The 72,089-nt window shown below is 49.2% G+C and overlaps 1 protein-coding gene across 1 annotated transcript; it reads left to right on the top strand.

Annotated features, from left to right (window-relative positions):
• Positions 1-30,290: 30,290 nt before the first annotated feature.
• On the top strand, positions 30,291-70,731 carry LOC146058230 (P2Y purinoceptor 2-like). The gene is made up of 2 exons (XM_083170385.1): positions 30,291-30,553; positions 67,700-70,731. Exon 2 carries the CDS (start codon positions 67,723-67,725, stop codon positions 68,773-68,775), a length of 1,053 nt encoding a protein of 350 aa, XP_083026511.1. The 5' UTR covers positions 30,291-30,553; positions 67,700-67,722; the 3' UTR covers positions 68,776-70,731.
• The last annotated feature ends 1,358 nt before the right edge of the window (positions 70,732-72,089 follow it).

Raw genomic sequence — 72,089 nt, 5'->3', positions numbered from 1 at the left:
CTTCACCTCTCACTATTTTATCTCTCATTTTTTTACCTCTCACTTACTTATCCCTGCTATCTTTTAGCAGCCTCTCTCACTAACCTATCCTCACTTTGTTTCACTATATATTTCTTTCAGTCTTGTGTTGCCCTGGGGTCACTCAGCTGCACCATTTTGGGGTGCCCTGTGCCCTAGATTTGTACCCCGCAAAATGTTAGGGACTTGCCCGACTAATGAGGTCACCTGGTCGCGGTGGGCAAGCCGTTACTTATGGCCATAACTAAGCGAAGAACCTCGCTAAAATGCAAAATTTTATTGCAAAAATGTTTAAATTGGGAGTTTAATTTGTGCACCTGCACCCTTGACTTTGTATGCAGTTCTACTGAAAGGTCTCCGCAGGGTCGCACCTCTCAATTGGTGTGCACCCCAGGACCCCACCCCTGTATATCTAATGCCGTGTATTTCCATACACATTAGAAGGCCAGAGACCCCTTCTGCGCCTGGTGGTAGCACCCACGCCCACCTGTCCTATATATTGGTTTTAATTAGGTTCCTGACATTTCTTAGACTGCATGCAGAGCAAGGTGAGACCTGCACAAATGTTTAATGGATTATCAGATGGGGGGGTGCATTTCTGGGTTGTGGGCCCCCCTGGACTGGTGTGGCTGTTTGGCCTCAGGAGCAACACAAATTAACACTTATTTTCACTTTCATCCCTATTGTGTGTTTTATTTCAATGTAATTCATTTCTAATCTCTACCTCTCACTACTTCACCTCTCACTATTTTATCTCTCATTTTTTTACCTCTCACTTACTTATCCCTGCTATCTTTTAGCAGCCTCTCTCACTAACCTATCCTCACTTTGTTTCACTATATATTTCTTTCAGTCTTGTGTTGCCCTGGGGTCACTCAGCTGCACCATTTTGGGGTGCCCTGTGCCCTAGATTTGTACCCCGCAAAATGTTAGGGACTTGCCCGACTAATGAGGTCACCTGGTCGCGGTGGGCAAGCCGTTACTTATGGCCATAACTAAGCGAAGAACCTCGCTAAAATGCAAAATTTTATTGCAAAAATGTTTAAATTGGGAGTTTAATTTGTGCACCTGCACCCTTGACTTTGTATGCAGTTCTACTGAAAGGTCTCCGCAGGGTCGCACCTCTCAATTGGTGTGCACCCCAGGACCCCACCCCTGTATATCTAATGCCGTGTATTTCCATACACATTAGAAGGCCAGAGACCCCTTCTGCGCCTGGTGGTAGCACCCACGCCCACCTGTCCTATATATTGGTTTTAATTAGGTTCCTGACATTTCTTAGACTGCATGCAGAGCAAGGTGAGACCTGCACAAATGTTTAATGGATTATCAGATGGGGGGGTGCATTTCTGGGTTGTGGGCCCCCCTGGACTGGTGTGTCTGTTTGGCCTCAGGAGCAACACAAATTAACACTTATTTTCACTTTCATCCCTATTGTGTGTTTTATTTCAATGTAATTCATTTCTAATCTCTACCTCTCACTACTTCACCTCTCACTATTTTATCTCTCATTTTTTTACCTCTCACTTACTTATCCCTGCTATCTTTTAGCAGCCTCTCTCACTAACCTATCCTCACTTTGTTTCACTATATATTTCTTTCAGTCTTGTGTTGCCCTGGGGTCACTCAGCTGCACCATTTTGGGGTGCCCTGTGCCCTAGATTTGTACCCCGCAAAATGTTAGGGACTTGCCCGACTAATGAGGTCACCTGGTCGCGGTGGGCAAGCCGTTACTTATGGCCATAACTAAGCGAAGAACCTCGCTAAAATGCAAAATTTTATTGCAAAAATGTTTAAAATGGGAGTTTAATTTGTGCACCTGCACCCTTGACTTTGTATGCAGTTCTACTGAAAGGTCTCCGCAGGGTCGCACCTCTCAATTGGTGTGCACCCCAGGACCCCACCCCTGTATATCTAATGCCGTGTATTTCCATACACATTAGAAGGCCAGAGACCCCTTCTGCGCCTGGTGGTAGCACCCACGCCCACCTGTCCTATATATTGGTTTTAATTAGGTTCCTGACATTTCTTAGACTGCATGCAGAGCAAGGTGAGACCTGCACAAATGTTTAATGGATTATCAGATGGGGGGGTGCATTTCTGGGTTGTGGGCCCCCCTGGACTGGTGTGTCTGTTTGGCCTCAGGAGCAACACAAATTAACACTTATTTTCACTTTCATCCCTATTGTGTGTTTTATTTCAATGTAATTCATTTCTAATCTCTACCTCTCACTACTTCACCTCTCACTATTTTATCTCTCATTTTTTTACCTCTCACTTACTTATCCCTGCTATCTTTTAGCAGCCTCTCTCACTAACCTATCCTCACTTTGTTTCACTATATATTTCTTTCAGTCTTGTGTTGCCCTGGGGTCACTCAGCTGCACCATTTTGGGGTGCCCTGTGCCCTAGATTTGTACCCCGCAAAATGTTAGGGACTTGCCCGACTAATGAGGTCACCTGGTCGCGGTGGGCAAGCCGTTACTTATGGCCATAACTAAGCGAAGAACCTCGCTAAAATGCAAAATTTTATTGCAAAAATGTTTAAATTGGGAGTTTAATTTGTGCACCTGCACCCTTGACTTTGTATGCAGTTCTACTGAAAGGTCTCCGCAGGGTCGCACCTCTCAATTGGTGTGCACCCCAGGACCCCACCCCTGTACATCCCTAGCTACAGTAAGGCTGCACTCTGGTATAATGATGGCGGACGCTGCTGCAGGGGAGAACAGCATTCTCTGGCCTCTGGGGTTATAGCAGGTGCAAAAGTTTTCATAGGGCTGTTCGGCTGTGGGGGGCTGGTTGGTAGTTTATCACTCTCTACTTCATCACTTCAGTACATTTGGCCCACTATAATGTATGTTAGAGACGTGAATGGGATGTCCCGCCTCCTTGCTATACTCAACTGTCAGTCACAGCTCAGCGCCACCCCCAGCTCTCATACAGAACCAACTCCAGCTGCTGTCCATTTGCAATGGCTAAACCATCGATGGCATAATAGTTACTTGACATTAGCGAAAAATCACCATCGCTGGGGGCAATACTGATAGCGATCCCTAGTCCCTAATAAGAATGTTTCAGGGGCACACGGATCATTATAAATATTTTGCCCCCATATGGATGTGTACAATTTCCAGCTGCACACATGTGTGAGCCGGCTATACTCGGGTGAATGGAAGTGAGATCCTGGCTCCACCGCCTGATACTGTATGACTTATCTGTATTGACTTAGTGATAGGGTCTGATCTACATGAGAGAGCAAACAGGTCTCTGGCCCGGGACGTCTCAGTCATTGTAAAGGGGCCGCACTGGCCAGAATAACAGGACAGCTATTATCGTTCTGATTTGCATATGACCATTGTTTATGTTGACCATTATTTTCTTTCATTGTCAGCAGCGTTTTTGGAGACATGTCCTCACCCTGTATTATTGTCAGTCTCACGGGATACATACGATATCCCAGTGCTCAGGATGTCGGCATCCTGAATCAGAGAATCAGACTCCATAGTACCCTAACTCTCTCTGCACAGGTTACATCTGCCCCACCTGCATTGCACATGGTTTTGCCCATTTTGAGAACAAACTTGTACTGCGATCAGATCTGAATAAGGGCCAATGTCCACAGTTCTGCTGCTTATACACATCTGTCTCTGTAAATCCAGCAGCTCACTGTCCATGTCCCTCAGCAGCTCCATGCCCTGTGTCCTTCCAGCAGCTTCCCCACCTCTGAGTCGCTCCAGCCCCCTCTCACCCTGTCTTCAGCATGGCTTAGTGACTCTTCTACACTTCAGTGGTGGTGATGGTATGACATCACATTCGCTGTACCATAAGAAAAAGCCGCCGGGACAGGCTTGTCTGTTGGATTTACTGTTCAGGTAGAGGGGGAACTTAGTTACCCCTACCATTTGCATGGCCAGATTAAGGAGGGGGCTCAAGGGGTCGGTACCCCTGGGCCCCCTATATCTAGGGACCCCCTTGTGCAGTGCATTACTGGGAGTTGACTAAGTCCAATGAGACTTTGCACAAGAGGTCAGAGGCTGAGAGGCTTGTGCTGAGCTCTGCTTAGTGGAGCTCATCATATGCTTATCCGGCCCATGGAGGACAGCAGCAGCAGCATCAGCCTCGTCATGGGAGGCTTTTTAATCAGAAGCAGCACTGAGCCTGTCAGGGCTCCTAAAGAGTAAGGTACAGAGGGAACACAGGTTTTCCATGTGGTATTTTATATATTTATGTTTATATTAATCCCATTGACCAAGTTTATACTGCCTTTACTCTGTGTTTTGACATTGTAATATTCTCCCGTGCAGTTTGCGGTCAGTAATGACAAGTGGGAGGGGGGTCCCCCTGTCTAAAGTTACCCAGGCCCCCAGAAGGCTTGATCTGGCCCTGACTGATTAGAGGTGGTGGAACGCAGTTCCACCCCGATCCCCCTCACTTTAACCCTTGTTGAGATATATTACATTTCTGAAAGATACATTTGTGAGAGATATATCTGTGAGAGATACATTATATTTGTGAGAGATAGATCTGATAGATTTGAAACTTTCAAATATATGAAGGGTTTTAACAAGGTACAGGTGGGAGACATTCTTCACAGGAAGAGGAGCAGCAGAACACGAGGACATGCACTGACACTAGAGGGAGGAAGGTTCAGGTGGGAGACATTCTTCACAGGAAGAGGAGCAGCAGAAAACGAGGAAATGCACTGACACTAGAGGGAGGAAGGTACAGGTGGGAGACATTCCTCACAGGAAGAGGAGCAGCAGAACACGAGGACATGCACTGACACTAGAGGGAGGAAGGTACAGGTGGGAGACATTCTTCACAGGAAGAGGAGCAGCAGAAAACGAGGAAATGCACTGACACTAGAGGGAGGAAGGTACAGGTGGGAGACATTCCTCACAGGAAGAGGAGCAGCAGAACACGAGGACATGCACTGACACTAGAGGGAGGAAGGTACAGGTGGGAGACATTCTTCACAGGAAGAGGAGCAGCAGAACACGAGGACATGCACTGACACTAGAGGGAGGAAGGTACAGGTGGGAGACATTCTTCACAGGAAGAGGAGCAGCAGAACACGAGGACATGCACTGACACTAGAGGGAAGAAGGTACAGGTGGGAGACATTCTTCACAGGAAGAGGAGCAGCAGAACACGAGGACATGCACTGACACTAGAGGGAAGAAGGTACAGGTGGGAGACATTCTTCACAGGAAGAGGAGCAGCAGAACACGAGGACATGCACTGACACTAGAGGGAGGAAGTTACAGGTGGGAGACATTCTTCACAGGAAAAGGAGCAACAGAACACGAGGACATGCACTGACACTAGAGGGAAGAAGGTACAGGTGGTAGACATTCTACACAGGAAGAGGAGCAGCAGAACACGAGGACATGTACTGACACTAGAGGGAGGAAGGTACAGGTGGGAGACATTCTTCACAGGAAGAGGAGCAGAACACGAGGACATGCACTGACACTAGAGGGAGGATGGTACAGGTGGGAGACATTCTTCACAGGAAGAGGAGCAGAACACGAGGACATGCACTGACACTAGAGGGAGGAAGGTACAGGTGGGAGACAGTCACAGGAAGAGGAGCAGCAGAACACGAGGACATGCACTGACACTAGAGGGAGGAAGGTTCAGGTGGGAGACATTCTACACAGGAAGAGGAGCAGCAGAACACGAGGACATGCACTGACACTAGGGGGAGGAAGGTACAGGTGGGAGACATTCTTCACAGGAAGAGGAGCAACAGAACACGAGGACATGCACTGACACTAGAGGGAGGAAGGTACAGGTGGGAGACATTAGTCACAGGAAGAGGAGCAGCAGAACACGAGGACATGGCACTTACACTAGAGGGAGGAAGGTACAGGTGAGAGACATTAGTCACAGGAAGAGGAGCAGCAGAACACGAGGACATGCACTGACACTAGAGGGAGGAAGGTACAGGTGGGAGACATTCGTCACAGGAAGAGGAGCAGCAGAACACGAGGACATGCACCTACACTAGGGGGAGGAAGGTACAGGTGGGAGACATTCTTCACAGGAAGAGGAGCAGCAGAACACGAGGACATGCACTGACACTAGAGGGAGGAAGGTACAGGTGGGAGACATTCGTCACAGGAAGAGGAGCAGCAGAACACGAGGACATGCACCTACACTAGGGGGAGGAAGGTACAGGTGGGAGACATTAGTCACAGGAAGAGGAGCAGCAGAACACGAGGACATGCACTGACACTAGGGGGAGGAAGTACAGGTGGGAGACATTCTTCACAGGAAGAGGAGCAGCAGAACACGAGGACACGCACTGACACTAGGGGGAGGAAGGTACAGGTGGGAGACATTCTTCACAGGAAGAGGAGCAGCAGAACACGAGGACACGCACTGACACTAGAGGGAGGAAGGTACAGGTGGGAGACATTCATCACAGGAAGAGGAGCAGCAGAACACGAGGACACGCACTGACACTAGAGGGAGGAAGGTACAGGTGGGAGACATTCGTCACAGGAAGAGGAGCAGCAGAAAATGAGGACACGCACTGACACTAGAGGGAGGAAGGTACAGGTGGGAGACATTCCTCGGTACTTCTTTACTTTCACGGCGCCAGGCGTACTTCCGGGTTACGCTCGCCACTAACTAAGTAAAATAAACTAAGTTAACGCCATGCCAACATGGATAGTTCATACCTCCACTATCCATGTTGGCATGGAGTTGATTTTAATTAGCGTGGCGAGCGTAGCGAGCCACCGAGCCCGCAGCGTGGGCGAGCGAAGCGAGCCCCGCAAGGGGACTCTGACGCGAGGCGCCATGCTGGCGCCGTGAAAGTACAGAAGTACCCATTCCTCACAGGAAGAGGAGCAGCAGAACACGAGGACATGCACTGACACTAGAGGGAGGAAGGTTCAGGTGGGAGACATTCTTCACAGGAAGAGGAGCAGCAGAACACGAGGACATACACTGACACTAGAGGGAGGAAGGTACAGGTGGGAGACATTCTTCACAGGAAGAGGAGCAGCAGAACACGAGGACATGCACTGACACTAGAGTTAGGAAGGTACAGGTGGGAGACATTCGTCACAGGAAGAGGAGCAGCAGAACACGAGGACATGCACTGACACTAGAGGGAGGAAGGTACAGGTGGGAGACATTCGTCACAGGAAGAGGAGCAGCAGAACACGAGGACATGCACTGACACTAGAGGGAGGAAGGTACAGGTGGGAGACATTCGTCACAGGAAGAGGAGCAGCAGAACACGAGGACACGCACTGACACTAGGGGGAGGAAGGTACAGGTGGGAGACATTCTTCACAGGAAGAGGAGCAGCAGAACACGAGGACACGCACTGACACTAGAGGGAGGAAGGTACAGGTGGGAGACATTCATCACAGGAAGAGGAGCAGCAGAACACGAGGACACGCACTGACACTAGAGGGAGAAAGGTACAGGTGGGAGACATTCTTCACAGGAAGAGGAGCAGCAGAACACGAGGACATGCACTGACACTAGAGGGAGAAAGGTACAGGTGGGAGACATTCTTCACAGGAAGAGGAGCAGCAGAACACGAGGACATGCAATGACACTAGAGGGAGGAAGATTCAGGGGAAATCTGAGGAAGAATTACTTCACAGAAAGAGTAGTAGATAAGGGGAATAGCCTCCCATCAGAGGTGGTAGAGGCAATTACAGTAGTACAATTTATACATGCTTGGGATAGGCATTTTGATATCCTCACAAAAAAATAAGGATCAAATATCAAATATGGTTTGAGGTAACATGTTTAAATAGGGGCAGACTAGATGGGCCAAGTGGTTCTTATCTGCCGTCACATTCCATGTTTCTATGTTTCTGTCTGTGGGAGATACATGTGTGAGAGATACCTGTATATTACATCTGTGAGAGATACCTGTATATTACATCTGTGAGAGATACCTGTATATTACATCTGTGAGACATACATTAAATTTATAAAAGAAAAAAAGAGCAAGGTTTTCTAGGGATGGCCATCGACTTTTGCCATCGATGGGGGAAAACCAGATGGTGTCCCTCCATCGATGGAACAGCAAAACGATGTTTTGCTTTTTTTTTTTTAAAGTGCCGGGACACAGAGCATAGCTCAGCCCCCCGACACCCGCAAAGCCCCGCCCCAGTGTGTCGATTGGCCCACAGGTCAATCAATAAAACACAATGGATGACCATCGATATGTAAAAATATCGATGGTCATCCATTGCATAGTTTAGCACTATCGATGGTCAGTTGCAGAATTGCCATCGATGGCAACGGCAACGATGGCCATCATTAAGGTATTCCTACTTGAGGCAATCACTGGATCTTCCATTCAATATCTCATTATTTATCTCATGGAATCCCAGATATCATCATCTCATGAAATATATCTTTTATTTTATGATAAAAATTGCTGAAGGCCAGCGAAGTATAAAGTGAAATTGTGAAAAAGAAAAAGAGATAAAAAAAAACTGTATGGCGTGAACATAAGTGATGAAATAAAATTCAATAAAAATATGTGCATTATCTCTGTACAGTATGTGTAGTGTCCATGAGTCTCCGAAACACTGCCATCTACTGGCAGAGAGTGAAACTACATCTCTTTCTCCCACATGTACAAATACAGAAGGTAGCAGACTAGCTTTCAAAGATATATATATATATATATATATATATATATATATATATATAAAGAAGGAAAGATATAGAGGTGCGCTAGAATATGTTTCACCAGAGAAATATGCAATGGTAAAAAGTGTAATAATATTTATTCAGAACGATCATAAAACATGGAATACATTTATCCTGAACAGCAGTTAAGGACTTTCCAATTGGTGGTTTCACATAGGGGTTTTGATACACGATCCGACCTTTGATACACGATCCGACGCGTTTCGTCCCATGGGGACTTCTTCAAGGGTAACAAAGAATTAATTGGATAAAGCTTTCAGATGATTAAAAATAAAGTATAAAATACTCTAAAGTGTTTCGATAAGAAGGGTATCGAAGCTAAATTGCATATACCAAAGTATGGCTTCAATCACGAGTCAGAAATGATCCACATGATTAAAAAGCTATCAGACCGAAATCTTCACAAATTCAATAGTATATTTCCAATGCGCTGCATTGGGAGATTTTGGATTACATAGTGAAACCCCGCTTTAAAATAATATGCTTAAGAACCACATACGGCCCTGATTCTGTTTTTACCGTTCCCCCACATGCTCGCACAGGGGAGCGATGTTTAGCTACTGCTAACCTTTACTCACTACTTGCTAGGCAGGCTGAATCAGGCCCTTAGTACACAGCTGTGTGTGTGTGTGCGCTACAGTTATCAATCTATTGTTGCATTCTAGTTGCAATTGTGTTGCAACCATAAAGAATGTATCTTTTTATTGAAATTCCAGTATCAAATAGTATCTGTGTTACTGGCCCAGGCATGGAGAACACTGGATAATAACACAAATACTATTTGATACTGGAATTTCAATAAAAAGATACATCCTTCATTGTTGTAACAATATTAGTGTATGGGATCAGATTTCAATAATTAAATTAATTAACACCAAGTTAATTTTATCCATACAATTCCTCTATCCTTAACATACATTACCTTTATGGGTACTTATGTAATATCTGGGCTCCCGTTTTTCTTATGAGACCGCGTCCCCTCGCGGGGCTCACTGCGCTCGCCACACTTTGGGCACTATATAAGATCAACTCCATGCGTAGTTGGATAGTAGGGGGTATGAAAAAATGGGGTGCATTTAACATGGGAGCCCAGATAATACATAAGTACCCATTTATGAAATATACATTTGTGAGAGATACATTCGATTATGATACATTTGCGATTCTGATGCCCCGGTTTATACTATATGTCCACCTTGGGCATCCTATCGTCTCCCTGCCCGCTGAGTCCAGTGGGGGCAAATACCTTCTTAGTCCTCTTCCTATAAAAACAAACTTTGATCAGTGAACGTTATTGTAAAACACAATAGTTTGCCGTGTACAAGTCCTCTCGTCATTTCCTGATCTGCTGCTAAAATTCTGCATTTTATACCGCGGGGAAGGGGGGGGGGGGCAGGGGCTGTGGCGATAATGCGGGAGACTTACCCACTTTCCCGGGGGGCCGGGAGGGGGACCCGATTTGCAGGACCCACCTGGCCATTCCGGGAGGGTAGGCAAGTATGCAAAATATGATTGGAGACAGAGTAGGGATTGTCACAGGTGTGGTGCACCAAGGAGAAAAAGAACTATTACACATTAAAATGTACCTTTTATTTGGTTAAATTAAAACTGCATGAAACATGGAATGATGTGGTTACAGTGAATATTAAAAACTGCACGTGCGGTGCTGGCATGTACTGACTCCTAGTCACAGGGAACTCTTTGGATGTATTAACTTAACCAGGGCCGAAACTAGGGTTTCCGGCGCCCGGGGCAAGGCAGTCATTTGGTCGCCCCCCCCCCCACACTGACTGGGGGGGCAAATGACTGCCTTGCCCCTGGCACCGGAGGCTGAGCAGACCCTGCGCCCACATACCGTTGTGCAGCGGGGTCCCGGGACGGGCAGCGGGGTCCAGGGACAGGCAGTGGGGGTTCCGGACCAGGCAGCAGGGGGACGGGCAGCGGGGTCCAGGGCCAGGCAGCGGGGGTTCCGGGCCAGGCAGCGGGGGTTCCAGTCCAGGCAGCAGGGGGACGGGCAGCGGGGTCCAGGGACGGGCAGCGCTGCGGCGGCTTTATTCCTTGTAGTGAGCTACGCTACTTGCCTGGCGGCGGGAAGCGCTGCTAATTTTGACTTGCCGGACGCTAATTGGCTGAGAGAATTCAGCCAATCAGCGTCCGGCAAGACTTTTCAAAATCTACTTCCCGCCGGGCAAATAGTGTAGCTTGTTTCCAGCTGCCGCTACGCCCGTCGCCCGGATGCCCGCTGCCTGTCCCCGGACCCCCGCTGCCCGGCTCGACAGCGCCCCCCACATGCAGCGCCCGGTGCGCATGATCCCCCAGCCCCCCCCCTAGTTACGGCCCTGCCTTAACCCTTTTATTGTTAATGGCCGAATTTGCCTATACAGTATGTCATGTTTTACATCCTTGCTGGCGGGTCGCCAGAACGTACGCGCGTCTCACGCGCGTCTCAGTCTCCGTCGCTAGCGCGACGGTAACCCTGTCCGTCTCCGCCTCAGGGAGACGGACAGGGTTAAGGGGGGTTAGGGGGCGTGCGGGCAGGCGGCGGGGACCCCGGGTTACCGCCGGCAAGCCGGCGGGGACCCGGGGGAACGGATCGAAGCGCCGTCGGAAGGGGACGCGCGCGCCGCTCGTGCGCGCGCGTCCCCTTCTCACCATCGCCATGGCGCTGGCGGGGGATGGCGGCTGGCGACGCCAGCGCCATCCCCTGCAAAGATGGGACCTGACCCATCTGTATATTCAATGTAGCAGGGTTAACTGTTCAAAGGTATATCTGGTGGTTCAAGTCTGTGTCAGTTGTGTCTGTGTTTTACAAGAATTGGTCTGGCCTTAAGCCCCGTACACACGGGGGAGATATATTGCCCAGTGTCTCCTTTTCATCAGCGACCAGAGATGTTCGCTGATGAAAGGGAACCTCTGCCAGGCTTGCTCCTGCGACCAGCGATTACAATGGGAGCGCGCACCCGGCGATTTATCGCCAGGGCACACTTCCATCACTGGCAATATGGTCGCCTGCGACCATATTCCCAGCGATTTCAGCCCCTATCGCCCCCATGTGTACAAAGCTCAGCCGGAAAGTATCTATTTAAAAATGACTGATCCCCAGGCAGGTTCAGCGGTGAAATGGCAGACCTGTATGATGCTGCCGAATTAACCATATCAACACTTTGCCGTAGGTGTATATTACTTTTTGTGACATGCACCTATGTATTAAGTACGGTGGCAGCTCTGTATTATGCTGCAGTTTCTAACACACGGGATAGATCAGGTATATATAGAATTAGTATGCCGCTAGATTGTTCAGGTACATATATGGGCTTGGATTATGCGTAGGTTGGATAGATTCCAAAGACTAAGTCCTGTCCCCTCGGCTGTGCTCAAAGGAGTCCCCGGCAGGTCAGTCTATTTAGTTTATTGCCTGCAAGACTAGTATCATACATATAGGTACATATTGGTGCATTAGAGTCCTAAAAAGGACTAGTATTATAGACCACACAATTTTAGATATATTTGTCAAAGTATGCAAAATACTCTGGTCCTGGACCTCTCTCGAATACCACTTTCAGACAAAAACCCAGGTACAGCAGGACTCAGCTGAAGGCTCTGACTCCCTTTTACACAGCACATTTAACCCTGGAATTTCCCGTGTCGACCACTTTCACATAGAAGCCTGATTATCCCTGCTGTGTGTCATCATAAAAGGTGGAGTGATTAGCAGCAGCCATGTACACATTACTGGCTATGATAGGGGGGCACTAGGGGCGAAATGTAATAGGGTGCGAATTTTAGTCCAAAACGGACAAATTCGCACGTTTTCAGAAATACGCACATGTAATAGTATGCGAATTGCAGTAAAAATCTCACTTTTTGCTGGGAAATGTGAACATTTTGACCTGGAGATTTTTGGTCACACTTAAATTTGCATCCAGATGTTTTCGCATTATAAAGTATACAACTCGCAAATGTAATAGGGTGCAATTTTTGGTAAACGTTACAAAAAAATTGCAAGAAAAACAAAAAAACAGACCAGGTTCTGACAGGCGAATTTGACTCCACTTTTGAATTTGAGTGCAAAAGTTAAAATAAAATAAAAATGCCACAGGCTCATTGAGCCGGACCTGGTTCCAAAAATACAGGGGGGAAAAAAGCGCTGGGGCATTTCTGAACGGGGGGTATTTCTGAAACCAGCCCCGGACTCTTGGTCCGGTCCTGGTTCCAAAAGTACAGGGGGGACAAAAATCGCACATTTTCGTTACTAAAAACCTCACTTTTTCCTTACGAAAAATCGTATAAAATCGCATGGGAATTCCGACTTTGGCCCTTATTCTGAATCGGACGGTACGGGCCGCGTGCGGCCGTACCGCCGATGTTTTTAGTCTGCACATGCGCAGAGGTCAATCTGCGCATGTGCAGCCCCATTCGCCGCAGACGTATTTCGTCCGCCGCAAAGGGGGCGTATAGGGGCGTGAGGGGCTTCATACCCTCATTTCCCTATGTATACGCCCCGCGTTTCATGGGCGTTCCCATGCAAACGCGGGGCGTATGCATGCTAATCAGGGTATGACGCCACTGATGGGGGCGGAAAGCTGACGTCGCCGGATGTCAGCTCTCAGCCCCCATACAAGCTATCACACGGACGATTGTCCGTGTGGTCTCAGCTTGCGGGAGCTGCTGTGGCGTGCGGCCCTGCCTTCGATGGTCGACGACCATCGAATGCAGGGGGCAGCTCCCACCATGGTGGAGGCATACGCCCCACCATTTTTATGCGGATCGCCAGCCGTCCGTGTACGGACGGCCGTGGCGATCCGTCTCATGGGCGGGGATTGGTTTGTGCGGCCGGAGCACCGTGTGCGGCTCCGGCCGCACCAACCAGAATAAGGGCCTTTGTCTAAAAAAAATTGCATTCAATGAGTATTGTCTAGCCAGCACCAGTACCACGCCCTCCCAGCCATTCAGAGAGGCCCACGCTTACAACCAATCAGCCAGGAGAGCCAATCAGTGCCTTTCTCTGTGTATTAACCCCTTGAGTGGTATGCCCGGAAATTTTCCGGGCTCAGCTGCGCTGCCGCAGCGGGCTGTCCCGGAAAATTTCCGGGCATACCACAAATATGAAATAGGTGCAAGCCAGTGGTGTCCAGGTTTGCACCACTGGCGCAGCACCTCTAGAGCCCCCCCACCCCCCAGTCATTCCCCCAACCCTCCCATCACCTGTGCTCCGGCGATCGCACGCTGGAGCTCTTCTAACCCCGCTCCCCCAGCCGCTTCCGCCTGCCACCATACTTTTATTAGCAATGACATCGGCGGCAGGCTCGGGGATGTTCGGGGGGACTCGGGAGCGCTCAGGCACCCGAGTCCACCCGAGCCGCCGCTAACATCCCCCAGCCTGCCGCCGACGTCACTGCTCAATGTGACAGAGGCAGCGGGGACAGCATCGGCAGGTAAGCTCCAGTGTACTCACGCCGGAGCAGAGGTGAGGGAGGCGGATTCCAACTGTGGTGGGTTTTGCTGGGGCAGGACAAACCTGCCCTGGTAGGTTTGTCCTGCCCCAGCAAAACCTACCACTCAATTGGTTAATCCCAAAAACCTGGGTTGCACCCTTTCAGACAGTTTTGGGGAAAAACCCTGGTAAATTCCAGGGTTGAAGCCCTAGCATTTTAGATCTGGGTTAACCCTTTCAGACAGAAAAAAAAAATCTGAGTCTACCCTCCTGGACCAGGCTAATTTCCAGGTTTTAATGTATGATTGCCATCACCTGTGTTGAACAGGTGATGGCAATCCTACATTAAGAGGGAAGCCCAGGAGCAGAATATTTTGTACCAAATGGAATGGGTCATGTTGGAGGGTATGTTGGCAATATCTACTGTATGTTCCTGTTTGTGTATTATAACTCACCAGCTTCTGTTTCAAACTCACAATTCACTTCAATATTCAAGGTTCACTTTAGTCTGCAGACTTCTCACAATGAGCGAGCTCCAATGACTCTGCTGACTGTGTAAGTAGTATCTGAGGCATGAGCTCCGGCCCCTCCTCCTAGTTTCTCTTGACACCTAGGAAAAATGCTAAACACAGACACAAACACAACAAAATCGTTAGCTGGGAGTGAATAACCCCCTAAGGGTCCGACTCAAGAGAAAAACAGGGCAAAAACTCTTGCGACCCCCACCGTGCAAAATGGTGTAGAATGGCAAAATACAGGCCGAGGTCAACCGTCACACAGCGAGGAAAGCGGGTGAAGCACAGCGGCAAATAAAGTCGCCCCTGCCGACTGTCCTAAAACAAAAGCTTGAGTGGGTAGACAACAGGCAGCCCCACCGCCAGCCACTGGCCCACCGCCACGCTGACTCGTGAAGAGACCTGAAAACAAGAAAAATACAAAAACAAAACAGTAAACATACAAAAAGAAAACCTGTACCACAACCTTAGCTATAAACATACCAGAACGCAGCGACGGATCGGTCAACAAAACAAAAATTATCACCAAACTAGATGCACGACCGCTGACCATTGCCCACCTGAACCACGCCCAGGTAGTCACATCAAAAAACCACATGCCGGCGAAGGTCCTGCTCACTTTACAGTTTCAAAGCCATAACAATGGGGAGTAGTTCCTTGTCAAACGCCGCTCTACCCAGTAATCCACTCATGGGGCAGCAGACCACAAACCATCAAAGTACAGGTCTGAAGCAACCGGGTACCCAAAATTCTCAAAAAGCGCCCTTACGGAAAAAAGCTACTTTGCCCACTGGTGACAAGACCAGATACGGCAAGAGGGGGGTGGTTACAGGAAAGGGGGGGGTACAACCATGCAACCTAATTGTACCTCCCTAGCCACTTTCTTCCTCACCAAGTGACCTTTGCTATACTGACCACATTTCAAAGTACATACATGGCATGTACGTATGTACGTAAGTACGTACGTACGTACGTACGCTTTAAGTGCCAGCATGTAAGGCATAACCTATACGAAGCTTAATGCAGACAAGACACACACTAGTGGTGGTGTTTTCAAGCATTGTGGTAAATAAATTAGAATAAAACTGTTGTGTGTTGTTCAGATACTGTGTTAAAAAATAACACCATTAGAGTGCAGTTACCAGAAGAGCTGTATAGATATAGACCAGTTGATAGAAGAGCAGGAGCAGCAATCTAGTACTAGGGCTTCTGCCAGTCATGATGGTTCTTCAACATCTATTAAATGCGGTCCAGGGGATAGAAAATTTAAGAAAGGGCACCTGAAATCATGACAATATTTCACAATATTAAAGAAAACATCTCCTCTAAGAGAAAATCGATCGCCTAGAAAAACATAAAGTTGCCAACATGTCATGTCAGTGCTACTGCTGTTTCATGCATAAAAACAGTGGTTCCCAAACTCAGTCCTCAAGTACCCCCAACAGCTTTCCAGGTCTCCACAAAGAATCACAAGTGAAATTATTAGCTCCACCTGTGATCTTTTAAATTGTGTCAGTGAATAATGAGTGCACCTGTGCCGGGTGACCTGCAAAACATGAACTGTTGGGTGTCCTTGAGGACCAGGGTTGGGAACCACTGCACCACATATGATTATGTCATAGACAAATCAGTGCCCCCTCCCAAAAAAGAAGAAAGTAAGGCTGAAGAACAAAGGGCCTTATTCAAGTTCACTCTTTCTGACAAAATCCTTCTTAGATGGACAAAACCATGTGCACTACAGGGGGGAAGATGTAAAATGTGCAGAGAGAATTAGATTTGGGTGAGTTATTTTGTTTCTGTGCAGGGTAAATACTGACTGCTTTATTTTTACACTGCAATATAGATCTCACCCAAATCTAATACTCTCTGCACAAGTAACATCTGCCCCACCTGCACTGCACATAGTTTTGTCCATCTAATAAGGATTTTGTCAGAGGGAGTGAACTAGAATAACCCCCAAACTGTGTTCACAAATCCCTGAGGAGAATTTAAGGGTGTCCACATGTAAGTCTGATATTTGTGACATTGGGACTAATTCAGGCCATTTCACAGGGCCTGAATAGCCCTGCCAATTAATGAACGCATGTGTGAGGCTAACCAGCGATGAAATCCAGTGAATGCTTTTTATTGCTGTCTCCACACAGCCTGAGTGACAGGTGGCTGGCATTTGGGGGCAGCACCCCAACATTTTTTGGGAGTGTTGCGTGAAAATGCAGGTGGATCCCGGCCGTGGGATAGGAGGACCAGTGACATCAGCTCCAGCTCTGATCTTCCCTAGATAATCACAGCGCCGAGTAAATCTACGGCTCCTCGGTCGATGCACACGGGGGTTGGGGGGATCCATTCGATGGTGGGTGATTGTAAAAAGATCTCCCTATATTCACACAGCTGCAATGCCATTCGCAGCTGTCCACAGGGGCATTATTTCACTGTAGCGTGGAGGGGGCTATCTGATCGCAGGGCTACAAAAAGTGATCAGGTCTGAATTACCCCAATTGTACTCATAGAGAAGTCTCCTTTCATTATTTCATGACATACTGCAAATGCGGGGGTAAGCAATACAAGAAAAGAAAGTGACATAGAAATTGAGTTTGCTACTGTGGAAGTGTAACAGTATCGGGGGATATTTGTTTACCTATTGTAGCTTATGAGGATGTTGATGACGGGGTTTGGGTCAAAATAAGCCAGCACCAGTGGCCGTTCTTCCCTGTGTTATACCTGGGCTTAAAACCAAAAAGCCACCCCCTCTGTGTCTGATTATTTATAAACGAATCCTGACAATGTTTGCAAAGGCATCTGCTCCATTTGTGATGCCTAACGTTTGTAGAGGTAAGAAATTAGCCTCCTCCATGTTACATCATTTTCAGCAAGTTTATGCAACAAAATTAAAATAATTGGTAAAATAATAACAAGCCTTAGGGCTATTTCACACGCTCCGGCTCCTGCCTGGCAGTGAAACCCTGCACAGCCAGGAAGCCGTGCCGCACACCATAGTTAATAATGGACACAAATGTGTCCATTCACATGGAACGGCCACAGCCTAGCCGCCCGCTTGCAGCCGGATCCCACTACTGGAAGGGACGGCTGCCGGGCTGTGGCCATCCCTACCATTGTAAACTGCTGTGTGCGGCACGGCTTCCTGGTCGTGCGGGGTTTCGCCGCCCGGCAGGAGCCGGAGCGTGTGAAATAGCCCATAAGCTGGCCACACATCTACAGATTGATTGTTAGATCGGGCTGGTTGGAACAAAAACCTGGTAATATCTGAGTGACCGTTTTTGGCAGTTTTCCAGCATTTCAAAGCAAATGGTCAACTGCCATCTGCTCTCATCCATTACCAGGATTTTGTTCCAACCAGCCAGATCTGACAATAGATCTGTAGATGTTTGGCCAACTTTACTCTAGTATTAGCTAACAGCAGCTCGGACCAGCATATGCCATCTCCACTGCCAACACTCTCGTTATCAATTTCCTCATTAGTCCGTCCCCAAATTTTTTTGTGGGGGCCCAAATAATAAACCAAGCACTTTAGCCACAAAAGGGGCAGTCCCTATCACTGAAGTGCTTGATGTGTTAAATATATAATATAAGGGTGGGTGGGAGGACCCAAGGAGCAGTGGCGGTTTTTACCTATGGGCTGCAGCCCACCCAGGTAAAATCCGCCACTGTCGCTGCCTAAAGTGAAGTGAGATGCAGTCTGTGAGTCTGCTCTGGCTTCACTGTGAAAGGCAGTGACTTCCTATTGGAAGTCTGACCTGCCAGTCACTCAAGGCATCCCATCGGGAGGTCTTCCCTCCCTTCGCGATGCCTCTCTCTGCGCAAATGCGCGGCAGCCCCCAAAACGGGTTCTGCGCATGCGCAGTACCGCTGACCATACTGCGCATGCGCCGGAACCCGGGAACCCGATCAAGCCTCCGGAGGCTTGGGCCAGCACATGCATAGTATCTACCGACATAGGTCGACATGGACACTACAGAAGTGTACCAGGTCCCTTCGCATGGCTCACCATGCTTCAGGCATACCAATTTATGCCCTCTATGCCCACTGGCCGACCTAATGCTTGTGTCAACCTTCCGATCCTGTTGATCTTACCCATGTAGACCTATTTCAGGTTTTTTTAACTACAACTGATAGGGTACCCTGACCCTGATGCCAGGCAGCCAGTAGGTCAACACCATATACTTGACATACATACTGTATGGTGAGCATAGTGAAAAGGTTGACACAAGAAAAAAGTTGACATGGCTCTGGTCGACATCTGCAGAGGCCAATGGGAGTTTTTTTGTGAGTTTTTTTACATTTTTGATTTTTATTTTACCTTGCCTACCACGTGGATTGTGAGCGGTGAAGCCCAAGGGGACGGTAAATGCAATGGGATGTGTTGCACTAATTGACACACACACACACACACACAAAAAGCATGTTGACTGTTTCATGTGTCGACCTATTGCTGTTTCATGTGTCGACTGTTTGTGCATGTCGACCTTACTGCCAAAAGTGATGTTCGGGTTGCGTATAATGTTTCTGCATGCATTTCCTGTTTACACTCGGGTCCCGTCACCAAGGTAACTGATCACTTGCCCCTATGACACCCTGTGTGACAGGTGGCCTGGCTTCATGGAAGCGGCATGGCCTTATGGTGGGGCTTGGGCTCACTGCCTGAACACCTTTTTTTGTTACTCCGGGGGTCCGGGAGGAAGTGCTGGCTGCCCACAGGGAGAAAGAGCTGGAACTTTGATGTCACCCCTCAGTGGGTGACAGCCAGGTGTGGCCCGCAATCCCAGCATCCCTCTTGCGATGCCACTCTACGGGTGTGGATCGTATTGTCGAGCCGACTTAGGTCGACAGTCATTAGGTCAACACCATTGGGTCGACAGGCAACTAGGTCAACAGGCATCTAGGTCAACATGGGTGAAGGTCAACAGGTGTTTAGGTGGACATGGGACAAGGTCGACATGGGTTTAGGTCGACAAATGGGTTATGTCGATAGGTTACGATGTCGACCTGTTTTTTTTTTACCCAAATGTCGAAGCAGTCCACATTGACACAGTTGGAAGTCAACCGCAGCCCCTCGCATCGCTCCCTGTGCTCGCAATGCTTCGGGCACGGTGCCTCGCTGCGCTCGGCACACTATTTTATTCTCCCACCACGCCCTGGTGGATGGTAGGGCATGAAATACCGCCTGTCGGCACATGTCGGCTCGAAAAACAGTGAAAAACCCCATGTCGACCTCGCGACCTGTCGACCTAACGCATTTGTTGACCTAAAACCATGTTGACCTTGTCTCATTTCGACCTAGACACCTGTCGACCTTCATCCATGTCGACCTAGAACCCTATCGACCTTGTTGCCTGTTGACCCAAGTCGGGTCGACAATACGACCATATCCCCACTTTACCGGTTATGGCATATATTCCAAAACATATTATTATTATTGTTTATTTATATGGCGCCACAAGGGTTCCGCAGCACCTGACAATACATGCAAATTAGGACAAGTACATGGTAAATAAAAGACATTTGCAGCAGCGGACACTGAGGCAATTATAACAGTTGCAGAGAAAAGCACATGAGGAGGGAGGGCCCTGCTCGTTACAGCTTACAACACATCAGATATCCAGAATACCTCTGGTCTGGAGCTTTTTGGATAAGGGTGATTTAACCCTTACAGCTATCACCTTGTTGACCATTTGCTTATGTCGACCTTTTTCAATGTTGACCATGTGCATGTTGATCTTTTGGCACGGACCTATTGTGTGTCGACCTACAGTAGACATTGGGTGAGCATTGAGATTATACCATCTGCCACACCGCAGAACGTGCCCCTGCCCCAGAGTATGGCGTGCAATGTGGTGACACTCCTATAACACACCGCAGAACGTGCCCCTGCCCCAGAGTATGGCGTGCAATGTGGTGACACTCCTATAACACACCGCAGAACGTGGCCCTGCCCCAGAGTATGGCGTGCAATGTGGGGGACACTCCTATAACACACCGCAGAGCGTGCCCCTGCCCCAGAGTATGGCGTGCAATGTGGGTGACTCCTATAACACACCGCAGAACGTGCCCCTGCCCCAGACTATGGCGTGCAATGTGGTGACACTCCTATAACACACCGCAGAACGTGCCCCTGCCCCAGAGTATGCCGTGCAATGTGGGGGACACTCCTATAACACACCGCAGAACGTGCCCCTGCCCCAGAGTATGGCGTGCAATGTGGTGACTCCTATAACACACCGCAGAACGTGCCCCTGCCCCAGAGTATGGTGTGCAATGTGGGTGACTCCTATAACACACCGCAGAACGTGCCCCTGCCCCAGAGTATGGCGTGCAATGTGGGTGACTCCTATAACACACCGCAGAACGTGCCCCTGCCCCAGAGTATGGCGTGCAATGTGGTGACACTCCTATAACACACCGCAGAACGTGCCCCTGCCCCAGAGTATGGCGTGCAATGTGGGGGACACTCCTATAACACACCGCAGAACGTGCCCCTGCCCCAGAGTATGGCGTGCAATGTGGTGACTCCTATAACACACCGCAGAACGTGCCCCTGCCCCAGAGTATGGCGTGCAATGTGGGTGACTCCTATAACACACCGCAGAACGTGCCCCTGCCCCAGAGTATGGCGTGCAATGTGGGTGACTCCTATAACACACCGCAGAACGTGCCCCTGCCCCAGAGTATGGCGTGCAATGTGGGTGACACTCCTATAACACACCGCAGAACGTGCCCCTGCCCCAGAGTATGGCATGCAATGTGGTGACACTCCTATAACACACCGCAGAACGTGCCCCTGCCCCAGAGTATGGCGTGCAATGTGGGTGACTCCTATAACACACCGCAGAACGTGCCCCTGCCCCAGAGTATGGCGTGCAATGTGGTGACACTCCTATAACACACCGCAGAACGTGCCACTGCCCCAGAGTATGGCGTGCAATGTGGTGACACTCCTATAACACACCGCAGAACGTGCCCCTGCCCCAGAGTATGGCGTGCAATGTGGTGACACTCCTATAACACACCGCAGAACGTGCCCCTGCCCCAGAGTATGCCATGCAATGTGGGTGACACTCCTATAACACACCGCAGAACGTGCCCCTGCCCCAGAGTATGCCATGCAATGTGGTGACACTCCTATAACACACCGCAGAACGTGCCACTGCCCCAGAGTATGGCGTGCAATGTGGTGACACTCCTATAACACACCGCAGAACGTGCCCCTGCCCCAGAGTATGGCGTGCAATGTGGTGACTCCTATAACACACCGCAGAACGTGCCCCTGCCCCAGAGTATGCCATGCAATGTGGGTGACACTCCTATAACACACCGCAGAACGTGCCCCTGCCCCAGAGTATGGCGTGCAATGTGGTGACACTCCTATAACACACCGCAGAACGTGCCCCTGCCCCAGAGTATGGCGTGCAATGTGGGGGACTCCTATAACACACCGCAGAACGTGCCCCTGCCCCAGAGTATGCCATGCAATGTGGGTGACACTCCTATAACACACCGCAGAACGTGCCCCTGCACCAGAGTATGGCGTGCAATGTGGGTGACTCCTATAACACACCGCAGAACATGCCCCTGCCCAGGAGTATGGTGTGCAATGTGGGTGACTCCTATAACACACCGCAGAACGTGCCCCTGCCCCAGAGTATGGCGTGCAATGTGGGTGACTCCTATAACACACCGCAGAATGTGCCCCTGCCCCAGAGTATGGCGTGCAATGTGGGTGACTCCTATAACACACCGCAGAACGTGCCCCTGCCCCAGAGTAAGGCGTGCAATGTGGTGACACTCCTATAACAAACCGCAGAACGTGCCCCTGCCCCAGAGTATGGCGTGCAATGTGGTGACACTCCTATAACACACCGCAGAACGTGCCCCTGCCCCAGAGTATGGCGTGCTATGTGGGGGACACTCCTATAACACACTGCAGAACGTGCCCCTGCCCCAGAGTATGGCGTGCAATGTGGTGACACTCCTATAACACACAGCAGAACGTGCCCCAGCCCCAGAGTATGGTGTGCAATGTGGTAACACCCCTATAACACACCGCAGAACGTGCCCCTGCCCCAGAGTATGGCGTGCAATGTGGTGACACTCCTATAACACACCGCAGAACGCGCCCCTGCCCCAGAGTATGGCGTGCAATGTGGTGACTCCTATAACACACCGCAGAACGTGCCCCTGCCCCAGAGTATGGCGTGTAATGTGGGAGACACTCCTATAACACACCGCAGAACGTGTCCCTGCCCCAGAGTATGGTGTGCAATGTGGTGACTCTCCTATAACACACCGCAGAACGTGCCCCTGCCCCAGAGTATGGTGTGCAATGTGGGTGACACTCCTATAACACACCGCAGAACGTGCCCCTGCCCCAGAGTATGGCGTGCTATGTGGTGACACGCCTATAACACACCGCAGAACGTGCCCCTGCCCCAGAGTATGGCGTGCAATGTGGGTGACACTCCTATAACACACCGCAGAACCTGCCCCTGCCCCAGAGTATGGCGTGCAATGTGGGTGACTCCTATAACACACCGCAGAACGTGCCCCTGCCCCAGAGTATGGTGTGCAATGTGGGTGACTCCTATAACACACCGCAGAACGTGCCCCTGCCCCAGAGTATGGCGTGCTATGTGGGGGACACTCCTATAACACACCGCAGAACGTGCCCCTGCCCCAGAGTATGGCGTGCAATGTGGGGGACACTCCTATAACACACCGCAGAACGTGCCCCTGCCCCAGACTATGGGGTGCAATGTGGGTGACTCTCCTATAACACCCCGCAGAACGTGCCCCTGCCCCAGAGTATGGCGTGCAATGTGGGTGACTCCTATAACACACCGCAGAACATGCCCCTGCCCCACAGTATGGCGTGCAATGCGGGGTACACTCCTATAACACACCGCAGAATGTGCCTCTGCCCCAGAGTATGGCGTGCTATGTGGGTGACTCCTATAACACACCGCAGAACGCGCCCCTGCCCCAGAGTATGGCGTGCAATGTGGTGACTCCTATAACACACCGCAGAACGTGCCCCTGCCCCAGAGTATGCCATGCAATGTGGGTGACACTCCTATAACACACCGCAGAACGAGCCCCTGCCCCAGAGTATGCCATGCAATGTGGGTGACACTCCTATAACACACCGCAGAACGTGCCCCTGCCCCAGAGTATGGCGTGCAATGTGGTGACTCCTATAACACACCGCAGAACGTGCCCCTGCCCCAGAGTATGGCGTGCAATGTGGTGACACTCCTATAACACACCGCAGAACATGCCCCTGCCCCAGAGTATGGCGTGCAATGTGGTGACTCCTATAACACACCGCAGAACGTGCCCCTGCCCCAGAGTATGGCGTGTAATGTGGGAGACACTCCTATAACACACCGCAGAACGTGCCCCTGCCCCAGAGTATGGTGTGCAATGTGGTGACTCTCCTATAACACACCGCAGAACGTGCCCCTGCCCCAGAGTATGGTGTGCAATGTGGGTGACACTCCTATAACACACCGCAGAACGTGCCCCTGCCCCAGAGTATGGCGTGCTATGTGGTGACACGCCTATAACACACCGCAGAACGTGCCCCTGCCCCAGAGTATGGCGTGCGATGTGGGTGACACTCCTATAACACACCGCAGAACCTGCCCCTGCCCCAGAGTATGGCGTGCAATGTGGTGACACTCCTATAACACACCGCAGAACGTGCCCCTGCCCCAGAGTATGCCATGCAATGTGGGTGACACTCCTATAACACACCGCAGAACGTGCCCCTGCCCCAGAGTATGCCATGCAATGTGGTGACACTCCTATAACACACCGCAGAACGTGCCACTGCCCCAGAGTATGGCGTGCAATGTGGTGACACTCCTATAACACACCGCAGAACGTGCCCCTGCCCCAGAGTATGGCGTGCAATGTGGTGACTCCTATAACACACCGCAGAACGTGCCCCTGCCCCAGAGTATGCCATGCAATGTGGGTGACACTCCTATAACACACCGCAGAACGTGCCCCTGCCCCAGAGTATGGCGTGCAATGTGGTGACACTCCTATAACACACCGCAGAACGTGCCCCTGCCCCAGAGTATGGCGTGCAATGTGGGGGACTCCTATAACACACCGCAGAACGTGCCCCTGCCCCAGAGTATGCCATGCAATGTGGGTGACACTCCTATAACACACCGCAGAACGTGCCCCTGCACCAGAGTATGGCGTGCAATGTGGGTGACTCCTATAACACACCGCAGAACATGCCCCTGCCCAGGAGTATGGTGTGCAATGTGGGTGACTCCTATAACACACCGCAGAACGTGCCCCTGCCCCAGAGTATGGCGTGCAATGTGGGTGACTCCTATAACACACCGCAGAATGTGCCCCTGCCCCAGAGTATGGCGTGCAATGTGGGTGACTCCTATAACACACCGCAGAACGTGCCCCTGCCCCAGAGTAAGGCGTGCAATGTGGTGACACTCCTATAACAAACCGCAGAACGTGCCCCTGCCCCAGAGTATGGCGTGCAATGTGGTGACACTCCTATAACACACCGCAGAACGTGCCCCTGCCCCAGAGTATGGCGTGCTATGTGGGGGACACTCCTATAACACACTGCAGAACGTGCCCCTGCCCCAGAGTATGGCGTGCAATGTGGTGACACTCCTATAACACACAGCAGAACGTGCCCCAGCCCCAGAGTATGGTGTGCAATGTGGTAACACCCCTATAACACACCGCAGAACGTGCCCCTGCCCCAGAGTATGGCGTGCAATGTGGTGACACTCCTATAACACACCGCAGAACGCGCCCCTGCCCCAGAGTATGGCGTGCAATGTGGTGACTCCTATAACACACCGCAGAACGTGCCCCTGCCCCAGAGTATGGCGTGTAATGTGGGAGACACTCCTATAACACACCGCAGAACGTGTCCCTGCCCCAGAGTATGGTGTGCAATGTGGTGACTCTCCTATAACACACCGCAGAACGTGCCCCTGCCCCAGAGTATGGTGTGCAATGTGGGTGACACTCCTATAACACACCGCAGAACGTGCCCCTGCCCCAGAGTATGGCGTGCTATGTGGTGACACGCCTATAACACACCGCAGAACGTGCCCCTGCCCCAGAGTATGGCGTGCAATGTGGGTGACACTCCTATAACACACCGCAGAACCTGCCCCTGCCCCAGAGTATGGCGTGCAATGTGGGTGACTCCTATAACACACCGCAGAACGTGCCCCTGCCCCAGAGTATGGTGTGCAATGTGGGTGACTCCTATAACACACCGCAGAACGTGCCCCTGCCCCAGAGTATGGCGTGCTATGTGGGGGACACTCCTATAACACACCGCAGAACGTGCCCCTGCCCCAGAGTATGGCGTGCAATGTGGGGGACACTCCTATAACACACCGCAGAACGTGCCCCTGCCCCAGACTATGGGGTGCAATGTGGGTGACTCTCCTATAACACCCCGCAGAACGTGCCCCTGCCCCAGAGTATGGCGTGCAATGTGGGTGACTCCTATAACACACCGCAGAACATGCCCCTGCCCCACAGTATGGCGTGCAATGCGGGGTACACTCCTATAACACACCGCAGAATGTGCCTCTGCCCCAGAGTATGGCGTGCTATGTGGGTGACTCCTATAACACACCGCAGAACGCGCCCCTGCCCCAGAGTATGGCGTGCAATGTGGTGACTCCTATAACACACCGCAGAACGTGCCCCTGCCCCAGAGTATGCCATGCAATGTGGGTGACACTCCTATAACACACCGCAGAACGAGCCCCTGCCCCAGAGTATGCCATGCAATGTGGGTGACACTCCTATAACACACCGCAGAACGTGCCCCTGCCCCAGAGTATGGCGTGCAATGTGGTGACTCCTATAACACACCGCAGAACGTGCCCCTGCCCCAGAGTATGGCGTGCAATGTGGTGACACTCCTATAACACACCGCAGAACATGCCCCTGCCCCAGAGTATGGCGTGCAATGTGGTGACTCCTATAACACACCGCAGAACGTGCCCCTGCCCCAGAGTATGGCGTGTAATGTGGGAGACACTCCTATAACACACCGCAGAACGTGCCCCTGCCCCAGAGTATGGTGTGCAATGTGGTGACTCTCCTATAACACACCGCAGAACGTGCCCCTGCCCCAGAGTATGGTGTGCAATGTGGGTGACACTCCTATAACACACCGCAGAACGTGCCCCTGCCCCAGAGTATGGCGTGCTATGTGGTGACACGCCTATAACACACCGCAGAACGTGCCCCTGCCCCAGAGTATGGCGTGCGATGTGGGTGACACTCCTATAACACACCGCAGAACCTGCCCCTGCCCCAGAGTATGGCGTGCAATGTGGGTGACTCCTATAACACACCGCAGAACGTGCCCCTGCCCCAGAGTATGGCGTGCAATGTGGTGACACTCCTATAACACACCGCAGAACGTGCCCCTGCCCCAGAGTATGGCGTGCAATGTGGGTGACTCTCCTATAACACACCGCAGAACGCGCCCCTGCCCCAGAGTATGGCGTGCAATGTGGTGACACTGCTATAACACACCGCAGAACGTGCCCCTGCCCCAGAGTATGGCGTGCAATGTGGGGGACACTCCTATAACACACCGCAGAACGTGCCCCTGCCCCAGAGTATGGCGTGCAATGTGGGGGACACTCAGGGCATAAAGTGGTCATGCAGAGGTGGGGGAACTCATATCTTTATGCCACCTAATTACACCCCATCCCCTCCCCCCATTAGGCAGAGATAGGGCCAGTGGTAGGGTTTTTGGCCTCCCCCTGCAAACTAGAATGCTTTTCTGTCAGAATTACTGTGCAGGGCCAATGTGGAGGTTAACATTTTCCACCTCACCATTAGAGGTGGTGGAACTCAGTTCCACCCCGTTCACCCTCACTTTAACCCCTGGGGACACTCCTATAACACACCGCAGAACGTGCCCCTGCCCCAGACTATGGGGTGCAATGTGGTGACACTCCTATAACACACCGCAGAACGTGCCCCTGCCCCAGACTATGGGGTGCAATGTGGGTGACTCTCCTATAACACCCCGCAGAACGTGCCCCTGCCCCAGAGTATGGCGTGCTATGTGGGTGACTCCTATAACACACCGCAGAACGTGCCCCTGCCCCACAGTATGGCGTGCAATGCGGGGGACACTCCTATAACACACCGCAGAACGTGCCCCTGCCCCAGAGTATGGCGTGCAATGTGGTGACACTCCTATAACACACCGCAGAACGTGCCCCTGCCCCAGAGTATGGCGTGCTATGTGGGTGACTCCTATAACACACCGCAGAACGCGCCCCTGCCCCAGAGTATGGCGTGCAATGTGGGGGACACTCCTATAACACACCGCAGAACGTGCCCCTGCCCCAGACTATGGGGTGCAATGTGGTGACACTCCTATAACACACCGCAGAACGTGCCCCTGCCCCAGACTATAGGGTGCAATGTGGGTGACTCTCCTATAACACCCCGCAGAACGTGCCCCTGCCCCAGAGTATGGCGTGCTATGTGGGTGACTCCTATAACACACCGCAGAACGTGCCCCTGCCCCACAGTATGGCGTGCAATGCGGGGGACACTCCTATAACACACCGCAGAACGTGCCCCTGCCCCAGAGTATGGCGTGCAATGTGGTGACACTCCTATAACACACCGCAGAACGTGCCCCTGCCCCAGAGTATGGCGTGCAATGTGGGTGACTCCTATAACACACCGCAGAACGTGCCCCTGCCCCAGAGTATGGCGTGCAATGTGGGTGACTCCTATAACACACCGCAGAACGTGCCCCTGCCCCAGAGTATGGCGTGCAATGTGGGTGACACTCCTATAACACACCGCAGAACGTGCCCCTGCCCCAGAGTATGGCATGCAATGTGGTGACACTCCTATAACACACCGCAGAACGTGCCCCTGCCCCAGAGTATGGCGTGCAATGTGGGTGACTCCTATAACACACCGCAGAACGTGCCCCTGCCCCAGAGTATGGCGTGCAATGTGGTGACACTCCTATAACACACCGCAGAACGTGCCACTGCCCCAGAGTATGGCGTGCAATGTGGTGACACTCCTATAACACACCGCAGAACGTGCCCCTGCCCCAGAGTATGGCGTGCAATGTGGTGACACTCCTATAACACACCGCAGAACGTGCCCCTGCCCCAGAGTATGCCGTGCAATGTGGGTGACACTCCTATAACACACCGCAGAACGTGCCCCTGCCCCATAGTATGGCGTGCAATGTGGGTGACTCCTATAACACACCGCAGAACGCACCCCTGCCCCAGAGTATGGCGTGCAATGTGGGTGACTCCTATAACACACCGCAGAACGTGCCCCTGCCCCAGAATATGGCGTGCAATGTGGGTGACACTCCTATAACACACCGCAGAACGTGCCCCTGCCCCAGAGTATGGTGTGCAATGTGGGTGACTCCTATAACACACCGCAGAACGCGCCCCTGCCCCAGAGTATGGCGTGCAATGTGGGTGTATCTCCTATAACACACCGCAGAACGTGCCACTGCCCCAGAGTATGGCGTGCAATGTGGGTGACTCCTATAACACACCGCAGAACGTGCCCCTGCCCCAGAGTATGGTGTGCAATGTGGGTGACTCCTATAACACACCGCAGAACGCGCCCCTGCCCCAGAGTATGGCGTGCAATGTGGGTGTATCTCCTATAACACACCGCAGAACGTGCCACTGCCCCAGAGTATGGCGTGCAATGTGGTGACACTCCTATAACACACCGCAGAACGTGCCCCTGCCCCAGAGTATGGCGTGCAACGTACGTGGATGACACTCCTATAACACACCGCAGAACGCGCCCCTGCCCCAGAGTATGGCGTGCAATGTGGGTGTATCTCCTATAACACACCGCAGAACGTGCCACTGCCCCAGAGTATGGCGTGCAATGTGGTGACACTCCTATAACACACTGCAGAACGTGCCCCTGCCCCAGAGTATGGCGTGCAACGTACGTGGATGACACTCCTATAACACACCGCAGAACGTGCCCCTGCCCCAGAGTATGGCGTGCAACATACGTGGGTGACACTCCTATAACACACCGCAGAACGTGCCCCTGCCCCAGAGTATGGCGTGCAACTACGTGGATGACACTCCTATAACACACCGCAGAACGTGCCCCTGCCCCAGAGTATGGCGTGCAATGTGGTGACACTCCTATAACACACCGCAGAACGTGCCCCTGCCCCAGAGTATGGCGTGCAACATACGTGGGTGACACTCCTATAACACACCGCAGAACGTGCCCCTGCCCCAGAGTATGGCGTGCAACTACGTGGATGACACTCCTATAACACACCGCAGAACGTGCCCCTGCCCCAGAGTATGGCGTGCAACGTACGTGGGTGACACTCCTATAACACTCTCATAAATCTGCTTTACATTGTTACATACTCTGGCACTCGCATTACACATCTGTAACCCAGCAGATTCCAGGGCACTCCTCCTCCTCCTCCTCCTCCTCTTTGCGTGTTGTGGGATCTTGCACGGATCCTGGTAACAACAGCAGTAAGTGTGAAGACATTACACCTGCATTAAATCCTGGAAGTGACAGATCTGGCTCCTTACTGCTGATCCCTGACCCTGATATCACTATGTGATCCTATGGCAGTGGGAGGTCAATGTGCTGTGTTTATTACCAGCATGCCTGCAGATCACTCCCAGTCCTCCGCCTTCCACCCACTGGCTGTATGAGAGGAGGGGACGAGCCCGGGCTAGTGAGAGGCACACACCATGCGTTCTTACTACTAGACTTTGGATCCAAGGCTCGGTCTATGGGAGGACATGTAGCCGGCTCTGCAGGAGGATCAAGGATCTTGGCTGGACCTAGGCTGGTGAGCCAGTGCTCTGTGGGGTCATGTGTACAGTGTATATACCTGGGCTGGTGAGACAGTGCTCTGTGGGGTCATGTGTACAGTGTATACACCTGGGCTGGTGAGACAGTGCTCTGTGGGGTCATGTGTACAGTGTATACACCTGGGCTGGTGAGCCAGTGCTCTGTGGGGTCATGTGTACAGTGTATACACCTGGGCTGGTGAGACAGTGCTCTGTGGGGTCATGTGTACAGTGTATACACCTGGGCTGGTGAGACAGTGCTCTGTGGGGTCATGTGTACAGTGTATATACCTGGGCTGGTGAGACAGTGCTCTGTGGGGTCATGTGTACAGTGTATACACCTGGGCTGGTGAGACAGTGCTCTGTGGGTTCATGTGTACAGTGTATATACCTGGGCTGGTGAGACAGTGCTCTGTGGGGTCATGTATACAGTGTATACAGCTGGGCTGGTGAGACAGTGCTCTGTGGGGTCATGTGTACAGTGTATATATACCTGGGCTGGTGAGACAGTGCTCTGTGGGGTCATGTGTACAGTGTATACACCTGGGCTGGTGAGACAGTGCTCTGTGGGTTCATGTATATACCTGGGCTGGTGAGACAGTGCTCTGTGGGGTCATGTGTACAGTGTATACACCTGGGCTGGTGAGACAGTGCTCTGTGGGTTCATGTATATACCTGGGCTGGTGAGACAGTGCTCTGTGGGGTCATGTGTACAGTGTATATACCTGGGCTTGTGAGACAGTCCTCTGTGGGGACATGTGTACAGTGTATACACCTGGGCTGGTGAGACAGTGCTCTGTGGGGTCATGTGTACAGTGTATATATACCTGGGCTGGTGAGACAGTGCTCTGTGGGGTCATGTGTACAGTGTATATACCTGGGCTGGTGAGACAGTGCTCTGTGGGGTCATGTATACAGCTGGGCTGGTGAGACAGTGCTCTGTGGGGTCATGTATACAGTGTATACAGCTGGGCTGGTGAGACAGTGCTCTGTAGGGGTCTTGTATACAGTGAATACACCTGGGCTGGTGAGACAGTGCTCTGTGGGGTCATGTATACACCTGGGCTGGTGAGACAGTGCTCTGTGGGGGTCATGTGTACAGTGTATACAGCAGGGCTGATGAGACAGTGCTCTGTGGGGTCATGTGTACATTGTATATACCTGGGCTGGTGAGACAGTGCTCTGTGGGGTCATGTATACAGTGTATATACCTGGGCTGGTGAGACAGTGCTCTCTGGGGTCATGTAAACAGTGTATACAGCTGGGCTGGTGAAACAGTGCTCTGTGGGGGTCATGTGTACAGTGTATACACCTGGGCTGGTGAGACAGTGCTCTGTGGGGTCATGTGTATATACCTGGGCTGGTGAGACAGTGCTCTGTGGGGTCATGTGTATATACCTGGGCTGGTGAGACAGTGCTCTGTGGGGTCATGTGTATATACCTGGGCTGGTGAGACAGTGCTCTGTGGGGTCATGCAGGCGCATGCATATCATGGTGTACCGCTCTGATGTGCTGAATCGGGTGACAGGTCGTCATTTAGGGGCCGATTGGATCACACTCAGCGATCTGAATTTGGCCCCTGCCCCAATGGTCAGGGATTGGTCATGCGCATTTCTGCTATTGTACAAACCCTGACAGCGAACGATCCAGCGAGTTACACGGGGCGTTCGCAGTGGGAAGGGACAGGGGCGGAGCTGTGCCATGGAGACGCCCCTATTAAAATGCTGGTCATTCCCATGGTTATGTGGGCGGGCCGGTGCCTGCCGGTTGACATCACATGACCTTGTCAGTCCGCCCTGTCTTCGTCCCGGCAATCGCAAATAAAAGAAAGTTGAGACTGACTTTTATTTGCGAATGCAGGGAAATCATTGATCGGTGAGCATGGAATGATTTCTCCTGCAGCGGTGGCATACGAGGGCATGTGACTTTGTTACAGGGGAAAAAGGGGGGGGGGGTATTCAGCAGGACGGCCTCTGGCGCTCGGTAAGCTGATGGTATCTCGGTATCTGATGTGTCACACATCAGATACATCCTGTGATAGGAATAAGGGGGCAGAATGTGTTTCAACTGTGCTGGTTTGTGGTGTGTGCATGTGATACATTGTTACATTGTACTCTGGGTTACATGGGGGGGTATACTGTGTACCTGGTATTTACAGCCCTTCTTCTGATAACGTTGTGTCTGTGGAACATGACACTGACTCCCGGCTCCCCTGCAGGTGTGTATCCTTTGTAATGGTCATTTCCGCCCCCTCCCTGTCTCACCCCCCCCCAACACACACAATAAGGTGAGACACAATATAAGACACAATATATTGGGAATCGGAATAACAAAGTGCGGCAAATAAGAAATAAACTAGTGTTACTATAGTATAAATAGGGGGGTTGTAGTAGGGGGCACATATATCCCAAGGTGCCTCATACCTCAGTGTTCGCTGTCTGATACGTAGTAGCGAGGAAAGGTTCCACCTCCATATTCGGCACTGCTGAGGTACCTGGGACTCGGCACTCTCCTTCTAAGCCCACCCACAGACTCCCATTGGCTAGTTTCAATTCTTAAAAGTGAGCCTGTGAGGCAGAAAGTCCCAACCTTGGTCCTCGGGGTACAATACCATACCTCTTTCACACCGCATCCTCAACCCGGGTTATAGCTGGGTTGATGACATAATAATCCGGTTCGAGGTGCGGTGTGCAAGCACCATTTCAAATTTCCTGGGTCCAGCAACCCGGCATTCCGACCCGGGTTGCTGTGCAGTGTGAACGGGTACGCCTGGTCGAGTAACCTGGGTCCCGTTCACACTTTGGAGGAGGCAGCACTTGGAGACAGCATCAGCTCCAAGCTCCGCCTTCTCCCCCGCCCCTCATGCATTTGCAGTTTGAAAGGGGTATGGTACCACTTTCACATCGCAACCCTGGGTCGGATTTTGAACCCAGTTTCCGACTCAGTCCACGCCTTTCACACTATGGACCTTATTCTGGTTGACTCGTAAGGCCCGCACAGCCTGGATATCACACCTATTGTGTCTGAGGACTGTTTTTAATTTTTTTATTCGAATTTATATAACAAATTTGAGCGCCGCTGGCCTTGTTAGCGGATATTTGGAACCTCTCTCACAGGGTCAATCTAATCTAATCTTAACATAAAAATGTAGGGAGTAAAATGATTTACTCCCCACAGTCCGATGAGGTGGTATTTGGGAATTACCGGAGAAAATAATTCTATTATCTCCGTGTTAACACTTTCCTACCTAGATGTGGTACTTAAATCATGAGGAAACCTTGAAAAAAGGTCGACCTGGGAAATGTTGACATATAAAAAGATCAACATGAGGTTTTTTTTTGGGGGGGTGTTATTGTTGACACCTGAGCACATGGATGCCCAATTACTGTTCCGCATCCCCCCCCCCACGTGGCGCGCTTTCCTCGCTATGCTGCAGGACACTTTACCATTTACTGTTTAGAGCAAGGGTTCCCAATCTTTTTTGAATCACGGCACCCTAGAGCATCAGAATTTCTCCAGGGCACCCCTAGGCCCCCAAAAATGCAGAAAAACAAATCTAAAATGAAGTAGATTGTGTTTATTTGTGATTTTTAGGTTCCATTATGTGGTAAAGGGCAGAATGTGCTTCTGTTTGTACACATATTTTATTATTGGCAGTTACCAGCTCTGGTTTTGTCCATAAATAATTGATCATAAATAATTTGAATTGGTCCTGGACCACCAACCCGTGGCACTCCTGCAAGTGTCTCACGGCACCCCAGGGAGCCACGGCACACAGTTTGGGAACCACTGGTTTAGAGTCATAGATCACGTGGATGGTAAAGTTTTAAAACATTTTAAAAACTCCCATCGACTTTTTCATGGCACCAATATTGGGGAAACATGGGAAAACAGTTTGGAGGAATGCGTTCCTGGTCCCATAGGTGCAGCACACGTTTTGCGGACCTGTCAGGTTTACCTTGTACCGTGCAGGACAGCTCTCTGTGATGTTACCGGGACTCTCGAGGAAAGTTTCCTGAATATCTAGTTATTCAAGATCTACAATAAATTCCATCAGTATACAATGTATAGGTTGTTTCCTGGGTAGTGTATGAGTGGCGCTGCCGCACAGATGGCAGAGCCCGGTAGAGGGCATTCTGCTCACCCACTGCCCCACACCTGGCTATCAGTGTGCCTGGAACAGATTCAGAAAGTGAGAGATTTTTTTTATTGTCCCAAATTTCGACACAGTCGACATGGACACTGAAACATGTTCTCGCATGGCTTGCTGCACTCGCCATGCTTCGGGCACGGTGCCATGCTACGCTCAGCACACTATTTTTTTTTCTCCCACCACGCCCAAGTGGATGGCAGGACATGATATACCACCTGTTGGCACAACAAAAAGTGAAAAACCCCATGTCGACCTTTTGACCTAATGCTTGTGCCGATCTAATGACCTGTCAACCTAACCCATGTCGAACGTCAGGCATATCAACCTTCCTGCATGTCGACCTTAATGCATGACGTCCTAGTGGTGTCGACACAATGCTTGTCGATCCAATACTTGACCGTTTCCCTAAAATGCCACCCAACCTATCTTACAGCAGGATGCCTTGGTCAAAGGAAGAAGCTGTCCCAACACAGCAGATAGGGAGTGACTGATAGCTTGCCAGACTTGCTCAGTATAATTATGCTCTGTGGATTGGTTATTTATCCATTGTCTAATATTAATTGACGTTTGTAAAATGATCCACTGTAAACGGTATTATTCCACAGTATAGTGAATTGCTAATTCCCGGAGTAAGGCCGTATTGAGTCTGTGTAGGCGGTCTAATGGTGTGTACACACTTGTACAATGTGCATGAGATTTTGACTATATATAGTCCAAATCTCATCTGGATCGCATGCAGATTGTATGGGGTTTTTACTCTCTCTGCACATGTTACATCTGCCCCACCTGCAGTGCACATGGTTTTGCCAATTTTCCAAACAAATTTGTGCTGAGCTCTGATCTGAATAAGGCCCTTAGTGTGGTAATCTCCCCTCTGTGCGGAGGGACGCTACGTGACATTGTGTGTATACTTTATGTAAAACATGGAAATGATGAGTGTCACGCAGTGATGTATGGGAGGTGTAATGGGCTGTATAAGGGTATATATAGGGGATGTGGGAGTGATCTCAGTGCTTCCTGCTACAAGTCTATCCGACATTATCCGGCTACACAGGCTGCGCGGGGAGAGGTAATCTATCTATCTATCTATCTATCTATCTATCTATCATTCTATCTATGAGCCTGAGCCTCAGACCTGAACGCAGGACAAATTTGCTCTCAAAATGGGCAAAACCATGTGCACTGCAGATGGGGCAGATGTCACATGTGCAGAGAGAGTTGATTTGGGGAGATATTTTTTTCTGTGCAAGGTAAATACTGGCTGCTTTATTTTTTACACTGCTATTTATATTTTGGTTTGAACACTAACTCTAACTCTCTCTGCACATGTTACTTCTGCCCCACGTGCAGCGCAGCACGGTTTTTCCCATTCTGAGAAGAAATTGGCCCTGTGATCAATTCTGAATTGGCCTTATGTGCCAAATGTAATAGGGTATGAGATTTCAGAAAGTGACAGATTTTGGGAGCGTTTTCCCATTAATTTTTTAAAGCGGCAATCCATTACACTGAGAAAAAAAAACAGGTGGATTTTGCCATGTCATTGATTGCCGCTTATAAAAATGGGAAAGCTCTCCCAAAATCTCCCTCTTTCTGATTCTACTTGCAACAGTTTTGGGATTAGAGTCCTGTTGGTACCTGAGAGTCATATTAAACACTTCTCTCTCTCTCTTCCCTACCTATTAGCCAGTATACTTTGAGCATGTGTATATGTATATATATACTGTATTTGGTGGTACAGTAATATCACTTTATGGCGATTCACTTTGCTTTGTCGTATAATCCCTCCTGTTGTCAGAGCCGTCTTCTCTTCACATTTCACTCACAGCTCTCCTATACTCAAACACTCAGTGACCATCTTCGTCCGCATACTCATCTCCATCATTGGCCACCAGCCTCTTGTAGTACGTTGCTTGAGTCCTCATTACTTATATGTAAGCTGTAATGTGTATTGATCTGTGGCGCTCTTTACCTGTACTCTGTTTTTGTTATTTATTCAGTGTAATGCTAAGTATTGTCTCCCAGTACTGTTCCTTTGTACGGCGCTGCCAAACACTTGTGGCGCCTTATAAATAAAATTATAATAATGCTACTGATCTGTTGACACAATAAATATGCATAGAAAGTTAAAAAGAGCACTGGGTGAGACGCTGTGTCCCCAGAAGCTTACAATCTAGTGTGCAGCTCTAGGGTGTTGAGGAGTGATGCCAATACATAAAGCTGGCATTAGCTACCAGGGAGTCATTGATGAATTGGGGGAGACCACAGTCCTCGCTGACCCATGGAGGCTGCGGCATCCTGCATTCCCCAGCTGTGTACAGGAGATATCACTGTCTGGATATGATTTATACAGTACCTTTATAATAGACTCAGAGGGTCAACCGTTCCTGAGAAATGATGGGGGGCACAAAGTCGGGGGGATAGAGGACAATACCTGGTGTCATTTATGGATGAAAACAGATTTTTATTTTGAAGTGACTGAACATTAATAAATATCGTCTTATGGATCCCAGCAAGGAGTCAGGATAAGACGTGCATGTAACAGGCTCACACAGAGCCCTGTGCAGCTTACTAATATACAGTCTTATCTTTCTACCAGGGTTACTAAGTTACTGTGGGAGAGAGATAAAGTACCAGCCAATCAACTGTCATGTTACAGGCTGTCTATGAGAAATGACAAATAGGAGCTGATTGGTTGGTACTTTATCTCTCTTTACTCTTTCACTTTTTAAGCTAGGATAAATCCCCGCCCTGGTCCTTGCTAAGCCCTATAGTCACGCAGGTTTTGGTTGTAATTGCGTTCTCTTATTGATTATATGATTTGTAATGGAAAAAAAAAAGTTAAGTGAATTCTGATGATAATACTGGTTATAATGCGATTATCTGCAGCACAGGTTATCAACTCAGTCCTCAGGACCCCACACGGCGCATGGTTTGCAGGTCTCCTCACAGAATCACATGTGGTGCAGATGCACACTCCATATTATTAATCAAAATCAATCAATAATAGAGGTTCTTGGGATATTCGTTGGCCAAGAAATATTTGCCCACCAACCAGCTTCACGGTAACCTCATTTCTGGTGGGTCCCTAATACTAAGAATCTGGGGCGCGGAACCCCAAAAAGGCCAGCATAAGCCAGTCACCCCAGGGCAGCACACAAGTGAAAAACTAAACTATAAATGTGTGTAAATACGAAAGAAGCCACAGACTGCAAACTGAGGGCACAATGAAGGTAAGACCTAAAAATTGACACTTATTGCTAGTCTTGGAGATGGATTTGGGGCGCGGCTCCCCTTGGGTTGGTGTAACCGAGTTGCTTTCGGGGTGGCACACCCTAACATTTATTTAGCACTATTTATTTTCACTAATATTATACTTCCTAGCACTACACTTTTTAACCTCTAGCTCCTGCTTCTTTCTTATTAACACACATTTATAGCTTAGTTTTTCACTTGTGTGCTGCCCTGGGGTGACGGGCTTATGCTGGCCTTTTTGGGGTTCCGCGCCCCAGATTCTTAGTATTAGGGACCCACCAGAAATGAGGTTACCGTGAAGCTGGTTGGTGGGCAAATATTTCTTGGCCAATGAATACACCAAGAACCTCTATTATTGATTGATTTTGATTAATAATATGGAGTGTGCATCTGCACCAAGTGTCTCTCTTTGCAGAACTACAAGTCCCAGCATGATAGCACCTCATGTAAATTGGGTATGCATTCTAAGACCCCCCCCCCCCCATAAGCTCCTCACAGAATCACAAGTGAAATAATTTGCTCCACCTGTGGATCTTTTAAAATGGGTCAGTGAGCAATGAGTGCACCTGCTGGGTGACCTGGAAAACGTGAACTGTGTGGGGTCCGGAGGACCGAGTTTGAGAGCCCCCTGATCTATAGCAATTGATTCATACTTGCCTTCCCTTCAGGAATGGCCGGGGGGCTTCCGAAAATCAGATGGCCCCTCATTGTAGACAAGTTTATCCCTCCCCCCCCTTCCTGGACCCTGCGCACCCCTCTTCCAGACCAGAAGATCTGAATTGTATCATCGTAGCCCCATGCTTAGGAACAGGTTAGATAATACCGTCTGTGTACAAGCAGGGGTCCCCGAAAACCTGGACTATAAATGATATTCTGGTCGGACGGATGCACCGATAGCCGGGAAAGTAATCGGAAAACTCGTGTGCCTTTATTTTTACGTTGAAGCAGGAAATTGATTTACAAGAAGTTCAATGAATAATGTATAAAACTTCAGCAGGAAATATTGCAAACAACAAATTCCATTAAGATTTCTGTTTTTAATTAATAACTACTTCAGCGCCCCCCCCCCCCCCCCCCTCTTCCCTGTATTAGCAGAATGGAGAGTGTATTACGGAATTCATGGCACGCTCGGCGGTGCTCCTAGCGATATCCCAGAGAGATGGTCATTAGTGACTCCTTCCTCAGGAATGCGCTTCCCAGATTATCTGCCTCCACTTTCTGATGGGGAAATGATTTTATCGTCGCACTAAAGGGATTAGCCAATGTAAATAGGCAGACAAAGGCGTTTAGTGGTGCGCACAACCTGCTTGCCAATCAGATGCTACCGTTGCCGTAATTATTCTCAATTTACTTTATATGTAGTGCAGACATAGTCCGTCACGGGGTTTATGGCATTACAAAAATATGGCAGCGAGCAGTGCACAACTTGACTTTCTGAGCAAAACTGAACGGCGGTGTAATAATATAGGACCTTATTCTGGTGCACAGTCACCTGCCCCACCACCACCACCACCTCGCTTGCCGAGTTCCCCCACACGGCTGCGAATGGATGTAGCATAAATATCCATTCACAGCCTTGGGTGCAGTTGCCAAATCATTTGATGCTCGACAACCTTTAAATACCTGGTCTAAAGCAGGTTTGCGGTGTCCCGGAGATGTGCTGGCCAGTGTCCACTTGGAGGTATAGAGCGCAGGATGTATTAAAATACATTGCCGCCCTTCGCCGCTGCGATGCCAGCGCATATGTACTAACATATGCGTCTGGCATCGTGGTGCGGTGACGGAGACCCCCCGCGATACCTGTACTGTGATGTGCGGGGAGTCTCCATCATCTCCCTGCCGCCTGCCTCTCCCCTCACGTCGGAAACAGCTAAGCAGGCTGTCCCCGGCGCCTCCTCCTCCCCCCTGCAGCCGGAAGAGGACGTCCGGCTGCGTTACTAGGGAGAGGAAGGGCTTACCTTCCGGGTCCAGGAGGACCTGGACTAAGGTAAGCTGGGGGAGGGGGAGAGGGGGTTCGGCGGGTTTGCGGCAAAGGTGGCGATACCCTACAATGCGATAATGTGGCAGCGGGTTTTAATACATAGGAAAATGCGGTAAAACGGGGGTTTTACCGCATTTTCCCCTTAGTACATCCCGCCCAAAGAGCGTGGATCAGGCGCCAGAGCCCGCACCTAGACTGCCAGCAGGAGCTCCCGCACTGCAGGCAGGGAGGAGAGCTGCAGGACGCTGGAAGGGTAAGGGTAGGGGTCTGACACTGAGCATTAGCTGGTCCGCTCTTAGACAGCGCAGTGCATATTTAATGAGCGGCTGATTACATATGTGCATATGTAATGAGCGGCCAGCTCATTAAATATGCACTGCAGTAAAATCACTCTGCACCTTTCAGACCGCACATATTACCGTTTTAAAAGGGTTAAAAATGGGAAAAGTACCGTTTTTTTAGTGCGGTCTGAAAGGGGCATTACATTTGAGGGCTCCCTGTACGGGGAGCGGGAGAGCAGTTGACATCCGCTGACGTCAGTTGCCCACACCGGCATTTAAATGGGAATGGCCATCGTTTTTATGGAAACGCCCCTGAAATGCTGGGAGTTCCCATGGGTGCAGCCCATCGCCTCTGCCCCACGCCTGCACTGCTAGGTGTGAATGGGACAGCAAACTAGCAGTTTGCCATGTGCCCGCTCGCACCCAGCATGCGCAGACGCTAAACATCACTACTCTGTGCGAACGCGCAGGGGGAGCGATGCAATCAGAATAAGGCCCATAGTTACCTTCCTCTCCACGATACCGATGTTTGATTCCTTCTTTTATGGACAAAACCATGCTGCACTGCAGGTGGGGCAGATGTAACATGTGCAGAGAGAGTTACATTTGGGTGGGGTGTGCTGAAACTGAAATCTAAATTGCAGTGTAAGACTTAAGCAGCCAGTATTTACTCTGCACAGAAACAAAATAACACCCAAATCGAACTCTCTGCACATTACATGGTTTTGTCCATTAAAGAAGATGTTTTTGCAAACCAACCTGAGTCACCCCCCATGGATTAAAGTTACCCAGTCGTAATTTGGTGATTTCCATGGTAAATTCAGAGCTGCAGGATATGCGGTTGACCTTTTCAATGTTTGTGTTGACCTTTTGTCCCTAAGCCATGTTGACCTTTTTAAGGTGTCGACCTATGGCCTTTTGACCTATTGAGTGTCGACCTTAATTGTGTCCACCCTATGACCCACACACTACAGTCTGGTTTGAGCAGATGCCTGCTTGCATTTCTGATTGCGGATGCAGCATTGGACCACTTGCAATTCCATCTGGGAAACCGAGGACATCACCGCGCCATCCTCGTCCCCAAACATATACAGCAGGAGGAACAGCATCTGCGTCAGTCCCAAGGCACAAAAACTCCAGCTGTCACCCATCGCCACAATGCCCAAGATTCCTGGTGGGAGCAGGTTTTTCCAGCTGCCCCTAGTGTGCCAGTTACACAGCTCACACAAAACGTACATGTTCTCAGTTCCTCTTTCTGCGTACCCTCTGACACAACGACCGGATCATTGAGCCCCACTAAGCACTTCTTTCCCCATTACATTCAGTGGGGGAAATTTACTAAGATGGGTATTCTACTTCACATGTGTTGTTGCTATGGAAACCTCAGGTACCTGTTGTTCTATAGATTGTAAGCGCCCTCTTACCACTTTGTCTTGTTTCATTGCTGGGTTTGCTCCCAATGGTGAAGTGCAGTGGAGTAATCTGGCACTATATAAATAAATGGTTCTGTAACATAGAGCAGCAATACCACATATCCTGGCAGCTCCGGCTTCCGGGCTAGGTAAGGGTCAGTGACGCGACCAGCAGCATTATATAGCCGCCCACTGACAGATGTTCCCCGGATCAGGGACCGGGCTGCAGAAGTAACGAGCGCTCAGCGTCACACTGATGGTTATTAGGAGACGTAACCGTCACATGAGAGCATTTAGCACATTCCATATGGAAAAAGTGAAACTTTTTTTAGAAGTCTGTGAACTATTACGTTGCATGTTGGGAGAATTTTTTTTTTTTTTATGTTCAAGATTTTAAACACCTCCGTCGTCACATTACAACGTGGGATCCTGTCGGAACATGAGCTGTTGTCTCATTATTATTCTGATGCCATGCAGACGCTGCACCCAGTCTCAGGCTGCCAGAGGGGTGGAGCTTACAGGAAAGTGGGCGGGGTTGGTACTTGTTTCCTAGAACGGCCACAATCGTGAGTGATCGTGGCTCTTAATTAAGGGACACGATCCTCACGATGTGGCCGATTTTTTACAATTTTTTCCATTTGATTGACAGAAATCGGGTCAATCGGTCGGTCGCGACCAATTAAAATCGGCCGCGATGCGACCGACCGATTGACCCGATTTTTCCATAGACTTCAATGTTAAAAAATCTTTTAACATTGAAATCGGTCGGTCTTGTGCCATTATAATGGCACAAGATGAGATGGACTTGATTAAGTCCATCTCACATAGGGAAAAATGATAAAAAAGGTGAAATGGGCCAATATGACCCATTTCACATTTTTTATGTGCCCGCCATGACCCCACGATAGACGTGAACCCGAAGCGTGGCGAGCGCAGCGAGCCTGCGAGGGGCGGCGGTGCGCGTCCTCCGACCTTTTCATTCCCCTACTATCCACTAGGGCGTGGAGTGAGAATATAATAGTGTGGCGAGCGCAGCGAGCCACCGAGCCCGAAGCGTGGCGAGCGCACGCGTATACCTGTGAAGTTAGACGCGTCCCCTCGCGGGGCTCGCTGCGCTCGCCACGCTTCGGGCTCGGTGGCTCGCTGCGCTCGCCACACTATTATATTCTCACTCCACGCCCTAGTGGATAGTAGGGGAATGAAAAGGTCGGAGGACGCGCACCGCCGCCCCTCGCGGGCTCGCTGCGCTCGCCACGCTTCGGGTTCACGTCTATCGTGGGGTCTAGCACACTTATTAACATTTGGGGGGGGCAATTTAAACAAATCTGGTGAAAAAAAAAGAAAAATCGGGTGAAAAATCGGTCGATCGGATCGGTCGCATCGTATGCGACCAAATCGCATGCGATGCGATCGATCCGATTTTTTATCTTACGACCACAACGATCTAAATCGTTGTGGCCGTTCTAGGAAACAAGTACCGCGGGGTTTTGCCCCAAAAGTTTCTGGGGTAAATAAAGGTGTTCAGTGACCGGCTGTTTTTTTATTTATTTTTTATTTTTTTATTTGCGCAACTCATTTTTTTTTTTTTTAATGGCAAAAAAATGTTGCAAAACTGGGAAGAAATTAAATTTTTCATGGTCCTTCCGCTATCCCAGGTCCAACCTGACTCCAACAAGGGTCATCGCACCTCGCCCAGGGTCCATACGCCACCAACCTGGCAATAACCCCGGTCCAAGGTGCAATGTGAAAGGGTTGTCATGGAGACTATTTAGGTGGCACCTAGAAACACAGAGGTGCATCATACAATGACATACATTCAAATGTAGATAAGCCCCATAGCCGTTAGTAACATCTACTGTACTTGTTTATTAGAAGACACTGATATGTCATAATGTACTTACCTACCCTTCCAGAATTGGTCCTCCTCCCAGCCCGACGGAAGGGTGGGCAAGCCTTGTGCATTTAGTGGGGCCCCCCGCATCAGCCCCCACACCCTTCCATCTGCTCTTTGGGTAGGGGCTGGGACTAAAATGACACAAATTGCTTTATTTAGTACCACCCCCTCACCGAAGAGCCACAAATCACTGCATTTACAGGAATGGGGCTTAACCTCTTCACTGATAATCCCACAAATTCTCTGGACTATGCCTTAATGCCCAGGCTGGTAAACCCGGAAAATTCTCGGGACTGCCAGTGATTAGCGTAAATCCCGGCTCCATCTCCACCACCGAGCCCCCGGACCCGTGGACACAGCGGTGGCCGGACCCGGGGACACAGCGCTCCCAAGAAAAAACTTGCCCAGTGGGAAGCGCTCCCTAAAAAAAAAAAGGCCACTGAAGGGGTTAATGACGAAAAGCTGCAGAGCGTCTCCTCTCCGTGTTTCTCCCAGAAAGGAGACACTTAAGGTAGGCAAGTATGTGATACGTGTCAGGGCTTGTTCATGTATTGTGTTTCACACGTGGTTCCAAGTGACCAGGAGAAGCCTTATTTAAATGCCGGTAGCCACGTACAAATGTTACTTACACCCCAGCCCTCATTGTAGTGCGCTACTACAGTAACGTAGACCATACTGGGTAATGGCATGGAGTCTTTCTAGTTATTTGCAGCAATGGAGATTTGAACAATAATAACTTTATTAGGCTATTTATTAGGCCTTTCTGCAGCATTATTCATTTTAAGGGACAACATAGAAATATCTGTAAATATCTCAATGTCAAAATGTCGACATGCACAGGGTTGAAATGGCAAAAGGTCGACATAGAAAATGTTGACACACAAAAAAATGCGTCTTTCAGTTTTTTTAGGTGCCAATTTCCACTCCTAAGTGGAAATTGGCCCCCCAGTTAGTGCACTGTGGACCCTCATATGGCGCAATTCACTGCTGTTCTTTGGACCAGGTGCTTTGCTCGGCTACGCTCGGCACACTGAACCGTTCCCAATCCGAGTCCACGTGGCAAAAGAATGAAAAAGCCAAATTTGTTTGAAAAACTCATGTCGACCTTTTCACCGTTGACTATTATGTAGACCTTTTTGTCCTTCTTGACCTCACTCACTGTCTACATTTTATCTGTCAATGTTTTTTCCCTGTCAACTTAAGGCCCATACACACTGGGCGAGTTTGAGCTGAAAGTCGCTCAAAACAGGGTGTTGGAGCGGCTTTCAGCTCAAAGTTGCCCAGTGTGTATGGCCCGGCGATGAAGGGTGAGCCGCCCAGTGTGTATGGCCCGGCGATGAGGGGTGAGCCGCCCAGTGTGTATGGCCCGGCGATGAGGGGTGAGCGCTGCTGCGCGCTCCCGAATCATCGCCAGGAAATTCACTCATCTGCTGGTATTACTCATCACTGTGCAATGTCTAAAAGACCGCGGGTGCGGGGGTGGGCCGCGGTGATGCAATTGCCCTGGCCATGCCCCCAAACAGGATATTCCCTCGTAGCTCTGACCACATGCCGCCCCCCTCCCTCACACAACTATGTAGGCAACTATGTTGTGGTGACCACCTCAGTGTGGCACTGCGACTCCATGTCGCTGGTGACTTCTCTGATCTCTTAGTCAGTGATCCAAGGAGTCACTATTATCTGTTACTTCAGACTCTGCGCATCATTTTGTGCCTCCGCAATGCTGTCACGCGTGTGCCGTCTGCTGACCACACAGGTGTGTGGCGGCCACTCTGCGCTAACTTGCTGGGGTCCTGTAATAATTTTGTCAAGGGTGAGGTTCGGGGACATAGCCCTGTTTTCATTTCACAATATTTGTGGGCATTGCTGTATATATTGTAAAATAATAACTTGGAAAATCATTGTAAATATAAAAGGTACGTTTTGTGGCAATCGGGGATTTCGGACCATTTGCACGGAGGACCGATGGTGTGCGTTTCTGCACATGTGGCAGACGTAGGGTGCACCCACGGCAAACTTTCGGGTCACCGGGTGCACGCACCCCTGGCGGCGTGAGAAGGGCGGGGGGCGCCGGGCTGTCCCATTACAAATACCGAACGCCCAGCGTTCCACGGGCGTTCCCATGAGAACACTGGGCGTTCTCATGGTAATGAGACAGTGACGCGGGGGGCGGGCATCTCCGGATGTCAGCTGCCCGCCCATATCCGTGCCAGCGTGCATGAATATGTAAGTGACTTAAAAGCCACTTCTATATGCGTGCATGCACCACATCTTTCGATGGTCGCCGACCATCGAAAGATGTGGGCGGTTACCCGAGGCATACGAATGGATGTTTATGCAAAACATCCATCTGCAGCCTGTGTGGGCGAACTCGCACTGCGAGGGGGGGGGGGGGGGGGGTTGGCATTCATTCGCAAGACGGGGTTTGGTGGACTCGCAAGGCTGCAAATTCACAGCCTTCCGAGTCCACCAAACCAGAATAACCCCCATTATGTGATGTGCATGGGAGGGGGCATCTCATTGCACTACCCTGTTGCTCCGTGTATGGGCACCTTCGGAGGATGCAGCCAGGTTCTCAGTTATTATCCCAGCTGACTATAATTCAGTTCCAAACTCCCTGTCCAAGGTCATGTTTTCCAGCCGGCTCTTGTGTTATCGTTGGACCTTGGTTCCGGTTACTATTGCCTGAACTGATATCTCCGTCTCATCCCCGGTGCTTATCCTGTTATCTCCAACCCTCTGCATTCCTGCTGCTGGCAACCTCTGTGCTGCTGTTATCAGTAATCACCATCCTAACAGATGCCAGTTATATCTTGTTTGGCACATTGCACAACCTCATCATGTGATTCCTAATTATGTCAGGGAACAGCTCCTGCAGAGGTACTGTAAGAACAAGAGTGGCCAATGACAAGCTGGCAGAATTGGAGGAAGGTGAAAATTTTGCCAGGGGCCCTAGGGCCACATTGTGATGTCACCAGATCATGTAGACCTGCTGGTCCATTTTCTAGGGATGTGATTGCAGATTTTTACTATTTGTCACTGTCTGCTTTAGTGCTTCAAGCACAGTCTGGTCTCTATCTCAGTGCTAAGATACAGGCCATAGTGTGCTACATGCAGCAGAGCAGAGTGGCACCCCAGGTAGGAAAGGGGAAGTGCAGGGGGTGTAACAGGTGCAGTATGAACACTACTATTAAATGTTCACAGATGGCTTATTGTCAGGGCCGGATTATAGATGGGGCGACGGCGGTCGTCCTGGGGGCCCCATACATTTGGAGCCCACGCAGACTGTCCAGTAGCCCCTTATGTTCGGCACCACCTTACTCATCTGCCCGCAGCACCCGGTGTGATCAACCTGTATGGGCATGCAGGCGACCGGCGATGGCGGGCAAATAATGCAGTCCTGGCCATAGCCGGTCACCTGCATGCCATCCATTTTGATCACAGTGAGTGCTGCGGGCAGCTACAGTACAGTGCCACCTTCCGGTCCCACCTCCACCGGGCGCACGCCCAGCTGCACTCGCGCCAGGCCACCCGCACTCATGCCTGCATATAATCCCCTGTGGAAATGACCATGTTACTCCCCTTGGCACCAAGCATGTAATCCCTGGCATCAAGCATGTAGGCAAGCAGCACTTATGTGGCATCATATGTAATAGGCAGTACAGTGTGGTATCATATGTAATGGGCATTACGCTTTGTGGTATCATATGTAATGTGCATTATGTTGTGTGGCATAATATGTAATGGGCGTTACTGTTTGTGGCATAATGTTTGTGGCATAATGTTTAATGAGCATTACAGTATGTGGCATATTGTGTAATGGGCATTACGGTGTATTTGGCATAATGTGTAATAGGCATTACGATGTGTGGTATAATGTGTAATGGGCATTACGGTGTGTGGCATTATGTGTAATGGGCATTACGGTGTGTGGCATTATGTGTAATGGGCATTACGGTGTGTGGCATTATGTGTAATGGGCATTACGGTGTGTGGCATTATGTGTAATGGGCATTACGGTGTGTGGCATTATGTGTAATGGGCATTATGGTGTGTGGCATAATGTGTAATGGGCCTTACGGTGTATGTGGCATAATGTGTAATAGGCACTACGATGTGTGGTATAATGTGTAATGGGCATTATGGTGTGTGGCAGTATGTGTAATGGGCATTACGGTGTGAGTAATCTTGGTGCAGTGTGTCTAAAGAGCACACATCACTTTTATTGTTTGGGGCCCCACAAGTTTGTTGTCCAGGGCCCCTACAGACCATAATCCGGCCCTGCTTATTGGCTTCGGCTTGGAAGGCGGGACCCCCAGTACCAAAGATGATATAAAAAAAATCGAATAAATGGGTCAAAGTCCGAAATCCTGCAAAAAAAAAAAAAGTTTAATTTTCAGTTTCCCCAGGATTTAGGGATTTGAGCGCCATGCTCTGCAGGAAGCCTGTCCATACGTGGCGTGACAGGTGGAATACGCCACAATCTAGAACCCACGTACAATGTAACTCCTATCCGGAGCTGATACGGGTAAAACAAACTAATATAAAATGTATATTCCTCTAACTTTGGGAATTAACGTGTCACATTGTTTGTACCGGTTTCAATAGAGGATATAATAAAATAACAACCCGTCCCCTTCTTTCTGTAGACAGATCTGAATAAGGCCCTAAGCGCTTTCCCATACAGTCCTGTAGTTATAATTCCATTCATGCAAGTAATGTGCAACATGTGGAGCTCCGGCGGACTCGCCCTTATCCCTCATCGCAAGTATCTGCTTTATAAAATCCAGTCACTTCCCGTCAATAGAAGAACAAGAAGTTCCAGCATGCCCAGGGGAGCTGTGTATAGATTATATGTGACTGGTGTCATCTATGCCGGCTCAGAATGTGACCTAATCATGTTTAAAGTCCCAAAACTGACAATGTCATAATGCTCTAATCCCAGTATAAGCATGTCGGCATACCATGGTCGACATAACAGCTCTCATTGTGGATGCTGAAGTCCTAGCTGCACGCCACCTATTCAGTGTGCTTATTCCCATACGGTCTATTTATGAAGCAGGCAGGAATTATAGGTCGACACCTAAAGGTCGACATGCACAAAGTGGCAAAAGGTTAACAAAAGCAAAAAAGGTAGACATGGAAAAGGTCGACACATGGAAAGGTTGATATGTTTTTTTTTTGGGATACGGTCGGTTGGTTGACCTAAAGATGGCCCACAATCATTAGGTCGACACCACTAGGTGGACATACTGGAAGGTCGACTGGGGTTTAGGTCAACATTCAAAATGTCGACATGGGGGTTTTCACTGTTTTTTGAGCCGACATGTATTGAGGCGTTATTTCATGCCCTACCATCCACTTGGGCGTGGTGGGAGAATAAAATAGTGTGGCGAGGCATCGAGCCCGAAGCCTGGCGAGGGGACGCGGTGCACTTAAGACTGTGTCCATGTTGACTGTGTTGACATTCGGGTCAAACAGAAAAAATGATTGGTGACAATTTTCATGTATTGGCGATTACCAGATCGACATTTTGTCAGTGTCAAACTTGTGCAAGCTGATCTTTTGTCAATACCCACCTTGTACAATATAGAGTAATGAAGGGGGGGGGGAGGCGGCATCTCCTTCTTTCTTCATAGAAAATTCCCCATACAAAAGAACAAGTCATTGGGTTTATTGTAAAGAAACTAGATTTCCTTTATCACTGAACACATGAGATCTTTGGGGAAATTCCCCCAGTATATTGTATTAGACCATTTCCTGGTGTAACGCGTTCTCATTGTCCTCCGGTTACAGCGCAGTCCCTGGTAGGATTGTCAGTGGTCACCCCCCCCCCACGTCCAGGGTACACATCCGGTGTCACTTCTGTCTTCTTCCTTCTACAGTGTCTAGATAGACAATCAATAAGTCTACCCTAAATGGACGACAGGGTCAAAAAATCGACATGCAATAGGTTGGCAGGTTTAAAATGTCGGTAAGGTCAAAATGTCGACATTAAAAGGGTGGACACGTGATAAGGTCGACATGAGTTTTTGATGATGATTTTTTTTTTCCGCCTTATTCTTAATTGGTCATCCACATTGGCATAGAGGGAGAATATAACAGTGTGCAAAGCATAGCGAGTCACCGAGTCCAAAGCATGGTGAGCGCAGTGAGCCATGCAAGGGTATGCCTGACACTAACCGGGGGTCCACGTCGACAGTTGTTGACATTGACACACAAAAATAGAGAAAAAAAATCATGTCTACCTTTTTTATGTCTATATTTTGACCCCGTTGATCTTTTGGGGTAGACTTATGGACTGTCCAATAATCCGCTTGCCTAAAGTATTGCTCATGTTGTGCCCAGACCCCGCGGCACGCTCCGTGGAAGGTGGTCTCCCTTCTTGTGAGCGCCACCAATGGGCCTCCATAATCTTACCCTGCAGGCCTCATATTGTGGTTGTCATGGAGACGGCTGTATGTCTGCGGGAGATTAATGGAGACGCAGATAAAGCCGTCACTGCATTAATTCATGTTCATCCCACGACATTATCTGCGCCCACTGTGCTCGGGTGGCAGATACAGGGTAACGGTGCATGTGCTGTCATGGCAGCACTCACACCGATGATTACCGATGGATTGGGGGATAATGGAATCAATTTACTAAGATGGGAGGGTACTCTTTACCTAGCACGGCACCCATCGCGGGCATCGCGGCCATCAAATGCACTAAAAAACGGGTGCGACGCGATGGCCGCGATGCCCGCGATTTCCCATAGGGATCAATGTTAAAAGTGTGATTGGACGCGATTTTACTGTTCAATGCCCACGATTTTTCCATAGGAAACAATGTTAAATGGGCCACAGAGCCCTAATAGTGCCCCTGAAGTCTGAAATGGCCCCCACAATTGTTAACGCCACCCCACGATCAACGTGAACCCGAAGCGTGGCGAGCGCAGCGAGCCCGCAAGGGGCGGCGGTATGTGAGGGGCGGCGGTACGCGTCCTCCGACCTTTTCATACCCCCACTATCCACGTCGGCGTGGAGTTGAGAATAGAATAGTGTGGCGAGCGCAGCGAGCCACCGCGCCCGAAGCGTGGCGAGCACCGCGAGGGGACGCGGATACCTGTGAAGCCTGCGAAGGGACGCGTTTACCTGTGAAGGTATCCGCGGGGCTCGGTGGCTCGCTGCGCTCGCCACACTATTCTATTCTCAACTCCACGCCGACGTGGGGGACTATTAGGGCTTTGTGGCCCATTTAACATTGTTTCCTATGGAAAAATCGCGGGCATTGAGGCATTGAACAGTAAAATCGCGTCTAATCACACTTTTAACATTGATCCCTATGGGAAATCGCGGGCATCGCGTCGCACCCGTTTTTTTAGTGCATGCGATGGCCGCGATGCCCGCGATTTTTTACCCCCGATGACCGCGATGGACATCGTGGGCGCCGTGCTAGGTAAAGAGTACCGATGGGAGTTCTATTGAAGACTGGATGTTGCCCATAGCAACCAATCAGATTCTGGGCCAGATTCTCTAAGCTTCAAAAGTGATAAAATGGAGAGTGATAAACAGCCAGCCAATCAGCTCCTTCCTGCCAGTGTGTGACAGACTGTGTTTGAAAAATGTCAGGCAGGAGCTGATTGGCTGGCTGTTTATCACTCTCCATTTAATCACTTTTGAAGCTTAGAGAATCTAGCCCTATATCTATTATCTTCTAGAAGGTGCAAAACAAATAAGTAGAATTTGATTGGCTGCAATGGGCAACACCCCATCTTCAATAGAACGCCCATCTTATTAAATTTACCTCAGTGTGTGTAATGTAACAGGGCAATATGGCCGCCCGGCTGATGCTGACAGAGCTTAAGGCCCCCATACACTATACGATTTGGGCACGATTTCACCCGATTCGGATGAATCGGGCCATGAAATCGGCCCAAATCGCATGGTTTGACAGCCCCCCCGATCCGATGCGCGGTCCCGTGCGCATCGGAGTCGGGCAGTCGGACCGGCTGCACATAAGATTTCCTAAATCTTATGTGCAGCCTCCGGGCGGGGGACGCCAGAGCCAGGCAGGGGGAGAGCGGGCAGCGTCAGCGGTGACAGACGCTGGGGAGGGCGATGCTGGAGAGCCGGGCTGGGGACACAGGCAGCAGCGGGCGGGGGTGGACGCCGGTGAACAGAGCTGGCCGGGCGCAGCATGACCGGGGACGGGGAGAACGCTGCAAGAAAAAAAAAAAACATTACAAATGAATTGGAAGCCAGTGATTGGCTGAGAGAGCTCTCTCAGCCAATCAGCAATTGGCTGAGAGAGCTCTCAGCCAATCACTGGCTTCCAATTCATTTGTAATGTTTTTTTTTTTTTTTTTGCAGCGTTCTCCCCGTCCCCGGTCATGCTGCGCCCAGCCAGCTCCGTTCACCGGCGTCCACCCCCGCCCGCTGCTGCCTGTGTCCCCAGCCCGGCTCTCCAGCGCCCGCCCGCTGCCTATTTGACAGCTACAATGCCCGGCTCCCCCCCTGTTGCTCCCCAGTGTCCCTCACCCCGCTCTCCCCCTGCAGCTCCCCGGGAGTTTTATATGATAAATCGCATGGCGATTTATCATATGCACAACTTGGCACATCAAGTGCCTTATCATGATGGAAACCTCCCGGGGAGCTGCCGGGGAAATCGGGTCCGACTTGTCCCTAGGACAAGTCGGGCTAATGTATGGGGGGCCTTACTGTGTCTTATTTGACCATTTTCACTAAATGAACTGGTTTAGGTTTTTTCCCAGCCGTCTCCCTATCACTTCACATAAATCCACTTGATAAGACTATCTGCAGTCAGTACACCTACCATAGTATGTACTGTTATGTGGTAATCTGTATTACTACAGAGCTGACATAATGTATACAAGTGATGTTTGCATTCCCTTTCACTGTATTTCTCTGTCACGCATTAATATAAATGATTGACTGCTAAATTTACGAAAGCTTCTAAAACTGCTGTTGCCCATAGCAACCAATGACATGCTGTCTTTCATTTTCTAGGATGTCATAGAGAAACGATAGACAGAATTTTATTGGTTGCTATGGGCAATATCACCAAATTTTTGTCATTTTTAGAAGCCTTATTCGCCGTGCAGCCAGGTTTTGCCGTCCCTCTGTGTCCATATTGCGACGATGATGCGCCTTGCAGGATTGGGCCTATATTGGGGTACCATTCGCACAGTCAGACACTGCTGCCATTCAGCCCGCTGCAGCCTGCAGGCTATGGGTTACGGTCGGTTAGAAGAATCCTTTGTATGCTCTATAAATGTAAACTTGTCACGCAGCATTACTCGGCTGAGTGCTCCGATGCTTTATAGCAACGCCTGCAGATTAGGTGTCACGTTGTATACAAACACTGACCCGTATACATGCAATGGGTTTACATTTCCGGTAAGGTCCGCACAGTTGGATCAGAGGTTATTAAATCGAATGCCTATCAGTAATGATGCACGTGTGCACCATGCAGTGTGGTGCAGATAGTACATGTGGCCAGTGTCTAACATCCGTACACACTTGCCAATGCCGGCAGGTACACACTTGACATAAAAATAAAAGATATGGCTCAGAAGGACCCATCTGAGTGATATCCTTTACTATCTCGTATAGTGTACTGCGTGCTCAATTCATTCACTCGCCATGCATAGGGCATGGTGCCTCGCTACGCATGGCACACTATTCTATTCTACCACCACGCCCTAGTGGATGGTAGGGCATGAAATACCTCCCGGCGCGTCGGCTCAAAAAAAGGTGAAAAACCCAGTGTTGACCTTTCGACTACCGACCTAGCCATTGTTGACCTAGATCTTGTGTATACAAGTGAAAAGTATCCCACAATTTATGCTCACACCAAGCTGCTGGAATGGTGATATGCCCTCAGCCCTTTCCCACAACAAATAGATTTAAATGATATGCGCTCAACTTAACCAGCCCTAAAGTGTCTGGATCTTTCCTTATTTTTCCAATGCAGACTCATCCAGTAGTAACACCTGCAAAAAAAGGATTATAGATATATCATGGTGAAGGACAGTTTAATACATATAACCCAGGGTTGCCGACTTTCAAATGCTCCTTTCCGGGAGAAGCCCAGAGAGGAGACTTTCATTACCCATTCGGGGGGGGGGGGGCTTGACTGTGACATCAGTGAGCCCCGCCCCCATTACTGGAATTAGTCGAAATCACCGATCTCCATGGAGGGGGCGGGGCTAAAATGACAGGAGTGTGTCATTTTAGCTCCGCCCCCTCCTCTGAGATCCGCGGATTGCGGCATTTAAATGCCGCGATTGGGGGGCTCAGTGGGGGTCCCCATGATTCCGGGAGGGTTGCCCACTCTGGGAGGGTTGCCCACTCCGGGAGGGTTGCCCACCCTTCCGGGGGGACCGGGAGGGGGACCTGAATTTCGGGAGACTGCCGGTAATTCCGGGTTTAGCCACCTCACCAGCCCCTGATTTGCTGGAACCAGATAAGATCTTAGTGTTCCCCCTAGGAATTTTTGGGGGCAGGGCGCCGCTGTATGGGATGGGGGCGGACCGGGCCCGCCGACGTCATCGTTGTAGGCGTGCCCGGGCCGCCGCGTCACCAAAGGAGGCGTGCCCGGGCCGCCGCGTCACCAAAGGAGGCGTGCCCGGGCCGCCGCGTCACCAAAGCAGGCGTGCCCGGGCTTCCTCCGTTGTACAAGGGGGCGGACCTGGCCCCGCCGAAGTCCGTGAGCTACCGGGGAAGCCTAGCGCCGCCGAGATTGCGGTGCCTGGAGCTTCCCCGGGCACAACATTAGTCAGGCAGCAGGCTCTTTTAGCGGGGCGCTGCTGGAGGGGCAGGGCGCATTTTGCCCTTTAGAAATCGGGCAGGGCGCAGCGCCCCGCTAAAACAGCCTAGCGGGAACACTAAGATCTTGCACGAAAGGAAAAATTCCCCAAGTGCTCAATAATTTTGTTCCCATGATGGGAAATATTTGCCTTTCTTATGACAGACTTTTCTTATCGCGAGTCACGTGAGTTCAGTTGATAAGGCAGATTAATTAGTCGGCTTGAGACACAATGAGCGTAAAAAAGCGTGCTTGCCAGAGCGGAACACTTAATCCTCCCCAACAAGACGCATGTTGACCTAAGATGGCCGCCTCTCAGAAAGGCGTATCATCAACTACCCCTTGTACAGTCGTTCTCCTGCCAGATGAATCTGGGGCCCCTCTCCGGCCAATCAATCACTTGACAACACTGCAAACACCTAACCGAACATGGAAACACCACTCCTTAAATATGCACAGCACAAAGGCTGACAGTGTAAATATATGAAATGCCATGTAAATCCCTGGGCCCAGGGACTGTCACCTAGCATGTCAAACAAGAAGCACCTTCCTCACTTCATACCTAAAACACAAACACAATAAAAAAAATACCAGAAAGCCATTAATATCTCCGTGCAACGCCTTATACCGCTAGTTACCTCAGATAAACGAATAATATTAGGGCCTTACCAACCACATAGCAATAGGAATTTATTATCCCGGCAGGGCAATATATTTCACTGATATGCATCACATGCAAGAAGCACGGAAGACAACCTCAGTATGGCCCTTATTCAGATCTGATCACAGTACAAATTTGTTCTCATAATGGGCAAAACCATGTGCACTGCAGGTGGGCCAGATGTGACATATGCAGAGAGAGTTAGATTTGAGTGGGGTGTGTTGATACTGAAATCTAAATTGCAGTGTAAAAATAATGCAGCCAGTATTTACCCTGCACAGAAACAAAATAAGTCACACAAATCTAACTCTCCCTATACATGTTACATCTGCTCCACCTGCAGTGCACATGGTTTTGCCCATTTTGAGAACAAATTTGTACTGCGATCAGATCTGAATAAGGGCCTATGTCCCGACACCGATCGGTTGGTGTAAGGTGCCATTTTGTTTTTCAGGAAATGCAGCACAAGTGTTAAAATAATGTACGAGTGGCATACACAAAATAATACCACAAAAACTGACTAAATCTGCAGACAACCGGCCTATTTCAGCATCAAGCGGTAATTAGAGAATTTGCAATCTGTTCAATTAGATCTCGCCGTTTGTCAGGAAGCCGGTGTTTACGGGCAGAGACATGGCATTTTCTGGGTGTGGATGTAAAAATGCAGGCGTGCCCACGTGCTTTTCGGGTGGGTCTTTGACGTCACTACCAGCTCGTTCCCCTCCAGTCTGTCCTCACTGGCCTCCCGCACTCCCAGATCGCTCCCCTCCAGTCTGTCCTCCCTGGCCTCCCACGCTACCAGCTCGCTCCCCCCCCAGTCTGTCCTCACTGGCCTCCTGCGCTACCAGATCGCTCTCCTCCAGTCTGTCCTCACTGACCTCCCGCACTACCAGCTCTCTCCCTTCCAGTCTGTCCTCACTGGTCTCCAGCGCTACCAGCTCGCTCTCCTCCAGTCTGTCCTCACTGGCCTCCCGCACTACCAGCTCGCTCCCCTCCAGTCTGTCCTCACTGGCCTCCCGCGCTCCCAGCTCGCTCTCCTCCAGTCTGTCCTCACTGGCCTCCTGTGCTCCCAGCTCGCTCCCCTCCAGTCTGTCCTCACTGGCCTCCCACGCTACAAGCTCTCTCCCCTCCAGTCTGTCCTCACTGGCCTCCCGCACTACCAGCTCGCTCCCCCCCAGTCTGTCCTCACTGGCCTCCCACACTCCCAGCTCGCTCCCCTCCAGTCTGTCCTCACTGGCCTCCCGCACTACCAGCTCGCTCCCCTCCAGTCTGTCCTCACTGGCCTCCTGCACTACCAGCTCTCTCCCCTCCTGTCTGTCCTCACTGGCCTCCTGCACTACCAGCTCTCTCCCCTCCTGTCTGTCCTCACTGGCCTCCCGCACTGCCAGCTCACTCCCCTCCAGTCTGTCCTCACTGGCCTCCCGCACTGCCAGCTCACTCCCCTCCAGTCTGTCCTCACTGGCCTCCCGCACTACCAGCTCTCTCCCCTCCAGTCTGTCCTCACTGGCCTCCCGCACTACCAGCTCTCTCCCCTCCAGTCTGTCCTCACTGGCCTCCCGCACTACCAGCTCTCTCCCCTCCAGTCTGTCCTCACTGGCTTCCCGCGCTACCAGCTCGCTCTCCTCCAGTCTGTCCTCACTGGCCTCCCATACTCCCAATAATAATGCAATGCATTCACAAATTTTGTAAGGCGTGTTTATTCTTTCTTTCTGGTCGCTGACCATTGCATTTTCGCTAACTAGCGACCCATGCTGAATGAGGCCCAACATCGATGTTTATTTTTGCGAGTGCCTGCGCCGGGTATATTTCTTGTACACACATTCTGTTATTGGTGCTGCTCCATACAGCGGTCATTGGAGCTGATGTAATTACAGTTACGCATAATCTCTCAGCCATAGTGTCTGGCCATAAATCCTGACCAGGTTATATATATACACAGTAGCCGGGGCTTTTGTTTATTCCAACATTTCCTTAATGCTGGTATCCATTCCTGTTTTAGACAGTAGTTTTTGTCTTATTCTAAGTGGCTATTCCCGAAAACCTCAGCTGTTACGGCTTTATCACTATCCTCAGAGGCCTTCTCTTTAACCACTGAACAGCGTACAGATAAATGCCCCAGACAGTCTTTTTATACTTTAGACTCCTCCCCCTCCCAGACTGTCAGGCATATGACACTCCCCCTTAAAGGAGTTGCTCACAGCTGCTCTGTTTGATCAGTCACACACATTCAGCTGCACCAGGCTGCAGGGGAAAAATGAACTTAAGTCAATAGAGCTGGTAAGACACACATTTCCTATCGTGAAAATACATGACTTCCATGGTCTTAACAGTTAAACACCCCTGGTTCCCACTGAGCTCACTGGCACAATATGGTAGCTTAGAATAAAGAGAAGTAAAAGAGGGAGTGTCCTTTTATCGGTGCACCTTATATGAAATAAACCTTAAAATATAACCTTTATTAAGCATTTATTAAAAGGCTGCGAAAATATATTAAAAACAACATGAATAGACATACATGGTTGGGATAACACACATAAAAACAAGGGTGGCAGGCAGGGGTTGCTCAGAATTTCTTTTTTTGAGTATGAATAGTGTTTGGACACCCAGGTCTGTTCGGTGGATTGTGGTCTTGAAAGGACCCAATCCCTTCCTGCTACTAGACCTTCTATACTGGGTGCCTATAGAGACTGGGTTATGTGACCTCTATAGTTTTTAGATGTCACTATCCTATAACAAGGATATGAATGATTGCTGATCACGGAGTGTGTGAATGTGCATGGTGTTTGCACATCACCCAAAAATATACTGGGTCCACTATAAGTGGAATTTATAGAATAATGAGGGTTGTCCTTTTAAGTAATGTTATCTCAAGGACCTAAATCCCAGGATGAACCCAGTGGTGGGTTATCTCGGCAATGTATTGGCTGAGTCGCCCAAATATATGAAAAAAACTGGGTCCACTATAAGTGGAATCTATAATAAGGGGTGTCCTTTAAATATTATCTCAAGGACCTCAACCCCAAACAGTAGTGGGTTCTCAGCAATGTATTGGCTGAGATACCAATAATACCGTGAGAGCAGGGCCCTGAAGAAGCTACACTGCGAAGCGCGTGCCGGCTAGCGGTGCGCAGGCAGTTGTGCTGGTGCTCTTTTCTTTATTTTTCATATATTGTATTTTGATTGTGTGTTCCGGCAGTGCCATGTCACTGAAGCCCTTGACTATTTCACGTGCTCTCACTCTCTAAACACTATTCATACTCAAAAAAAGAAATTCTGAGCAACCCCTGCCTGCCACCCTTGTTTTTATGTGTGTGATCCCAACCATGTATGTCTATTCATGTTGTTTTTAATATATTTTCGCAGCCTTTTAATAAAGACTAAATAAAGGTTATATTTTAAGGTTTATTTCATATAAAGTGCACCGATAAAAGGACACTCCCTCTTTTTCTTCTCTTTATTCTGATTAAAATTGTTGTGTCCAGTAGTAGCACACCCCTATTTCCCAAAAAGTGATACCTCACTAAGTGAAATATAAAGGGGTCCACATTCTTATATATCCAGTCTTGTGCGAATGACAACCCCCCCCCCCCCCTCCATACAATATGGTAGCTTAACAAATGTGTAAACAGGCGGAGAATATGACACATTGGTCGACAATGGGAAGGTCGATAGTCAAAAGGTCAACATGAGCATTTTGTGTTGCATATGGCTTGGTCCGTCTGTTGGTGGACCAAAGTTTCCAGGAAATGGAATTTATGGTCAGTAACAGGCGGCAACCGGGGTTGGAATAGCCCACAGGGGAAAACATTTTTGGTCCCCATTTCCTGAGCCCACCCCCCCCCCCCCCCCCTCCTTGGGGACTAATTGTATTTAGAGGCCCAAACCATGGCCACGCCTCTGTTGTTTTCTGGCCACACCCCCTCTGGAGTCTCGATTGTGGAACTGTTCCGTCTCAGGGGAGTGTCCTGGATGTGTAAGATGGTTTTCATGTCGGATCACGAAATGGGGCACCTTTTTCAGATGGATCTTTAGCATCTGTTGGTGCAAGTCCTGATGATTAGAGCTGCGGACATGAACTTAGTGGGCGGGATGGGCATTATTGTGCAGAATTTTGGTGTACTCCCTGAAGATGCTCCTCCCATTAGCGTAAAAGGGTCTTGCTGCTGGGTCTGTGCATCATATATGCAGAATAAGGTTCACATATATCTGCTTGAGTATGTTTTCATACCTGCCTACCCTCCCAGATGGACGGGAGGCTCCAGTTTTTTCTGGTAGTCTCCTGTACACCTGGATAAGCAAGCAGATCTCCCCACGAACAAATGATGCGAGTGAGCACTGAAAAGAAGCCCTACCAGCACTGAACTGTGACATGCTGGGCCGGGAACACTATGGTGGAGATCTACTAAGGCTCGGAGGGAGATAAAGCACAATCCCATCATCTCTGCTGTGTTTGCAAAATGTCAGAAGCTGGTTGGATGGTACGTTATCTCTCTCCACTGTATCACGCTCCAAGGCCTAGTATCTCAGTAAAACCACAGTGTGTTCACCTTCCCTAAAATGTACAGCATAGGGCTAAAGATTTCTATTGGCATTAAGCCAAAATAAAAATTTGGCCCCTCCTGCGGCTGGCACGTGTTATATTGCCCTCGTCCATCAACTCACTAACCCATTGTGGGTACAGCCAGGATGTGGCCGGAGAGAACTAGGCTAGGTGTGAGCGGGTTCATGCACTTATATGTAGGCCTGCATCAGATAAGAGTTATAAAGCAGGGTGCCGCACAGCATAAACTAACGTGATCACATCTGGTAAATACACGGCTTTATCCTATGTAAATACAGGGGGAATAAACAGACGCCTTTATGTGCCGGGTGGGAGCAGATGGGTCCCTAGGACACAGCTATAAAGTTTTGTGTCACTTGTGAAGTCCCGAATGTCCATCAAATATCGTGCGATGGGGGCTGGTGACGTTTTTGTCCCCAATTTCTTCCCATCTCATGCTCACTACCAGGCGTCAGGCCTAGGCCCTTATTCAGATCTGGTCGCAGTACAAATTTGTTTGGAAAATGGGCAAAACCATGTGCACTGCAGGTGGGGCAGATGTAACATGTGCAGAGAGAGTTAAATTTGGGTGGGGTGTGCTGAAACTGAAATCTAAATTGCAGTGTAAAAATAAAGCAGCCAGTATTTACCCTGCACAGAAACAAAATAACTCCCCCAAATCTAACTCTCTGCACCTGTTACATCTGCCTCACCTGCAGTGCACATGGTTTTGCCCGTTTTCCAAACAAATTTGTACTGCAATGCCACTTATTTTCTGTTTAATTGCAAGATTCTACAGTAGGTTCTGCGAATAGGCCCTTATTCTGATTGACTCGGTCGGGTACGAATTTGCAACGGGACCGATGTTTTGCGCATGCGCAGCAGCATTTCTGCACATGTGCATAAGCTTGGAGCGTGCAAAATCTGTTCGCCGAGTGCACGCTCGCTGCCTTTCGAACGGGGGGTGGAGAGGGGCGTGGGCCATTAGCACCCCACACCCCTCATGGTTAGCACCCCACGCCCCCTCATGGGGTACCGGCCTGGGCCGTTAGCACCCCATGCCCTTCATGGGCGTCCGCATGAAAATGCGTTTGTCAGGCACGTGCGGGGGGAGGGGGATGTGTAAGCAGTAAGCAAGTGGGGCAGTAAGGGAACGGAAGCTGCGCCACGTACCCTGGGCCAATGGTCATGTACATTGTACGGCCTTGATAGTCATTACGCAATCTGGATAGCACTTCGCCAGTGGAGGGAGTATAGAACGGGTGTTATGTGGCTGGGACAGGGCTGGTTGGTTAATATCCTGGCAGGTGCAATTTGTATCATCTGCAAGTGGTTTGGCTATCTTGCTCGGAAACCCAGGGAGAGGGGATTGCAGTGGTCTAGGCGTGATGAGGGTACATACCCTGCCAACTTCCCACTGGTGGGCCGCTTGGCTCCGGGGGTGGCAGGATTGCATACGATACATCGAGGGCTGATGGATCCGACAAATCCTTAGTGCAGCCCCTGCGATTTCTGCCTTCGATTCGGCCCCGGAATCGGAGCTTAGGCACTTGCGATTTGTCACTTTCACTTGATTTATCTGTCCGATGTGTCGGAATCGGGTGAAAAGGGCCCAAATCATATAAGTGTATGGGTACCTTGAGTCTGGTTGGTTGGCGATGCTGCAGTGTTGTCCTATGAGGTGGAGCTATCATCAGAAGAACCAATGTTTTATTGGGATTGAATGGAATCACTTTGTCTGAGCTGCGTAGGAAACATCATGGATTCCACCAGGTAAATCGCAGGCACACGCCGTACCTCCACGTTCCTAACGTACAGTCGGTGCCTTAAACCGAATTATGTTGCCTGCAGCAAAATTCCGGTCTGAGAATGTGACCTTGTTATTTCATGCTGACCGAACCTTCACTCCAGCCTCAAGTACCACTTACAGGAGCAATTATCGTTTCAGCTGGACGCACTTATGAAACGTGTCGCCTTACCATTGTGATAACGGACGTTATCTATAAACATGGTACAGTATAAATAATAGCCCAGAGATTTATTGTACATCCGCAGCAATAACAGGAAGCTCAGACACTTACGAGTCGCTGGGAACGCTGACATTAGAACCACCTTATAACCTGACATGTATCCAACATTTCCTGGGTTTGTCTCTATGACTGCTGCTGTGGTTATTAATCCGGACAACTCCCAACAGGCAGGGTGAGTGTTGCTGCAGTCAGTAGCTTGTATGGATTCCGACGGTGCTTTCCTGTAATCTGCAAAAACAGCCTCCAAATCGGGCGCCGCCTTCTAGGAAACGGACACAAGAGGTCCTACTGGACCTCCAGCATCTGTCGGGGGAAGGCCATGTGCCCAGCGCTACCTGGAAGCCTAACCCTCCGCGGCATACTTACATTTGGGATTCTGGCTGTTGGGAAATCCGCCGTTGGATTCTAATGCCGGTCTTCTGACCACCGGCACCGCGGACGTGTCAACGTTGTGATGCCAACTCCATCCCATTCATAGAAAAGAGAAGGATATACAAATATCCAAAGAAGGCGCTTGGTGCGAGTTTGCTTGGCTAATAAGCAGCAGTCTAAAAAAGGGGTAGTCAGCCCCAATACAATATACAAGAAAAAGGGGGTGGTCGACTGCGCTAGGGTAGGTTTACGAAAAAACAATTTAGAGCATGAATTCCTAAAAGAGAGGTCAGGTGTATAGTGAAAAAGAATTACAATTTATTAAAATGGACACAAATGTACATATCATAAAAATAACAAATGACTAAAAATTGATGTATAGTCACCCTTAGATTTGCGACTGTCCAGTCCACTGGATTTTTTGTGGAGAAAAGACTTTGATTTGTAATCCACTCAGACAATTTTTGAAAAAAGATGATTGCACATCTGATGTTGGTGTCCCGATGTAAGGAATCAATTTCCAAGGGACGGACGGCAGGGGAACAGTGGGAGGAATGGTACCTCAGAAATTGTGGGGGGCCAATTCACTTTATCTGAGGGACATTCAGACGATGGTGTTAGCCTTCTCAGTGCTGGTGAATGTTTTTCACTCACAGGGAGCACTGTGCGCCTTACTTGATGTTACCGGGCTGTTATTAGGGGGTAGCGTACCTCCAGGAGATAGTGTTCGCCTCGGATGGATGGAAGGTCCAGGTGTTAAATTGTAATTCTTTTTCACTATACACCTGACCTCTCTTTTAGGAATTCATGCTCTAAATTGTTTTTTCGTAAACCTACCCTAGCGCAGTCGACCACCCCCTTTTTCTTCCATCCCATGCATATTGCATTTGTTTTAGTCTGTGCTACGTTTATGATGGAAGCATTGATTTTAATCTCTTGCCATAATTAAATATTAATCTTTACTGGAAGCTGGTATCAATGGACTTCTGCATAATTCACCTCCTTCTGCAAAGTGCGCCAAGTGCCTACCTAGGACCAATAATATACTGAGCGCAGGTGTAAGCAGTAATGTCAGGTTGAGCGACGCTAGTAAATCCACTGGAGATAACACCACACGCGTGTTCCTCAGGTTCTGGACCATGACTGGTTGTCCGTTGGCCATATACCAGGGAACTGGCACATTGTCGTAGTGGAAAAAAACAAAAACGTATGTATTAATATGAAATTTGGTATGGCGTTGTTTAAGAGACGGTTGTACACAATAGTAATAGCAACTGTCCTCAGCAGCGCCACCTGTCTTCACACATAGGTACTTATTGATCCACCCTCTTATAAGTCATTGGAGACTGACTTATATTTGTGGGCAGCCGGACAAAAACAGGGCGTTAGCAGCCCGGCCCCCGCCACTTCGTCCTGCTCGCAATCCCAAAGGAACGCCCATGAAACGCTGCATGTTACAGGTTACAGGCTGATACATGACAGCGAGGAGCTGATTGGTCGGTAGTTTATCTCTCTTCACTTTTTCTTGTAACTAAGGGGGGATTCCAGTTTGTGGCAGTCCGCTTTTATATGGGCATGCCTACCATTTATGTGGGCAACCTGGAACGCCCCCTGCCCGTCAATCAGGCAGCGAGCCCCTTCGGTGATGGTCATTCTCACCAAAAGGCGCTTGTTGCGGGGACTGCACATGTTCATTGGTGATCAGGTCTGAATCACCCCACTAATGCAGCGATTGGACGTTTCTATATTAATTAGATTTTTTTTTACCTTGCTAAATGTTGCTCCCAATTGAATTCCCCCCCAAAGAGAAGAAAATGTACTAATCTTGGAGAGAGATAAAGTACCAGCCAATCACAGCCCTGTAATATCTATCTATCCTGTTTCATTACTGTATTTGTTTATCTTAAATACTGTGTTGCCGCCATCGGGAGACCAGATCTACCGTTTGGCGTATAAGCTGCTTTTCCTCATGCTGTTCCGCAGCTTCTTACATCACAATAGGTTCTAGGGTTCAGTGTTTCAGAAGGGCCCGGTACATATCCTGCCCCACTTTTCTGCTGTTCCACATTCCGCACACTGCGATCACGCCCTCGCCAGAAACGCTTTATGACTTTTCTATTTACTTGCATCTTATATTCCTGCATCGTTGTTTGCTCTGTTTGATGGGTATTTACAGCTGGGAAATGCAGCTACAGTGGTGTTCCCTAAGTATACACAGCGCTGTACTGCCCCGTTATTACAGAACCAGTCCGTAATTCCTGCGTCTGTATATTATTTCCACAACTCCTATAAAATGCTCATTTAGCGGTTTGATGTATATTGGGCTGTTCCGTACACAGGAGAACCGGCAACACCCAGTACGCAGGCTTTTGGCTTGTGTTCCGATCTGGAATCTGGGGGTCATTCAGGTCTGTGCGGGCCATTGCGCATTCGTCTGCGCATGTGCATAATCGCTTATGCGCATGTGCAGGTCTTTACTGCGAGTGGCCTCAGAGGGGGGGGGGGGGGGGTACAGGAAATGCCCTGCGTTTCCAGGGTGTAACCAAGAAAACACTGGGTGAGCCCAAAACAATGCTGGGCATCCACTTCCAAACAGGGGCGGCAACCTGCCTTCTGGGGGCTGAGCGCCCTGTTCTCGGAGCACAGCGCCGCTAATTTCCGCCGGGAAATTTGCAGAGTAGCGGAGGGTGGGCATTCATGCGGGCAGCGTTACATGGTCAACCAGAATCAGGGCCTCTCTCCGTGTGCCCCAGGGAAGCTTACACATACTTAACTACACGGACATTGCAGGAGACTCCCAAATGTCCAGGCAGTCACCCGCTCTCCAGGAAGAGTGGACTGCTCGCCCGTATCCCTCCCGCTTCCTAGTGAATGGGCAGGATGGGGAGATTAATGATAATCCCAGCACGGTACAGACTCATCAAGGCTAAATGGTGTAATTGGCGTCATTTTAGCCCAGACCCACACAGTGTGGCGTATCCCTCCAACTTGGGGGCATTGCCAAAGGACCGAAGTACCCAGCTCTACCCCTTGAAGTCTTTTAAATTACGGAAGCATGAGTTTACAATCTATTATTCCCACCACATAAACACACATGGGTTCATGTTTTGTCACAAGATGGCCGCCATATAGCAGCTGTCCTTCATCACAATATAAGCCCCGATCCACATAGAACTATAGGGTAATAAGGACAGTGAGGAATTATAACAGCAAATTGAGTTTATAAATGTTCAGTAGACGAAAAGGCCTTGATCCGCAAATGGACTGTTACTAGGGATGGCCTTCCCTACCGTCCACAGCAATGTATATAGGCCCACACACCTGCTGGCGATATCCGGAGTGTGTGGGCCGGCATTATGGAGGAACAAAGATCACTTATCTCCTGTGAGGTTCTAGAGTTCATGCGGTATATCAGATAAGGTGAGCTGATGAGATCGGCATGTGGCCTTGATGTCACACGGTTTGTATAGAGTGATATATGTTCCTCCCGTATGGGAAACATGACATTACTGCAATAACAATGCGCTTATCTATGGAACATTTTTGGACTTCTAAAGCTACATATCTCCAAACCAGCTTAGTCTTGTATCTTCTGCACCTGGTAGGTCACATAGATGGTGCCTTGCATCCACCGTTTAACTACATCGTTTATACCCCCCATTCCCGACTTCAGCTACAGCGTCCGCACTGCAGGAGGCCGGGGGGCATTAGCAAACCTCTTTACATTATTAATGATGCCCACTATGCCCAGTCCATACCCAACTGTATGCCAACAACAAGCCCAGAGTTCACCGACACATTTTTGACGTGCTCAAAAATAATATCATTGGTATCCCCATTTGCTGATGTCACTGCATCATCCTTCCCAACACTTGTCACTCAGGATAGACCATCACTGACACAAATGGTGGCGATTCGGATCCTGTTAGGGTGTGTCCCGGGGAGCATGATGGGGAGAAACAAGTAGCTTCCAACATAGGAGATCTCTAAATTGGCAAGGAGTGTTACCATTTAATGATGCCTGTATGTGCATCGTTTGATAAAGGTGTCCATGAATGGGATGGAGACAGAGTGAGCCCTCAATCTGGGACTTTCCCACCTAAATTGGGGTAATCTGAGAGTTATGACTCTCTCCTTAAAAATTCCACTAGACCATTGGTGGTCAAACCAGTCCCCGAGATCTGCCAGTAGTCCACGTTTTCTAGGCCACATGTGGTCCTGTAGAATGTGTCTGTTAGGAATGATTGCACCACAATTGAAAATGTGACAGTTAATAATTACTGCACCTGTGATCCAGCTAGGTGGTCTGGGGAATGTGACAGTTAGTAATGACTACACCTGTGCACCAGCTAGGTGATCTGGGAAATGTGATAGATAGTAATGACTGCACCTGTGCACCAGCTAGGTGGTCTGGGGAATGTGACAGTTAGTAATGACTACACCTGTGCACCAGCTAGGTGATCTGGGAAATGTGATAGATAGTAATGACTACACCTGTGCACCAGCTAGGTGGTCTGGGGAATGTGACAGTTAATAATGACTGCATCTGTGATCCAGCTAGGTGGTCTGGGAAATGTGACAGTTAGTAATGACTGCACCTGTGTTCTGGAAAACATGAACATTTGGCAGATCTTGAGGACTAGGTGCCCTACACAATTGCCAAAATGCATGAGGCACAGTTCTTGGCATGGAGCTGAAGCAGTCCCTTTATAGTCCCAGATATCAGCACAATAGCCCCGATCGTCAGGATTTCCCTGTGTTAATACAGACAGTGTGGTGGCGAAATGCGTCTCCTTCTGTTTCTGGCATTATTAAACATCAGACTTGTGCACTTGTCTGATTAGATATACAGGGGAGTTGTGCTAAGCTACAGGGGCAGATTTATTAAGCTTGGACAAGAGATAGACTGTTTGAAAAAGACAGTCTTTTTCAAACACAGCTGATTGGCTGGTGCTTAATCTCCTTTTACCTTTTCTCTGCTTTATCTCCAGTTTATCTCTTCTCCAAGCTTAATTAATCTGCCCCATAGTGAGGAGAAATAAAGTACTAGCCAACCAGCCCCTAACTGACATGCTACAGACATGACAGTTATGGGCCGGTTGGTTGCTACTTTCTCTCTCTCCCCTCCATCCCTCTCTCCAGCTTAATACACCTGCAACACAAACTTGCAGCAAGACTTTTATTTCCGGAGGAGCAAACATTAACCAATGAACGCAGCGCACTCTTTTATCGCCCTATCTGATAAGAGATGGAATATATATTTTAACAACACTGGTTATTGCCGCTGTCATTCATGTGACTTAGCTGAGATAGTGGAAAACTGTTTCCTTGACCCTGCAGCTGAGAAATGATTTATAATAAAGCAGTTTACTGTTGTACTTCAGCGGGTGTTCGTCATTAAGGAGAAGGCATTGGGAATGGAGGTACTTCGGCGTGTGGCTGTGAGTATTGTATTGGCAGTAGTTCTCCATTCATCACTGTTTTATTAATCTAGCGGCATTTAGCCGAGCGTTTATAGACCATCAAAGTGACCAGTGGGTCTATCTATAAATCAAGCCAATAGCCTCTTTTTGTTTACGTTTGCCGCAGTGTACCGTCATTAAAGAACGCAGCACCGGTGAAATAACTTTGTCATAGTTTGGGAATATTTACGTATTGATAAATAGTTGCATGAACTTGTATCTTTGTTTTTTTTTTGTATAGTCGAATAAAGTTTTCCTTGTTAACTAAATTCTTTCCCTTTTCTGCTTGTCGTAGGAGAATAGGGACGTGAACGCACCATGAATAACACCGGAAATGCCGGAAACTCCACCTACAGGTGTAAATTTGACGAAGACTTTAAATATGTTCTACTTCCGGTGTCCTACGGGATTGTATTCTGCGTGGGGATAATACTCAACGTCCTATCTTTGTATATCTTTCTGTTCCGGGTTAGGCCGTGGAATGCCTCTACCACGTACATGTTCAACCTGGCTATATCGGACGTGATGTATGTCATCTCCCTGCCCCTCCTCGTGTACTATTACTCTAAGGGCGATGACTGGCCGTTCGGAGAGGCCTTGTGCAAAATTGTCAAGTTTCTCTTCTACACCAACATGTACTGCAGCATCTTCTTCCTGCTCTGTATCAGCGTCCACCGCTTCCTGGGAATCTGCTACCCAATGAAGTCGCTCGGTTGGCTCAAGGTGCGGAATGCCCGGATCATATCAGTCATCGTCTGGATTGTAGTTATCGCCTTCCAATCCCCGATACTCTACTTCGTGACCACCAGCCAAAACGGGGACACCACCACCTGCCACGACACATCCAGCGTTGACATGTTTGACACCTTTGTGTCCTACAGCACCGTGAACCTGGCCCTGCTCTTCTGTGTGCCTTTTGTCATTATTATTGTCTGCTACGTTTTAATGACTCGCACTCTTTTGCGGCCGTCGGCAGCCTCTTCCGACACATCCAATTCCAAGAGGAAGTCTATTAAAACGATCATTATTGTACTGTCGGTTTTCATTATTTGCTTTTTGCCCTTCCACGTGAACCGTACCTTGTACTACTACTTCAGAAAGTTGGACCTTGACTGTAACGTTTTGAATGCAATCAACATAGCGTACAAGGCGATGCGGCCCCTGGCGTGTGCCAACAGCTGCCTCGACCCCATCTTGTACTTTTTCGCCGGACAAAGTGTCCGAAGGAATATTATTTCTAGGAACGGGATAACCAAACTAAAAAGCAAGTTCTCAAACTATCATAATAGCTCCAGTTTGGTTATGAATGGAAATGCCACGGAAAATACCCCCGCATCCAGTCCCAGTCCGACGACAAGTACCAAAGTGTGACTAGCAAGCCATATCCGTGAATCGCTGGAGAAAATGCTGTAGGATTTATAAGCTGGCATGTCGCAGTACGTGACACCGGTTCTGTAGCAGCTATTGGACAATCCATTTTTCTAGATGTTCTTGGACAACTAATGGAAAATCCATTATTTTAGATGTTCTTTCACAACTAATGGGAAATCCATTATTTTAAATGTTCTTTAGTAACGAATGGATGATCTATTATTTTAGATGTTCTTTAATCAATAATGGAATGTCCATTATTCTAGATGCTCTTTAGCAGCTAATGGGCAATCCATTATTCTAGATGTTCTATAGAAACTAATGGACAATCCATTATTCTAGATGTTCTTTAGCAACTCATGGACAATCCATTATTCTAGATGTTCTTTAGCAGCTCATGGACAATCCATTATTCTAGATGTTCTTTAGCAGCTCATGGGCAATCCATTATTCTAGATGTTCTTTAGCAACTAATGGACAATCAATTTATTCTAGATGTTCTTTAGTAACTAATGGAAAATCCATTATTCTAGATATTCTAAGGCAACAAATGGGTGACCAATTATTCTAGATAGTGGACATGTTTTTAGAAGAAAGCAATTACTGTACAAAGACTTTATCCATAACGCTTTTAAATTATATTATAGAACTATTTATTTAGAAAGGGAATGACAGCGGGATTCGCTACAGAGCTGGTCGAAGCTATTGGGGATCAGTCTTTGGAGAATGACAGGTGTAAAGGTTTCTATCCGTCACTAGATTGTAACCTGGTAGTATCTTCAGAGGGGAGAAATTTACTAAGACGGGAGTCCTGTCGAAGTGGGATGTTGCTATGGGCAACTCATCCGATAGTATCATCTACTGTAGAAGGTGCTAAATAAAGAAGTAGCGATATCGTTAACAATTTCCAGACAAACATTATAGTGTATACACATTAAACGATGTGTTCAGTGACATCACCAGCCCCCCGTCCCCCCCGCTCCATGCATGAAGTCATTGACGGTATACTCAACACTGAAGTACATGCTCATAGGATATTGTTAATGAGCCACGGGAGCAGTAGAGGTCTTATCCTCTCATTTCCTTACTATGGGGACAACAGGGTATATAAAACGGGGTGTATCGACCTGTTGTTGTCTGTCGTGCCTGCGTTTATCTAGCCAGAGGCCGCAGGCCGCACATGTATACTGTATATACAAACGTATGCGAGTAGGTACACCTACCACAAGCGTATACATTTAATTTATTTTTTTTAAAGAAGAATTCTAGGATTAAGCGCATCACAGGCCCGATTCAGAGGTGGGTGCGGTGGCAACGTCAGACGCAGGCGGCTGATGTTTTTAGTGTGCGGGTGCGTCCGGGGCACACCACACACGCCTCCCGATGGATTTCGCTCAAAGAGGCAGGTCGAAATTGCGTGCAAATGCATGCACGTACACTGCACAAAGCAGCGGTACGACGGTACTGTGTAATGTGGCGCGCTCCATATCGCATCATAAACATTATCTTCTGATTTACCGTGCAGCCACCAGAAGGTATCGCTAACGACCCGCGGGAGCGCGCATGTGTCCGATACGGATGGTTAGTCTTTCCGATTTGCCTGGAAACGACAAACCGTTCCGATGTTGTTGTAGAGTGTAGCCGGCCCTACATTTAGGAAACAATTAAAGATTAGTAAATACATGGGAGCTGACACGTGTGGGTAAGGGTGAGACTGCCCGGAATGTTCCGTATCTCGTCTCTCCTCGGTGCCCGACTGTTCTATTGTAGAACCTGAAATCCTGCGATATTACATGTGTGTCTAATTTCCATGTCGTATCGTATCGCATTGTAAAGATTTATGCTAGAACTACAATTGTACTAGAGATTATACCCGTCAATAATTCACCTTATATTAGTAGGTACAGTAAAGCAAATTGTTTGTTCTCTGATACAAAAAACAAAACGCTTGTTTTGTAATAAATTGATACAACCTGTGTATGTGTGACGTCTTATTCTATTTACGGAATGTCACCTTTTAAAGGTATGTTTATAATATATTGCATAACACAGGGGCGTCTTAAGAGAGGAGGATTCCCCTGTGCAGCCTCCTCGGCCGGACCCTCTTCTGGGAGCAGTATGGTCTGAGCGCTCTACTGCACATGCTGCGCTGTGGAGTCTGAGCACTAGAGTTCTCAGACTCCACTGTGAATGCGCAGATCACCGGAAAAATGGTGATCCCAGCCTAGCCCGCCTTGCTCGACTGCCATCCAACAGTCTCAAGATCAACACACGCATTAGGTTGAAAATGGGAAGGTTTACAGTGAAATGGTTGACATGAGGCGCTATTTCATACCCTACCATCCACCAGGGCGTGGACAGAGAATAGAATAGTGTCCCATACACTGATACGGTGTCCATGTTGACTTACGTCGACATTCAGCACAAAAAGAGTGAAAACTTATGTTGACACTTAACTTAAACCTGAAATAAGGACTCGGAGACTTAGGTTTGGCAGAAAGTGTAAGCTGTATTTATTAAAGAACTTTAAACTAATTTAATTAATTGTAATTAATTAACAGTGGCCAAGAAAGAATGACTAATTATTTAAGCTCCACCCATAACTATCCTACCTAATCAACAAATACCCTAACAACAAGTAGTATCCGCCCCACCCTCTACATCACATGTCTTCAACCTGTGGCCCTCCAGATGTTGTAGAACTACATGTCCCAGCATGCCCTGATAGTTTTGGCATGCTATCATAGGAAAAAATGTGGCAATGCATGTTGGAACATGTAGTTTCACAACATCTGGAGGGCCACAGGTTGAAGATCCATGCTCTACATTGACTGCCCACCTATCCGGGTGGTGTCGCTGTCAACGAAGGTGGTTGCACCGAAAAACAACTATATACAACGAATCATCCTTTAATGAAGGTCTTAAATCAATTAACCTGCCTTTTTTCCCCGCCAAACAGCCAACGCAAAGAAAATGCCCACCCACATCCAAAATAAGGGGAGGGAGGGCGGGAAACTCAGGAAATAGAGGAAGACTCCTCCCCTTCCTGCAGCTCATATCCACAGCTAACTTTGCCACCCCTGCATCCTTATTGGATGCCGAGTCACATGGTTCCCTATCCAGCCTTGGATGTTTAACCCACCACATGCCTATCCCAGTCATTCCGTTCTTCATTTCATCTGTTGGCCTTTAGTGGTTGAGCTTCATACTGTCGACCGTGTGACCCATAACCCCCCCCCCCCCCCCTGTTATATATCTGCCGGATCTACATTCTCGCTGTCAGACAGACTCTTCCTTGTCTCGTGCGCTGGACA

This window comes from Crinia signifera, chromosome 2 (assembly GCF_055691185.1).
Source record: "Crinia signifera chromosome 2, ASM5569118v1, whole genome shotgun sequence".
NCBI lineage: Eukaryota > Metazoa > Chordata > Amphibia > Anura > Myobatrachidae > Crinia > Crinia signifera.
The sequence above is the reverse complement of the archived record's forward strand: the minus strand, read 5'-3'. Positions and strand labels throughout refer to the sequence as shown.

Coding starts and splice junctions, on each gene's coding strand:
- LOC146058230 (XM_083170385.1), top strand. CDS start 67,723: ATGAATAACACCGGAAATGCCGGAAACTCCACCTACAGGTGTAAATTT.